Genomic DNA, 72,089 nt, shown 5'->3' on the forward strand with positions numbered 1-72,089 from the left:
CATATTCAAACACACTGTTCCAACATCCGAAACCTTCGACAGCTGACGGCGTCCGGCTTCTCAGAAGGCACAGAGCTTGACCCCCTCCTCCCCCGCCCCACCCCCCCATCCCCGGACAACCGTCACGAATACTCGGAAAACCCCACCAACAATCGAGCCGTCTCTCGGGGGAGTCAGAAACAAGGGGCCAAAGTGTGCCCGTCGAAGTGGGCTGCAGAGCAAACAGTGGCAGGGGGGGGGGCAAGAGGGCACGCCGAAAATCATGAGGTCTGATCACTCGGTCACCTGCCTGCTGTCGAAACACCGAAATGACCTCCTCTTGCTGCGGCAGGAAGTAGGACACGAGGATCAGAGGCATCAAACCAAATTAAGCCTCATTAAGAGTTGGCAGGTCTTCAAAACGCTAAAAATTCTGCACCCGTTAAGAGGCGGCGAGTGAAAAAAATAAGACTCAATCTGCAGCTCAGACATTTTAAAAGTGGATTTGATGACATCAGGTTAAAAAGATATTGATTTAAAAAAAAAAAAAAAAAAAAAAAAACTTGTGTGGCTCCAAAGGGCTCGGGTTGCAAAAGAGAAAAGATAACGATGGTTTTAAGCTAAACTTTGGAACCAGAGAGGGGGTGGGGGAGGGGGTGGGGAAATCTAGCTGCACCTCGAACCTGATAACTAAATTTAACTTTTTATGAAAAGATTATACCAGTCAAACCACAACAGAAGCAACACAAAGGCAACAAACCAACAACGATTTAATAAGAACATGAGTTTATTGACATTTTATCAATAATTCTTAGCTGTATCTAACAGATTCCTACTGTAATAAATGAATTAAAGTGTCCTGAACAATGCTGGCAATGCTTAAAAGTATATTGTTATAATTTCCATCATCCAAATTCTCCAAACAGGAATTAGAGAGTGAACGCTGCCATCTGCTGGACAGGAGGGGAACTGCTTGCACCAAGAAGAAGCTCACACACATTTATCAAACTTTTTATTTGTATTGAAGGTTACAGAGCATCAAGGTCTTTCATTATTATTTTTTTTTTCTCTTATCAAAATAAGCAAATCAAACTTTAAATATGGATTCGGCAGCATTTAGGAGTCTGTCCTGGTGAATAATCAGATCGGAGGTGGAGGAAAATGAACCAATTCGTGGGATCTTGTGACCATGTGCCTTTGACGTGTTACTGATTGGGTGGATCCGTTTAAAATGATTTTTTTTACAGATGTTTGGTCCCAGTAACACATGCATGTCCATTCACACGATTCAAACAAATCAGCAGCTACTTTCTTCTTCTACAGTCACACAGCTACGTACAAAATCATGAAAAAAAAAAAAAAAATAGTCTAATAATTCTTCGTTCTTTCTTTGGTGTAACGTTACCAGGTTTATTTCTTGCGGACAGAGCTTTTAGTTTTAAGACGAGGGAACGCAGGTGTTGATGGTTGGAGATGAGGTGTGTGAGATAAAGAGAGAGACAGAGAGAGAGAGACAGAGAGGGAGGAAGGGGCTCACGAGTCTACGATCGCTTTCTTCGGCTCTCAAAGTTCCTGAAGACGATCGGCCTAATCTTCATCTCTGCGAATTCAATCGAGTGCTCGTGGCCCTTCCAGTGGAACCAATTGATCCCCTGTGGAAAGAAAAGAAAACGATACGAACCAGGATCAGAAAGGTGTGTTTTATACGTACAAGGAATCTGCCTTGGTGTTGTTGCACACAGTATGCCTAAATAAAATAAAAAACATCCATCTTCTGTAACTGCTTGTCCTGGAGCCTATCCCAGCTGTCATCAGGGCGAGAGGTGGGGTACACCCTGGACAGGTCTCCAGTCTATCGCAGGGCTAACACAGAGAGACACACAACCATTCACACTCACACCTACGGCCAATTTAGAATCACCAATGAACCTAACCAGCATGTCTTTGGACAGTGGGAGGAAGCTGGAGTACCTGGAGAGAACCCACGCAGACACAGGGAGAACATGCAAACTCTACACAGAAAGGACCATATTTTCAGCCTGCTACTAAAGTGGTTTTGGTCTCTATAGCTAATTTCTCCATTCATCCATCTCTCGTGCGTTCTCTGATGAGTCACAACTGGAGAGCAGCGATTAGAATTGTGATTAGCATCTGCTCTCGAGTCGAATGGTCCAAATATTCAGCGGCTCAGCTACAGCTGGAAGTAGTTTAAAGTTTAGTGAGTGTGCCACCACTTCATCGTCTTCTTTTGAGCTACCAGCTGCCCTCTGCAGGACAGAAGTATTAACAAGGTCAAATCAGCATATTTATGTAGTCAGCTGATCTCATCCTAAAGGTGCTCTACTGGATTCAGATGCGGTCACTTGACGTCCATTAAACCCACCTCCATTAAACCAGACGTTTTTGTCTTTGTGCACTGGACGTAGCCATTAGAAGAAGGGAATCTGTGTCCTCAAAATTGATTCACTCAGTCACCAAAACCGTGACGTTCAAACCCTGATCGAATGGAATCAATGTGCCCTGGAAGCAACGGCCCGGAGCGTTGAAACGAGGCCGGACCGTTGCTCCACGGATTCACGCCGTTTGATGCCAAACGGGGCAGAAATGGACGTTCACCAGAGCAGGCTACGATTTTCCAGTCTCGGTGACCGTGTCCACTGCTGCCTCAGATTTTCTGTTCTTGGTCGGCAGGAGTGGACCTGATGCTGCTGTCAAGGTTGGACATGTTGTGAGTCTGCAAGTCTGCTCGACACTGTTGTAAGATCTAATTTTATCTAAAAGACTTCTTTCTGCAGGTTTTTATCCACTGATTTCTAATAAATGTGGTCACTGCAACTTTAATTGGTTCTTAACAAAAAAAAAAAGTAAAGATCCAGATATTCAGATGACGTTCTTTCTATTAAAAGCAAGTGAAATAAGCAAGAAGCTTTTTCCACTGCAGACGTTTTGAATTGTAAAAGCACAGGTGAAAGAAATGCCGTCCGTGATCCAGACAGCTGGAGCTGTTCAAAGAGAACTGCAGCCATCATTAATACAACACATGTCCAAATGTCTGCCTTTAAAACAGTCCGCATTCGTTCAAAACATCAAACTAAAGGAATGACCGATGCGTCTTGAAAGTAGAGACAAACTTCTGAACTGAGCTGTAAATGATATAACGGGAGGAAGTGAATGTATGACAGCTGCCGATGTTTCCCCTGGGATGATTTGGGGATTTTATTATGTGTGTACGTACCTTACTGTGACTGGTGTCTCCGTATTTCCCCATCAGGTTGACACGATGACAGTTTTTATACCAAAAGGCTCCTTTGTAGGAGAAGGCGCAGTTGGTCACGGCGATGTCGTTATCGTTGTCGAAGGTGGAGAAGGGTCGGCCCTGGTGGTAGCTCATGGAGTCACCTGGGGAACACAGTGAAGCTCAGACGCTGATCATCGGCTCGGCTGAAACTTATTTAGTTGATGAAGATGTATCAGATGTATAAAGGCAGGAATAGTTCGGCATTTTGAGAATTGTGCTTTTGTTGATTATCTTGCAGAGAATCAGAGCAGAAGATTCATGTCTGCACCATTAAATCTATTCACCAATTTAATCAATTTATCCAACAGGCATCCAACACAACTTTAGGAACACAATAGTCCAGAAAATTGATGTTTGTCTTTCACAGTCGCCCACTGTAAAACAAAAACTAAAGCCAAGGCAACTGGACTCTTATTGTTCTTGGTTCTGAAACAGCGGTAGAGATCCATTAAGAGATGACAGCTGTTAGAATATTCTACTTCGCCCCAGAAGATGTTGGAGTTTATTTACATACAGGGCGCTCACTGTATCTAAAATAAAACTAAAACCAAGGCAACTGGACTAATCTGAGTCCTCTCAAAGACGTTCCATCTAAGTCTTTTGGACAATAATAACTTATTGTTCTTGGTTCTTGGTTCTGAAACAGCGGTAGAGATCCATTAAGAGACGGCAGCTGTTAGAATATTCTACTGCGCCCCAGAAGATGTCGGGGTTTATTTGCGTACAGGGCACTCTGTATCTAAAATTGTATCTAAAATAAAACTAAAACCAAGGCAACTGGACTAATCTGAGTTTTCTCAAAGACGTTTCATCCAAGTCTTTTGGTCAAAATGTCTGGTGGAGAGTTTAGGTTTTTAATAAGACAAAAAAAGGAACATCTGCGGTTGGTGTCCACCTGAAACTCACATGACTGCGCTTTGTTAATGACCAGATACTCTTCCAATTTGCCATATAAGGCTTTGTTTACTCCTCCGTCAAGCCACATGTCTTCTCTGGCTAAAATGTGTTTGTAATTGTGGCGTGAACGTAGTAATTGGGCGTTTTCCCTTTCATTTTTTGTTTTATCGCTTAGTTTTTTTGCATGTAAAAGTTCTGTAAAGCTACAGAGTGCGAAGGGAAGCAAAGAGAGTGGGCCAGCGGACCAATCAGAGCAGGCTAAGCTTCTCGGGAGGGAGGAGCCTTAAAGAGATGGGAGCTAAAATGGAGCGTTTCAGTCAGAAGGTGAACAGAGGTGCTCCAGAAACGTTCAGTATGAGAATAATTTGGTGTTTTTTAAACATTCAACCTACGCTAATCTATTCTAGTAGACCAGCACTACTAAATCAGGCACATATAAATGAGCATGATGTGGGCTCTTTAATTACCCCCTAAAATGTCAAACAGTTTCTTTAAAGTGATACCCACCTGCTGTCCCACTGTACGCTCCTATGTGGACTTTATAGCGCGTTCTCGGCTCTGCGACCATGAACCTGTCGTACTGAGCGTAGGCCGATTCCCCCCTGTCCCTCAAGTCCACTCGCAGCTCATATTCTCCCGAGGACGTGATTTTATGGAGGTTGGAGAGACCTGTAATCCAGGGTTAGCAGGAGTGAGTCTGGGAGGGGGAGCAAAGTAAATAAAGGTGGCGTAAAAGACGAGCAGGAGATCTTACCCAGCCAGAACTCATCGTTCATGTTACCGAACCCAGCTGTGTAGTTCTTCCAGTTCCTGTAGAATTCCAGCTTTCCGTTCTGGCGTCGGAGGAAAACCTGTGGAGCACCGACTTTCATGAGCTTCCCAATAATCCTATTCGGTGTGAATTACTGCGGTTGACGGATTCCGGCAGGTGGAATTTCCTTACCATCCATCCTCCGCCATCTGTGGTCATGTCGCAGTAAACCTGGATGGACTGGTTCTCCTGCCCTCCTATGTAGACGGTGTGCAGCCCAGAGGTCGTCTCTCCGTTCAGTAAAACCTGAGCGCAGTCCTTGGGGCGTCCGTACAGCTGTCCGACTGTGAAGCACACATTAAAAAGACATCATCTCGCAGAACACAGCTGCTCAGTCCTCATCCCTGATGCGCAAAAAATGCATGAGACAGTATCGAGTGAGGAGAGAGGGATTGGGAAAGGAAAAATAAAAGGTTTTTCCACTTGGGGAGAATGAAAAATAAAGCACAGGTGATCTGGAGCTGGAGTATCGGATTAAATGAAAGGAATTTGAAGTAATAGCTTTCTAACGTGCATCTGGACAAAGTCTGTCTAAGACACATGATGGAGAGGAGGTTTGTGTTTTTCAGGCTTACTGGTGGTGAAGGCCGTGGAGACGTAGCGACTCCTCTGGTTTCCAGCGATGGCCTGCAGCCTCACTCTGTACTGCTTGGAGCCCGTCAGCCGAGTCATGCTGTAGGAGGACGCCGTCGGGCTCAGCACCACCTCCTGCATCCGTGCACGAACACATTTAAAAAGAGCACGCCATAAAAAAACATTGCCCATTTCTTGATCATATTCTGGTTCAAAGCTGAGGAGAGGATGTACGCACCCGGATGGTGCCATCGTCGTCAGAGGAGAAGGTGAGTTTGTAGCCGGTGATGGCAGCCTGAGGCGGCCTCCACGTCAGGGTTGCAGCGTCGGTTTGGACATCAGTAGCCGTCAGCTCTCGGGGAGGGTCCACATCTGCATGTACAGCATCGCAATTTAGATTTACCTTGAAGACATGCCGCTTCGGGTCATTCTGAGGGCCCCGTTCACACCTTATATTAACATTTGTCCTGGGGAATCCGATCAACAAGTGACAAGCGTAAAATACAGGTGTGAACGGGGTCATTCTAAGGGCCCCGTTCACACCTTATATTGACATTTGTCCTGGGGAATCCAATCAACAAGTGACGAGCGTAAAATACAGGTGTGAATACACAATGAGTCCTGGGTCACATTAAAGACCTCCTACTCAACAGTGGTGATCTGTGGAAGAGGAGTTTTGCCTCATTCAACACGACACGACATTCAACGTTGTAAATTATTGAAGGAAAAGACATCTGAAGTGATTCACTTAATCATTAGCAATGAGAGCCTTTCATGATGTTTTGTTCCTGTAGCTGTTAACTAACTAAAACATAAATAACTGCCTTAAAATGCTTATTGAAGCTTCCAGTGTTGGAATTGTAATCTGAGTTTTGTGCAGGTATAACTAATGTTGAAGATCAATAAGTAACTTATTGTTCTTGGTTCTTGGTTCTGAAACAGCGGTAGAGATCCATTAAGAGACTGCAGCTGTTAGAATATTCTACTGCGCCCCAGATTTATTTTATTTGCATACGGGGTGGGAAACTGAGATCGGATCTGGATGCCAGGTGTGAACACGCGTACCTAAAGTGGGGCCACTTGTGATCCCATGGATGGATGTTAGTGGAAGGTGTGAACGGGGCTTCAGATCTCCTTTACTGTACCCACCTGTGTCAAATTCAATAACAGCAGAGTTGCTCCTCTGGCCGTCCTTCACAGCATGAATTCCGACTGTGTAGCGGGTCGCTGGAACCAGGGAGTTCATCTCAAACTCCGCTATGTTCCCAGAAACATGTACCTCCGCTGGGGACACTGAGAGGCGAGGATCAGATCATTCAGTCAAGGGAAAATAAAGCAAATGTGTTCCCAACCCAACTCTTTGCAATGTAATTAGATATTTTTATAGATACTGTTTTATAAGCATTTCACTACAGCACAGAAAATAAAAAAGAATCCATCCCCAAGGTGCATTTTCAGCTTTGTGAATGAAACAATGAACAGCTAAAAGTGTGTTTCTGCTTCTAGGAGACGATCAGCTTCACGATACTAACCAGGGAAAAAAGTAAAGCAACACACCTGAGTCTGCGCTGTAGGTAATGACGTAGCCGTCAACGGTGGCTACGGATGGTTGCCACAGCAACAGGGCTGAAGAGTCGGTGATGTTGACTGCGCTCAGGCCCTGCGGTCTGTCCAAAGCTAAGGGACGCAAACAAGGTTGTAAAAATCAGTCACCGCCATCAACCAGAGTGTTTTTTTGTTGTTGTTATTTTTAGAGCAGTGAAACCAGAGGCCAACCTGTGGTCACGGTGTCTGTGCTGGGGTCACTCTCCTCCAGGCCCTTGATGGCGCTGACGGTCACCTGGTACGTCTTTCCAGGAATCATGTTGGGCAGCAAAACCTCGAACACGTCACCGTCCACGGTGACTGCCATCGGGCTTCCTGGAGAAAGGGACGAGAGGGAGAACATAAAGGTTTTATGTGCTGTGAGAGGTGAGAAACTCTGCTCTGAACTAAGTGCTAACATGCTAATATCTAGCAGGTATGTTTACAACTAGTTTAGTGCACGTTTAAAATGTGTGCAACAGAAATTGTCCAGTTAGATTATTTTACAATCCATCTTGAGTTGGGCATGAATGTTTATATTCAATGTGAGGGTAATTAAAGAGCCCACATCATGCTCATTTATATGTGCCTCATTTAGTTCTGGTGGTCTACTAGAGTAGGTTAGCACAGGTTTAATGTTTAAAAAACATTAAATTACTCTCATATTGAATGTTTTTGGATCAACTTTTTTTACCTTCTGACTGAACTGCTTCGTTTTAGCTCCTGTCTCTTTAAGGACCCCTCCCCCTCCTGAAAAGCCCACTCTGCTCTGATTGGTCAGCTGGCCCACTCTGTTTTTTTAACACTGTGACTCCCTTTGCACTTTGTAACTATACAGAATGTTTACATGCAAAAAAAAAAAAGAAATTTGAGCTAAAATCGAAAGTATGAACCTCATGGTAGAAAAGTCAAATATCTGCACTACATTTTATTGAAATTATCCAGTTGTCCGAGATATCTTATTTTCGATAAAAGTAGTGAAACATTACCACATCCGCAAAGCTAAAATCCGTCAAACTAAACCATAATTTAAATATTTATTGGATAAAAACAAGGAATTCAAACCAGCAGCAATCTGCAGCGATGCAACAACCCTAATTCGACGTCTTACCTCCTTCAAATGGTACGTATGTGATGCGGTAGTTATCCACCGGGGAGCGAGGCACGGACCAGTGAACTATGGCCGAGGAGTCAGTCACGTCAGAGAAGTGAAGTCCTCTTGGATTGCTCAGGCCTGACAGAGTGCAAATGGATATCCACAGACAGAAAAAAAAAAAAAAAGCAGAGGGGAAAAAAGTGAATTAAGATGAAGAAAATCTTAAAACGTTCAGCTGAGGGGAATCCAAATCAAACAGATTTTCCATCACACCAAGTTTCCATTAGAGACAGACATGGAGTTTTGCCTAAACCCGAGGAATAAAGATGATTAGTGGGATTCAGTTCTCTGAAAGCTCCACACCCAAAAGAAAAAACTGGTTATTAATCAGTTTGAGGCTTGCAGTGTTTTTCATATACCTGTCTGAGCAACCCCAGTTATCGGCTGAGAGCGTTGGTCCAGACTGACACCGTAAAGCTCAATTTCATACTCTGTGCCACTCATGAGTCCGGTTACGACCATGGTTCGCTCATCGCCGCGGGCGCTGTACTCCTTAGGATGAGCTAATCTTTTGCTGTCTCTTATTTTGATGACAAATCTGTCGAACAGATCGTCGTCGGCCGCCCACGAGAGACGGAAACCCTGAGACGTGATGTCCGAGACAAAGAGGTGGTCCACTTCCGGCTCGGCCTCTGGTTAGACAGGGAGACATTAACGTTGCAGTAGGACATTTGAGAGACGACCAACAGGCATCAGTTTGGAAGGAGTCAGCAATCAGGCAAGGAGGTTTCCGGTGTGGCAGACAGGATTATATTCCAGCCTGAAAGCCATTTCGTCCACCACCTCTGAGCCGGCCATGCTCAGGCATCCGTTAGTGGAAATACAGAGACATACGCTTGGGAGAATTAAAAGATAAGATGCTTTTTGTAGACGTATATTTGTGTCAGTTAACGGATCTGGTTGAGACGAGGTTCCCATGCGTCCTGCCTCGATACATTCAGTGCATTCAAAGGAGAGTAAACCAATGAGATTAGAAGTTAAATCAACAGACACTTCATGCTCTGCTGATTTATCAGTGTTTTCCAACAACAGCGTTAGTTTCATTCAGTGGTTGGTATCCATCGATTTTATCTCCAATTAAGAGAGTGTGAAGGAAAACACATTTTAAAATATGAAAACAAACAAATGTGCTTGCTCATATTTTTTGGAGGTGAAAAGGAAACAGACGGGAGCTGTTGCGTCTCCTGCCGCCGCTGGTGCAGCTGCGTACCGAGGAAACGCTTAAAACAAAGGAAAAGTGAGATCATTCTGGAAAGAAAAAGTAAAGTTGGGTTATAAATCTCAGTTAGAGTTAGGGAAGAGTGCTGAGCTGAAGCCTCACCGTCAAAACGTGGCACTTAACAAAAACGTATTGAGCTAATATAGATGAATGACGCCTGGAGCTGTTGAAAAATTGTATAAATAAAAGATAAATGGTGGCATTTACAGACCTGCCAGGTTGTGAGAGTGAAACTTCAGACTTGGATCATTATGTATAGTGCCACTTAAAGGTTTTTGCACCCTTCAGAATTTCCTACATTTCGATTCAAAACATCAGCAGATCTTCACACAAGTCCGGAAAGTAGAGAAAGAGAATCCATTCAAACTAAATAAACTAAAATATTATACTTGTGCATTTGTTTATTCCAAAAAATTAATCATTTGTTCATATGAAGAGCTACAAAGGTATTGAGCTGTTGTTTTCAGTATCTGCTGATCCGTCGTGTACAGCGGCTTGGAGGAAGCCCATTTCTTCGGTGTCATCTGTCCACCAATAGTCTTCTGGCTTGTCCACATGATGTTGATCAAACTGCAGACTGGCAGAAATGTTCATTTTGGAAAGCAATATCTTTGTCCTTGCTACTCTGCCATGCACACCATGGTTGCTCAGTGTTCTCCTGATGGTGGATTCATGAACATTAGCTGCTTAGAAGTTACCCTGGGTTCCTTTGCGACCTCTCTGACTATTATGTGTCTTGATTACGGAGTGATCTTTACTGGTGGACCGTTCCTGTTGAGGGTAACGGGGTAACAGTCGTCTTAAATCTCCTCCATTTATTCGGAATCCCGAGTCCCTGAAACCCGAGTCTTTTTAACATTGAATGGAAACACTTCTGAGTAGATGGACTCCAATTTAGCCTTGAAATTAACTTGTAATCATAGAGTTGCACTTACTTTTGCAGCTCACAGATATGTAACATGGCTCATTTTATTGGATGAACAAATACAAAGTATAATATTTCTCTTTCATTTGTTTAAATGGATTCTATTTGTCTAACTTGACAACTTCTGTGCACATCCATTATATATTTTAAATAATTTTTATGCAGAAATGTAGATAAAAGAGCGCAAAAAAATTTATGCGGCAAAGTTTGTACACAGCAACCCACAAAATAAGAACTTTTTAGTACGACGAGGGGCCTTGCAGTGCACTGTGAGTTGTACCTGTCACAGCCACTGTAGTCAGAGGCCGAGAGAGAAGCCCTGACTCTGACACCCCGGTCAGCCTGACCTCATAGCCTATGCCGGTGATCAGGCCCCAGATGTCCAGGTGGCTTTGGTTTCCAGGCACCGTGAATTCCTGAGGCTCCAGCAGCCAGCCGGAGTCTGTCACCACTATGTGAAAATGGCTGAAGCCACCACTAGAGGGGGCTAAGTCCTCCTCCTGATGCTGATGCTGATGCTGATGCTGATGCTGATGCTGCTGCTGCTTCACCTCCCACGACACACGGAAGCCGTAGGGGGTTATGTTGGAAATGGTCAAATTTTCCACTTTTGGCAACGGAGCTGGGAGAAGTGTGGGTTTGGTTGGAGGGGGAACGAGATACCATTAGGAGGATAATGTGTGCAATGGTTGCAAAAGCAAAGGTTTTTAAAGGCTAAAACACATTAAGAGCAAATCTGATATGCATCTTAGTGCTTCATAAGGTTTCTAAAGTGTCATTTTGAGTCTTTGAGTCCTCTCTGAGATACAAAAACAAAACGAACATCCAAAAGCTTCTTGTAGAGAAATTATGTAGAACAAATCCATCTAGTGGCCATAAGTCATACTGCAACTCAACACAAATCTGTCCAATCTTTCGCTTTCGGCCCTAAATATTACCTGAGGTATTTTACTGACTAGTCTACTTCAGAAACAAAAACCTGTCAGCTCTGTTTGGGGAGCAAAGAATAATCAGTGCCCGCTATTCTGTCATAAACACAATGCTAACCATCATTTTCACAGTGTTAAATACCATCATGATGGGGGCATATACCATCATTACAGTTGTATATCGGTTATTAGAGTGGTATATACCATTATTACAGGGGTACATACTGTTATTACAGGGCCATATACCATCATTACAGGGGTATATCGGTTATTAGAGTGGTATATACCATTATTACAGGGGTACATACTGTTATTACAGGGCCATATACCATCATTACAGGGGTATATACTGACAGGGGTATATACTCTTCATGACAGGAGCATATACCATCATTACGGAAGCATATACCATCAATACATGGGTATATACCATCATGCTAGGGACATATACCGTTATTACAGGGGTATACACTGTTATTACAGGAGTATACACTGTAATTAAAAGGGTACATACCATCATGATGGGGCATATACCATCATTACAGGGGTATACACCATTATTAAAGGGGTGTATATCATTCTCACAGGGTATATACCATTTTACAGTATATACAGTTATAAGGGGGGTATATACCATTATTACAGGGGTACATACCGGCATTACAGGAGCATACACTATTATTACAGCAACATATACTATCATTACAGGGGTGTATACTGAGTGGGGTATATACTGTCATGATGGGTATATACTGACAGGGGTATATACCATCCTACAGAAGTAAAAAGGGGTATATACCATCATGCTAGGGACATATACCATTATTACAGGGGTATACACTGTTATTACAGGAGTATACACTGTAATTAAAGGGATACCGTCATGATTGGGGCATATACCATCATGACAGGGGTATATACCACGATTACAGGGTATATAACGTTCTTACACAGCCATAAATCATTCTCAGAGAGGTATGTTGCTGGAGAAAGACACTGTATTGTATTTTTTGGACATATACCAGTTTGACGACGAGACTTATGCCCCTGTCGGACTGTCACCACTCAAATACGTTATAAGAGGGGTATACATATACCCCTGTGAGTATAGTATATACCAGTGGTACTACTTCTCTTTTGCATTAATGACTGTCACCACTATGATTTGTTGTAACAAACACTACTTATTATGCATGTCAAATTTTCTCCTAATGTGTTTCAGGCTTTAAACCTATAAATATTGTTTTAAGTTATTCAGCTATATTCTGCTGACAATTGGGGACAAATGCCTCCCAAATGTACTTTAGTCCATTTAAAGCTACGGAAACCATGTTTATTTTTTTATTTTTTTAATCAAATCCTAATTATTTTGCTGATGCTTTAAAAAGACGACCCTGTAAAGAAGTACAGGACAGGGCATGCTAATAAGATAATGTTAAGCAGGTAATTTTGATATTTACCGCAAACCCACAAACGTCAACCTCATGGTGGCGCCACAAGAGAGGGCAGAGAATTAGCAAAAATAGTAGGATTTTAAACGAAACCTCAAAAAAAATAAAGAAATAAACATGATTTCCTACACATTGAAGTTTAAAGTTAAAAGATGTGAGTAAAGTACGCAGTACCTGTGACAGCATGGGCTAACACAGAGGTAGTGTGGCGCCCATGAGAAATACCATACAGTTCAATATCATAGCCTGTGGCATCCATCAGGTTAGAGATGGTAAAGTCACGGACTTCACCGGGCAGTTTGAACTCCAGCGTATCGGATTGCTGCTCAGAATCACTGACCCGGATAACAAAGCCATCAAAATGACCTGACACAGTGCTCCAGGACAAGCTGAGGTTATGTGGGCTCACAGATGAAGCAGATATGGGCCCCAACGTTGGGACGTCCTCTGGATAAAAGAAGAATATTGCTTTTGAGTTATGTCGTGTGTAAAGATGTGGTTGCTACATGCAGATGTCAAGAAATGCATGTAATGCGATACCTGTTGTGGCTACAGCAAATAGGGGCTGAGTATTCTGTCCACCACCACTGCTGGCGTAAAGCTTTATGTCGTAGCTTGTGCTCGCTTTGAGCCCGGCCATTACTGTGGAGCGCATGACTCCAGACAGAGCGCGCCCCATTGCCTGCGAGGGCAAAGCAGACTCTCTGACTTCTACTATAAACTTATCAAATGCCTTCTCTCCTGTCCGCCACGACAGAGAGAATCTGTCTGAGGTAATGTTAGAAACAACTAGCTTGGACAAATCAGGCTCTTCAGCTACAGGGGGAGAGAAAAATATAGTATATGTTCATTCATTCAAAAGAAATAACACAATCCAGCGTATGTGCACAGGCCTAAATCATATTTAAGAATATTTTCAAATAATTTAAGGCTCATATACCTGTTGAAGCAACAATACTGACAGCACTTGTTCGAGATCTCTTGTATGTCCCATAGAGGTAGGCTACGTAATCAGTGCTGGGCCTTAGCCCGGTGACGTCGTGGGAGTTTACATTGTGGGACAAGTTATATTCCTTTGGCTCCATCAGCCAATCTGAGTCAATTATCTCCAGGATAAAACCATCAAACTGTCCGTCAGTGCCGTTCCAGAGGATTGAAAAGCTCTCGGACGTTAAGTTTGAGATATATAGTTTGCCAACCACTGGCTGATTCGCTAAAGAGAGAAACCAGGATTAGATTTGTCATCAAAAGAAGAGAGTGTCTGCACTGCACACATACGTCTAATTGGTCGGTTTCATTAATCGCAGCAATAAATATTCAGTTACAGGACACTCACCACCACCGACAGCAATTCTTGATAGTCTGAGTAGTTCAATAAAAAATTAAACACATGCACATAGCTTCTGGAGAAAATCCTCTGACACCATCTTAACTGCTGAAGTTTGAAACCAATAACACCTATTCTCTTAAAAACAGAGAACACATAATGCCAAAGAGAGAAACTTAACTTGTTCAGACTAGGAATTAACTTGTGTCCCGAGTGATATGATCACAAGTGGCCAGCGTAAAGCACAGGCGTGAACGCACTCAAGACGCATTTAGGACGCATTTGTCATCTTTGTTACACTCGTGACCACATTCCTTTAGTAGTTTGAACACACAATGTGTCCTATGCCACACTGACAGACCACCTACTCATCTGACCAACTCTTGCACAAGCTTTTGTCACATTCTTTCAGATAAAAGACACACAAGTGCTATCCGTTGTCTTTGCAACTGTTAACAAACTAGAATAACAACAATAACAAGAATGAATTAATAAATGAAATCACTGAATGGGAGTGGGCTATATGCATTTCTGTCATAAAATAACATTTTACCTGAGATTTTTCTTTCACTGACACAAAAACCACAGCAGTGACATTACTCTGTGTTTGGACGCTTTGAAGGTTTGAGTGATAATCTCTAAAATAACATCAGAGCAAAAAGAAAGCAGCTATTTGCACAATATTCTACAAGTTATTTGTAAATAGACAGAAGAACTGTGATTGGGTCACACAACAAAAGGCAGCTGTTTGTGGTTCTGAAACAGCGGTAGATAGCAATTAATTATTTAGTGACAACAGCTATTTGCACAATATTCTACAAGTTATTTGTAAATAAAGCGCAGAACAGCGACTGGATCACGCAACAAAATGGCACTGTTCGTGGTTCTGAAACAGCAGTAGATAGTGATTAATTATTTAGTGACAGCAGCTATTTGCCCATAGAGCGCAGAACTGTGACTGGATCACGCAACAAAACGGCACTGTTTGTGGTTCTGAAACAGCAGTAGATAGCGATTAATTCTTTAGTGACAGCAGCTATTTGCACAATATTCTACAAGTTATTTGTAAATAAAGCACAGAACTGTGACTGGATCACGCAACAAAACGGTGCTGTTCGTGGTTGTGAAACAGCAGTAGATAGCGATTAATTCTTCAGTGACAGCAGCTATTTGCCCATAGAGCGCAGAACTGTGACTGGATCACGCAACAAAACGGTGCTGTTCGTAGTTGTGAAACAGCAGTAGATAGTGATTAATTATTTAGTGACAGCAGCTATTTGTCCATAGAGCGCAGAACTGTGACTGGATCACGCAACAAAACGGCACTGTTTGTGGTTCTGAAACAGCAGTAGATAGCAATTAATTATTTAGTGACAACAGCTATTTGCACAATATTCTACAAGTTATTTGTAAATAAAGCGCAGAACAGCGACTGGATCACGCACCAAAATGTCACTGTTCGTGGTTCTGAAACAGCAGTAGATAGTGATTAATTATTTAGTGACAGCAGCTATTTGCCCATAGAGCGCAGAACTGTGACTGGATCACGCAACAGAACGGCACTGTTCATGGTTCTGAAACAGCAGTAGATAGTGATTAATTTATTTAGTGACAGCAGCTATTTGCACAATATTCTACTAGTTATTCGTAAATAGAGCGCAGAACTGTGACTGGATCACGCAACAAAATGGCGCTGTTCGTGGTTGTGAAACAGCAGTAGATAGCGATTAATTCTTTAGTGACAGCAGCTATTTGCCCATAGAGCGCAGAACTGTGATCGGATCACAAGTGGTCGCATGTGGAGACACGTTTTAATGCCAGGTGTGAACACGTTCTTGAAAATGGCCACTTGTGATTGGATCACCCAGGACGCATGTTAATACCTAAAGCCCTGCAAGTTTGAATGAATGAATTGTTGATTAAAAATGTGATTAAGGAGGGAGATTTCATGCACATGGAGCACGATCTGATCATGCAGCTGACCTGTCGATTCTTTAGGACAGGATTCATTCTGCGTGATGTTGGGCCCAATGCAATTCAAAGCAGAGAGTTTTAGTGAAAGATAAACTGATTAACATGCTGTGAGGAGTATTGTCAGTTGCATGCAAACATGCAGCAGACAAGTGATGTAAGACAAGTTGACGTTACTGTTAACCTCAGAAAATGTTAGCGTTTTATCTTAAGATTGGCAAGAAGATTTAATCATTTGCCACGTAGAAGTTCGAAAGGAAATGAGGGTATTTACTTTGACGTACTGTGAAAATAAACTTCACCAAAAGAAATAAAACAACTATCTCACACAAGCTAACGGTAATGACTGTGAGCACTTACACACAAACGGGCGAACGATCGCTCAAGGTTAATCAATTACACACTGAGAGGAGATGGTCACGCTGTCGCTGTGTAACGGGTGGGGGGAGAGTGAAAGTTTTTGCTTTTGCAATCATTGCAGCACGTCATTGATCACGATGCAAGGACGGGAGAGAGGGAGGGGCTTCATGCACTTTTGATAACTGGGATGGAGGGAGCAGTCGAGAGTGAGGAAGAACATCCGAGGGGCGTTTGCTTGCCTCAGTGATGCAGCACACCTGTCCATCACCCTGCCCTCTCTCAGCTAGACAGAAACAGTGGCTGGAGGGTGAAGACTGGTAAATGCCATGTTAAGATGAAGCAGCACAGTACACTGCGGCCAGGACGTCGGACAATAATGCTAAACAGAAATCAGGTTAGGAGGTTTGTATGGTTCTCGTTTCATGCAGGGAGGCGTGGACACTCCACAGACTGAAATGGAAACTTATTAATAGAAAGAAAGAAAGTTCACACAGAAAATGCTGCAACGCTGCGGGTCGCAGGTACCTGTGGTTGCTTCAAGGTACACGGGCTCAAGGAAGGAGCCCTGATACATCCCATACAGGCCCACCATGTAGCTGGTGTTAGGGTTCAGCCCGGAGATGTCCAGGCTCAAAGCGCCTCCGGACAGAGTGAGGTTCTGGCTCTCTGCGAAATTCTCCAAGTTTGTTACCTCAATGACAAAGCTGTCAAAGTCCCCAACCGTGGGGCTCCAGGACGCAGTGAAGCCGTCCCATGTAATGTCAGAGATGGTGAGGTTCAACGCAATCGGCCCCAGCGCCTCTGGTAGATACACAGATCAGAGTGGGGTCAACTGGATGGTTCACTTTATTTTAAGGCACTTTGATCATTATAAGAAGTACAGTATTAGGACCAAGGGAGGAAAAAAACCCCTCAGATCTTAAGATAAAAATTTACCCAAAAAAAATTATGATAAAATTTTAAGGACTTTTGGAAAATTACTTTAGGATACCAAAGTCCTGAAGTAAGAAAATATAAACGATTAAATCTCAATTTAAAAAAAAATAAAAATTATTTTACTTTCAAAATATGATGAATGATGAATTTTGAAATATTTTTTAAAATTATAACTATAACCATATCAATTTATGTATACACTGTATAATACTACTACTACTAATAATAATCATTATTATTATTATTATTATTATTATTATTCTCCTATTATATGAAGAATTAAATCTCAAAATCTCAGATCTTAAAATAAAAATAAAACTATTAAAAAAAATAATGAATTAAAAAAAATACATGAAAATATTTTATGATAAAATTTCAAGGAGAATTTTTAGGAGAATAACATCTTTACTTTAAATAGACAATAATATTATTACTCATTAAATAATACAATCATTTAATAAATTGAAAAAAAAGACTTTTTTTTACAAAATATTCTGACTTTATGTCATTTTCTTAATAAAACAGGACTTAAATCTTCAGAAAATATTTTGACTAAACTCAATTGTTGATAATTGTGACTTTATTGAGTAAAATTAATAGTTAATATGAATTAATCTCAAAATCTCAGATTTTTTTTTTTTTGTTGGCCCTATTACTTGGTTGTAAAGAGTCAGAGCTTAAACAAAAGAGAACGAAGAAGGATTATCTTTTGCAGTGGTGTAAAGAAAAACGTTGTGTGCGGTCGTCCGGAATTATTTACAGCATAGACAATGAACTGATATGATGAAGATGATGATGATGATGATGATGATGATGAAAACAATAAAAAAACACATTTGTTCCATGTACCTGTAGTAGCAATAACTCTGAGAGGCAAAGATGGGTTCCCTTCCACCAGCCCTTGTAATGTAATATTATATTGTGTGGAGGGGGACAGGCCGTCTATTTCAGCCCTCCTCACATTTCCTGGTAGTGTGGTCACATGAGGCTGTGCTTCTGCCGACGGAGCAGTGAGCTCCACCACGAAGCTATCGAACGCCTCGTCGGGCGCCGACCAAGCCAGGCTTACGCCGGTGGCGGTAACATTGACCGTGAGGTCTCCCAGTTGTTCCGCGCCCGAGCTCTCAGTGCTCACATCAGCACTGTCAGGAGAGGAATCTGCTTCGGGGTTTAGATGATGGAGTGGATCTTTAATTCTCAGCGTGAGCACGTCTGGAGAGGTAGGCTTGTCAGCTACAGTGAATAAAAGCAGGTTAAAGAGTGGATTTCTTACTGGCTGGACCCTGTGGAGAAAAAACTGGGTTAAAATAAAAAAACATTCTGCACAGAATCACTTGATTTGACTTTTTATCGTTTCCTCTGTGGCTTCATCGCCGCCGCTAGATCATCAAGCAACAGCAGCTTAAGGCGTTAATGTCACCAGACTCGGTGGCATTAACGCTCTGAAGGATCTGGGTAGTCCACCGGAGTGGAAGTACACAGCTGCCTTCAAACGGACGAGGAAGCCATGCACAGCCACTTTGTTCCTGCAGCTCTGGAGGAGGAGTCACTTTCATGACATGCGAGTGACGGTCGGTGTAATTTCCTCCGACTGCTAGAGAATCGTTTAATGCTGTAGATGGGATTGAAGGCGATGGACGATGCGGATTAGAGGGGCGAGAGGAAAGAGCTCAGGAGGAAATCGGGGAGGCCGGTTCAGAGAAACCCGGTGTACCTTTCTCTGAAGCCTTGGCAGATGAGTCTTTAGTCAACCGTCAAACTGTTTCATGCAAATGGTAAATCTTCCTTTCTGGGAAATCTCATACCTGCATGCAGTTACTGCTCTGCTCTACGATTATCTGACCTCAGCTGACAAAAGTGTCTCTGTTAATTCTTAAATAAAAGCTTATACCTGTGACTGCAACAGCTTCAAGCAGCTCAGACCGCTGGCTACTCGTTATCCCATAAAGTTTTATCTGATATTCTGTCGAAGCCTTCAGGCTACCGATTCTAGAGCCACGGGCATCTCCAGGAAGTCGGACCTCTCTCGCATCCCACAACTGCTGAGCGTCTGCATATTCTACTGCAAAGTGATCATAGACGCCGGGAGCCCTTAGCTCCCAAGAGAGGTCAAATCCGTCGTGGGTGACGCCCGAGACGGTCAACACTCCGAGCTCGTCCCCGGGCTCCGTCCCAGAGAGCTGGGAGTCGGAGGCGTCTAAACTCACAAAGCTAATGATATTGTCCTCGGAGCCTGCGGGGGTCATTAGCTCGCGGTCGTCCGAGTCGTTTAAATAAAACGTGAAAGAGGCTACGGGGACAAAAACAAAAGAGGCACAAATCAAGAATGCATCATTAGTTAGAGACGTAATGGCTTTTTTTTTTTTTTTTTTGGAAGGGGGAGTTTATTCCCGTCCGTCAGATCGATGTCTATCTGAAAACACAAAGGCTTATTGGGACAATAATGGGGTCAGATCACTCTATCAAAAAGCTTTAAAACCCAGAAGAGATTCTGAAGACACACCATTTACCATCCTGTTTCATAATCACCCACCTGTGGATGTGGACAGAGTGACGGGCGTGCTCTCTTTGACTCCCCTCTCGGCGGTCAGGGTCATGGTGTAGCTCATCCCGGGGGTCAGGTCGGGTATGACGTGGCTGGTGGCGTCGGCTGGGATCTCCGTCTCCTGGACGGGGCCGTCTCTGGAGACGTACTGCAGCCTGTACCCGCCGACTTTGGCCTTGGGTTTCTGCCACCTCAGGGTGAGGGTGTTGTCTCTAGAGTCGACCACCTTAAAGTCTGTGGGAGGGTCGAGGTCTGGCGAAAGAGAAGGTGATGCGATAAATCCTTCTGTATTAGTTCATCAGTTTTTGTTTTTTTTGGCAGAGTCTCTCTCACCTGTCGCTGCGTTGGTCGTGGCAGGAAGACTCTCCCTCTCGTTCTTCACGGCAGTCACTCCGATGCCATACTCCGTCCCCGGCTTTAGGCCTAAGATTCACACAGACAGAACAAACACATCCACGCGGTGTGACAACTATTAGTCTGGTCTTAATTAACGTTTGCCTCTTTGACCCTTACCTGTGATAGTGGCTCGCGTGGTGTCTCCCGGTCCTCGAGGGACCACTTCCTCGCCGTGAGTCGCTCCAGAGATGGGCCTGTATTTCAATCGATATCTGTCGACGTCCGACTCAGTGTTGGTCCACTCCAGAGTGATGCTGGTGTCGGTCTGGTCTGCAGTCTGCAGGTCAATGGGGGCGTCCAGAGCTAAAATAAACACACACACATGATCAGGCATAACATTATGACCACCTTCCTAATATTGTGTAGGTCTCCCTTGTGCCTCCAAAACAGTTGGACATGGGCCTTCTGAGGGTGTCCTGTGGTGTCTGGAAACAGAATGTTATTAGTGGGAGGAGGGGCCTCTGTGGATCATCCCACAGATACTTGATCAGTTTGGGATCTAGTGAATTTGGAGGCCAGGTCAACACCTTGTGCTGTTCTTCATGTTTTTTTAGTTGTTCCTAAAGTGTTTTTGTGTGTGTGTCTGTGTCAGGCTGCATCCTGCTGGGGAAGGCTGCTGCCATCAAGGAGTGTCATTGCTATGGGGTGGGGGTGCCTGGTCTGGTCTAGGTGGGTGCTACATGTCTAAGTAACATCCACAGCAATGAATCCAGGTCCAAAAGTTTCCCAGCAGAACATTGTATTGTCACAAGCTGGTCACTTCTCCTGTCAGTGGTCTTAATGTTGTGGCTGATTGGTAAATTTTGGGCATATAATGTTTGGCGTATAGTTTAAGAGGTGAAATGTCTATATTTTCTCTATATAGTTCTGAATTATTAAGTTATAAACACTTGATCAGGAGGAAATTATGCATTCAGATTAAATAAGCAACATGTAAACTGACTGTATTAGAAGTTATTGCTCTATGAATCAATCTATGGCTCGTTTTGGATTCAGTGATAATAAGTAACACATGTAATTAAGACTTATTCTCTCTCTAAAGTGATATTTCATAGTTATAAAACGCCCACCAGTGGTGAAAGTGGTCGTGACAGGATCACTGGTGGCGCCTCCGGTCCTGGAGATGAGCGACACCGTGTACTCGGTGTCGGGCTTCAGGCCGTCGACGCTGTACTGCTTGTCTGGGGGGAAAACGTCCACGGTGTTTTCCTGCGAGGGGTCGGTGGTGGGCATGTAAATCAGGGTGACTCTGTCGGCGGGAGCCACCGGCAGAGACCAGCTGACCAGGGCCGAGGAGGCCGTCACGTCCTTCGCCTCCACCTGCTGCGGGGCGTCGACCTCTGGAGGAAAGTGACCCGGGAAATATGGTCCATTAAAAAGCAAAAGCTAATCTTTATTTATTTCCGCATTTCACATTCAATTCACCAGATTGTCTGATTTTAGTGCAAATTGGCCCTGTCCATAATTACTAAAGTAAAAATCACACCACAAATTAAAGCATGACTTCCTGGCAGCATATTTTGATGTGTTCGAATTTATTAAGTGGTGTATTAATGTGTTCATCACATCGGTAAAGGTGGAGCAGACTTAAATAACGTCAGGTAGTTTGTAAATTGTCCCCCAGGATTTAAAAAAAGATATAAAAGGTAGAATATTAAGGAAAATAGCAGAGACGTCATAACCAGAGATAATAGAGTTTATTTATCTCACGCATAGGGGTGTAATTTCTAAATCATGTGATGTCCCGATGTACTGATCCCATGCGAATAAGGATTAAGAGTAAAAAATTCTCAAATGAATCCAGTAAAAGTTGAGAAAAAATCGAAAAGTGGCTCAGATGAGTTTGTTTTAGAGGTTAAATGCATTAAAGAGTCTCCATAAGATGAAGGAAAAACTCAAATCGATACAGGAAAGGCCATCATGAAACTTTACTACCTGACAAATCTCCTGAGGAAACATGTTTTCTGCATGTTTTCGATCTAAAACGACCTCTGGGTACGAAAGGTTTACACCTCGCTTCTGTGATTCATTCTGCGGGACCTGTGTTGAGTTTAACTACACACTAATGAAACGATACCCAGGGAGAGTCCGTCGATGTAAATGACTTTTCCGTGCATGACAAAAAAGCTGTTTGACCTGGCGTGCTGTGTGGCGATTACGTGCAGAGCTGGAAGCGTTTCAGAACATAATGTATGGAGGGAGCACAGCAGTAACATGTTTTTAGAGAGCAGAGCGAAGATTTAGTGAAAGTAAAAATGGCTGAGATTCAGTTTGAGTTATTACTCCTTATGTAAAGAGTGGGGGATTTCCTGTTGTAACTCTTCCTTTAATTTTGTGGAATTTCCATCTGTGACGTTAAGGTTTTTTTTCTCTTTTTTTTTCTGTCTATGTCCTGAGTGGTTTAAACTCACTGGTGGTGACTCTTTGGGATATTTGGGGTCCTCTTGTGTTGTTCTTGATGATGTTGATGGATACTTCGTACTCCTGTCCCGGGCCGAGCCCCGACTGGACGAACCTGTTCTGAGAGGGCGGGAGGGTGCTCACGACTTTTCCGTTTTCCTCTTTCTGCAAAGACACAACAAAATAGATAAAGTGATGTTGAAATATGCTTTTCATGGGAAAAGTCAGATTGAAGCAGATAAATCAGAATTACTCTAAACAGTCATGTTTATACGCAGCTCGAAGCCTATTTTAGTAAATGGGCTTATTTGCTGTCATGCCAAGTCGTAGAAGAGAAGATTGATACCAGACTCTTCTGATCCCTTCTCTTTAACTCTTCTATTCAACTCTTCTCATTCCTTATCTCCGACTCTTCTCTTTGACCCTTCTCATGTACTCTTCTCATCACCTCTCATCGACTCTTCTCTTCGACCCTTCTCATCACTTCTCATCGATTCTTCTCATCCTTCTCTTTAACTCTTCTCATTGACTCTTCTAGTCAACTCTTCTCATTCCTTATCTCCAACTCTTTTCTTCAACCCTACTCAACTTTTCTCTTCGACTCTTCTCATCCTTCTCTTAGACTCTTCTCTTCAACTCTTCTTATTCCTTCTCTTCAACTCTTTACTTCAACTAGTTGACCCTTCTCTTCCCTTCTCTATGACTCTTGTATTAAACTCTTCTCATTCCTTATCTCCAACTCTTCTCTTCGACCCTTCTCATGTACTCATCTCATCGCTTCTTTTCAACTCTTCTCATCATCTCTTATCGACTCTTCTCTTCCCTTCTCTTCAACTCTTCTCATCCCTTCTCTTCAACTCTTCTCATCTCTTCTCTTTGACTCTTCTCATCCTTCTCTTCAACTCTTCCGATCCCTTCTCTTCAACTCTTCTATTCAACTCTTCTCATTCCTTATCCCCAGTCTCTTCTCTTTGACTCTTCTCATCCTTCTCTTAGACTCTTCTCTTCAACTCTTCTCATCCCTTCTATTCAACTCTTCTCATTCCTTATTCTCGAGTCTTCTCTTTGACCCTTCTCAACTCTTCTCTTCGACCCTTCTCATCCTTCTCTTCGACTCTTCTCATGCCTTCTCTTCAGCTCTTTGCTTCAACTATTTGACCCTTCTCATCCCTTCACTTTAACTCTTCTCATCCCTTCTCTTTAACTCTTCTCATCCCTTCTCTTTAACTCTTCTCATCCCTTCTCTTTAACTCTTCTCATGCCTTCTCTTCAGCTCTTTGCTTCAACTATTTGACCCTTCTCATCCCTTCACTTTAACTCTTCTCATCCCTTCTCTTCGACTCTTCTGTTCAACTCTTCTCATTCCTCATTTCCACCTCTTCTCTTCAACCCTTCTCATATACTCTTCGAATCTGCTCATCCCTTCTCATGTACTCTTTTCATCACCTCTCATTGACTCTTCCCTTCAACTCTTCTCATACCTTCTATTTGACCCTTCTCATCCCTTCCCTTCAACCCCTCTCATCCCTCTCATCCCATCTTCGACAATCTTCAACTACCATGTAAGCAAATAAATGTATTTCTCAAAATGTCAAACTCATTTCTGGTGTGTGAGGTAAATAAATTGATTGTGATGTGACAGTGTCGCTCTATGCCACGAGAAAATACAGTCGAAGGAAGATCAGCTGTAGTTTGGATGAGGTTATTTGTTAGTTTTCGTGGAAAACTGTACCAATCACACTTTTACACACGGATGGAACAACACCATAGGCAATAGACTGATCACACACCTGTGTATGTATGCATGAAACAGAAAGGTAGCAGAAGAAACTTTAAGGTCAGGAAAGGACAATGAAATAATAGCTGTTTTTAAAAAAAAAAAAAACTCTGCTGAGGCTACAAAATATAAAACTTATTCGCTCTCACAGTCACTTTTTTTCTTGGATTCTCAGCGGCAGATTTAGCCACAGCTCTATGACATCCAGACTTGCCTTCGCTGAGTTTTTTTTTCCCCCATGTGTCAAAGCAAATTTAATGGCTGACGCTGAAATAAATCCATGTTTCGCTGAGACTTCCACTAAGCTGGCATAGCTTTTATCACTCCTCACTCCTTCCCTGATGGTTCATAAAATCCAGGGCATGCCTTCAAAGGAGATGGGCACACTGACCGTGTTGCGGAAATAGATCTCCCAGCCATCAAAGGGGATGTCCAGCTGGTCCCACATTACCTCTACTGAGGTTTCTCTGACTGATTTGAATATCAAACCCTCTGGCTGTGGGAGATCTGGAAGGATGGAGGCAAAAAATTATCAGTTTATTAATTTATTAAGATATTCTCAATATGCTACAACCAAAACATGTTGTGTTGTACCTGTTGCCACCCTCGCACTGACAGGGATGCTCTTGTTGTTGCTTAGAACAGCGTAGACTTTTATCACGTACTCGATGCCGGGTTCAAGCTCCTTCACGGTGGCCATGGTTTTGTCTCCCTTCACTGTGAAGTCCCGAAGAAGACCCCCAGGAAAGTTGGGCACGTACGTGACCAGGTACTCGGTGACCAGCATCTCGTTTTTCCAGGACAGGTCCACGGTGTCAGTGGTGACCTTGTCTACAACGAGGTCCTTTGCAGGAGACACTGGAAAAATTAAAAAGAAACAAAAATTGCTGAGGGTGTTTTCTCAGACAGTTTCTCATGCCCCGAGTCGCTGAGCATCCACCCCGGAGAGCTAATGCGAACTCCAGAGCCACATCTGTCTGTGGTGTGAAGAACTGCCAAAAAAGTACAAATCAAGTGCAGACAACGGCCGCACACAAACCAGAAACTTCTTTTATATTCACCAAAATAGGTTCTCTCAGGATGAGTGGTGAATTCTGAGAATGGAAGGAAATTACATCACTCTGGATTTGCTTTTATAGTACATCCAGTTAACACATGGAAACTCTCAGAAGTTGTGAACAGACACATTTTTTTTTTTGTCTGTGTGTGTAATTCTGCTTCTTACCCTCCGAGCAGTCCTCCCCGATGTATCCCTCATCACAGACGCATTGACCGTTCACACAGAGGCCTCTGTCATTGCAGTTGTTGATGCAGCTCAGCTCTGCACAGCTCTCCCCTTCGAATCCACTCTCGCATACGCATCTTCCGTTGATGCAGCGCCCCCTGTTGTTGCAGTTATCCGGGCAGGTGACCACGGAGCAGTCATCTCCTGAGTAGCCTTCCGGACACACGCACCTGCCGTCGAGGCAGTAACCCCGATCCAGGCAGTCGTTGGGACAAGCTTTCTGACTGCAGTCTTCTCCGGTGAACCCTTCGTCACAAACACACTGCCCGTCGATGCACCGCCCGCGGCCCTGGCAGTCATTAGGGCAGCTCAGGTAACTGCAGTCCTCACCTGTGAAGCCTGCGTGGCACACACAGCGTCCGTCGATGCACTCCCCTCGGCCGTAGCAGTTTGACGGACAGGTACGTATGCTGCAGTCCTCGCCGGCGAAGCCTTCCTCGCACACACACTGGCCGTTAACGCAGCGCCCCCTGTGCAGGCAGTCGTTGGGACAGGATAGCTCGGAGCAATCATATCCCTGGAAGCCGACATCACATGCACACTGTCCATTTATGCACTGGCCTCTGTTGTTGCAGTTGTTCGGGCATGCCAACTGGCTGCAGTCTTCACCTTGGTAGCCCGGGTCGCAGGTACACATCCCGTTGAAGCATGTTCCCCTGCCGTTGCAGTCGTTGAGGCAGGTGAGCTGAGAGCAGTCTTCTCCGCTGTAGCCAGCGGTGCAGACACACCGGCCATCGATGCAGAAACCATTGCCGTGGCAGTTGTTGGGACAGGTACGCTCTCCACAGTCCTTCCCCGTGAATCCCTCATCGCAGTAGCAGGTACCGTTGATGCAACGCCCACGGTCGTAGCAGTCTTTGGGGCAGATGAGTTCAGAGCAGTCGTATCCGGTCCAAGGCTCGTCACACACGCACTCACCCTCTTCACACCGGCCACGCCCTTGGCAGTTGTTGGGACATTTGCTTTTTGAGCAGTCCTCACCGAAGAAGCCGTCCGCGCAGATGCAAACGCCGCCCACGCACCGGCCGTGCTCTCCACAGTCCACAGGACACACCCGGAGGGTGCAGTCTTCTCCGGTGAATCCCTTGAAGCACTCACATTTTCCGTCCACGCAGCGGCCCTGGCCCTGGCAGTCACCGGGACACTCGGGCTCAGTGCAGTTGGGGCCCTTCCAGCCAGGCTCGCATACGCACCCACAGGTTTCAGTACTGTACTTTCCATGACCATTGCAGAATGGTTTTGTCCCCACTTCACCTTTAAAAACATTGAAAAAAAAAAAAAAAAAAGTTTTCAACAATGTTTATCTTTCTTGTCCAGGCTGGTGCAAAGATTTTGCAACGTGCCAATGTCCGGAGCTTTAAATGTCAAGATACAGCTCTTTTATTTGTATGAAGTTACAGCCTGCAGATGCACAAGTGTATTCTTCAAGAAAGAACAAATAGTCTAAAGCTTGTTTTAGCAGCTTCTTGACTTCTTACTTTGTCAGTCCAAATTAAGCCCCACTCAAAGTTAATTGACGAGCTGCTGGCCTCTTCTTTTCAGAGCAAATGACACCCCCACATTAAATTCAACAGAACAGATGAATGGAACAGATGTGATTTATAAAAGACACTTACAGGGTTTTTGTTAAAAGTCCCAATGAATGTCTTTTTTTAATGCCGAGTCAGACAAATAAAGGATTATTTTACCGTGTTTGCACTAACATGCACTCACCTGCGGCCTGAGCAGCGCAGCAGGTCCCGTCACTGTTGCACTGATCCCTCAAAGTCGAAACCTCCCCCTCGAGCATCTCCAGCCGGCTCATGAGGTCCTTCAGGGCGGGCAGGTCATCGGCACAAGCGCAGGCCTTGCGGGGAATATTGATGCGGTGGGTGAAGACGATTTGGTTCTCCCCGTTGACCGTGTGTTCGGTGATGCCGGAACCCGAGGAGGCGGGCGCGTCTTTGGGAAGGAGCTGGGTGCTGTCTGGAGCGTCCAGGTCCACCGAGCACAGGGAACTGGCGGGAACGTTGATGTTGTAGACGTGGTTGAAAACCACAGGCTGGTCCGCGCTGCCGATGGTGATGTTATGTTCTTTAGGGGACACCGGAATCTGTCGTCGGTGGCGCAGGATTTTCTTCACAAGCCCAGCATTGGATAAGCTGAGCAAAGTGATTAGGAGGAGGCAGCCCAGAAGGCCTTGTGTACCCATGGTAGATCTAAGACGTGGAATTGGTGAAATAAATATCTGTTTGAACCTCTGACAAACGGTGAAAGTCCTGGAAAGACAAAGACAAACCAAAAATAAGATTCAAAGCACTGACCGAGGTAAATGTTCAAAATCGTCTATAATATCTGTCATGCATGAAACAAGTCTTTTAGAATATTGGTTTCTAATATGGGTTACAAAAATGAGGGAAAGCATAATAATCAGCAGGATGGGAGACATTTATGGAGCACAAAATTATATTATTTTTTCAGACTTCATTTCCTCCAGTCTGGCAAGTAATTTAGAGCCATTTAAATGCATTTCTTCCCTGCAAACTGAATGTTTTTGTGCCTTTGTGTGCTGTTTGTCTTATTTTTTTTAGTATTTTATAGACGAACAATTGGTTGAATAATTAAGAAAACACAGTTGTTGTTTTTTTTTGTAATTTATGTGTGTACTCAAACGGAAAACCGGTTCTTTGTTTTCCCGGCTGAAGATTCTCAACATATATATATATAAATATAAAAACATACATTTTACTTATAACTCGTGCTGCAACTTTTGCAAAAGGTTCTTGGTTCAGATTTAGAGGTTTCTGTCTGAGGATTTCCTCGTCAGGAAGTGCATGTTTGGTTCATTGTTGGGTGTCCGACTCCTGTTCAGCTTGAATCCCGCCTCTTCTCCAATGCCGGCTGTGATAGTTGGTTACTGGTAATGAATGTTAACACTTTTGAGCTCCTCAAACTGGACCCGACCATATTTATTACAGCACATATCTGGGACAGGCTGCTAACCCTAGCCCTAACCCTAACCCTAGCCCTTTTATTTATTATTTCTTTAGAGAAAAAGAAGCCAATTTAACAACCCGGGTCTAACTTGTAGAAGATACAACCTGTGCCTGTGCATAAGTAACCTTCTCTTTAGGAGTAAGGTTACTTCCTTGTCCCCAAACCTAACCCCTAACCCTAACCCTAACCCATATTCATTATAAAACTGTAACCTGAATATGTTTAGGTAGTCTAATAACAGTATTTAAGTCTATAAAGGATGAAATACCCACAGCCTGCAGAGATTCTCAATAAAATATGAAATTTTACATTTTATTTATGATTATGGTTTGTCCAATTTCATTAAAACCCCTGAAAACAAAGGGGCCATGTTTAAAAATGGTTGTAATTCCTACACCTTTTTGAGCCTCAAGTGTATATTCATTATATATATGTAGCTTCAGTATGTTTTGGTAATTGGGTGAAATAAGAGAAAATGTAAATATTCTACATTTCTGCATAAAAAGAATAGAGAGAAACCAATCAAACTAACTAAACTGAAATATTGTTCTTGTGTATTTATGTACTGAGTTGCAAAAGTGAACCATTTGCTTCTGGTGTGAGTATCCTTGTGCAGCAATGAAACATTTCCGGTAACTGCTGATCTGTCATCTGCAGTATCCGGTTTCCAGGTAACTGCTGATCTGTCGCCTACAGCAGCTTGGAGGAATTTCAGCCCATTTCTTAGAACAGAACCACTTCAGTTCTGAGATGTTGGTGGGTTTCCTCACATGAACTGTTTGCTTCAGGTCCTTCCACAACATTTCTATTGGACTTTGACTTGGCCGTCCCAAAACATTAACTTTGTTCTTCTTTAACCATTATTTCGTAGAACGACTTGTGTTGTTGGGGACTTGGGGTTGTTATCTTGCACTTTGAGCTAGAAACACCTGGGAATGTCGACCATCCTGTACCCTTACTATATCTAAACACTAAAGATGCTTCATTATAAAATTTCCTTCACTTTTCTGTGCATGTACTGTTGCATAAGAAAAGCCTCAATACCAGAGAATCCACAGTTGTGCTGGCACATCAGCTCGTTTCACGCTATATGAGAAATCTCAGCTGTTTCGTTTTGTGTTATAACACAGATTCCTCCATTATCCATACATTAATGTGCAGAAATAGTGCGACTCCTTCCCCAGAACGGCTTCTCGCCCACAAATCTCTTGATGACTTTGTCAGATGGACACTGAGAACTCTGTAATTTGTGGGAGGCAAATGACGAACTCCTTCCTCGGCGTGGGAAAAGCCTCCTCGGGTTACTCAGCCATGAGTTTCCAAAGGCTCTCCTCTTCCTCACAACTGGAATCATCCTCCCTTATATATATAAACTGCGGTATTTTCGCGCAGAACTTCACTTCACTCTGTTTGTCTGCGTGTTGTTGTGTAACATGTTTTGTCCTCAGACAGCCGACAAATGTTCACGTGCCTGTCTGGATGTTACATCTGGAAGGCAGCAGACGTTACATCCACAAATGGTGACTCATCTTTGCAAGTGTAATCCAGACATTTTGATTGCACACACGTGCAAACCAGTGAAAAATGACTTCCTGCTGCAGCTGCATTGTGCATGCAGCTAGAGATATGAAACCTCATGTGGTGGTGCGCCCGGACTGATGCTCTCATGAGAGCTTCTGGAAACTATTCACCGAGACAAGGCTCGTCTATACTCGTCTATATATATCAGAGAAACAAAAAGTAGATGTTCGATGAAAGGTTCAGTCGGGTGTCTGTTGCATCTGCATGCCAGTATATTTACGAGAATGCACTTTTTGCTCCAGGAATAAAAAATAAAAATTCCTGCACATAAATCGAACGTTCTAGCCTCTACCTCAGGTCTCAACGAGCAACACAAAAACCGTGATAAATATCAGATTTAAAGGGCAAAATCCAACAGGATTAAGTAATTCTGCATCCCACAGCAATATCTACTTCATAATTCAGAATCTAATCCAGATTTATGACCTTTCCAGATGGTTTGTTACACGGCGCCATCTGGAAACTCTTTTAAGGAAAAATACCTGGCAGGTTGATTGGAGCAGCCGTCTACATATCATCGCCTATCACTTGGCTAGGCGCAACATAACAACACAACAACATATCATAACAAGGAGCTCTGAAAGCTAACAAGTGCCACTAGCTATTTATTTAGCATGGAGGACTTAAAGGAGTGACGTTAAACCTGAAACAGCGGCCAGAAACTTCTGGTTTGGCTCTGAGAAGTGAAAAACTCTGTAGATTGGCCACAAAGGCAAAGATTGAAGCTTGGAAAGATGGATGTTAATGGGATCCTCTGATTTTTCTTTTGCTTGCAAGAAGGTAATCAAGTTTAGACACGTTTTAAAATACTTACAACTGTTTTTTTCTTCCAAATATGAAAAAGAAAAGACCCACTTCCACATATTATCTATCTATTTTGTAGAGGTTTAGGTGGAGACTAAGCCAGCTAGCATTGGACGAGAAGCTTGGCACACCATGGACATGTCACCATCGTCGTCCATCACAGATCGACCCAAAGCCTCGAAAACAACCATTCAACACTTAATTTTAATCCTGCATGCGTGTCTGTGGACTGCAGTCACAAGGAAGAGCATGCAAACTCCACATATAAAGGCCAATCTGGGTCAATTTTAAGCCCAGATAATGTTTCACGCTGAGAGGCATGAACAAAAAATCCAGCATTCTCCAAAAACAAGCCATCACTTGACCTCATTTCTACCTTTGACCCCAAACCACTCTGGATGTCTTCCAGGCTGCTTCTCATGAAGACTCTAACAAGAAGATTTATGGTCACATATTGGTGGATATTGGGGATGAATCACAGAGCGGTTTAAAAAATAAATCAGATTAGATCTGTTTCAAAATACGAAGATGCTCTTGAAGGTTGTGCTGAAACATTTATATTTGGGAGAAAACTGATAAAACAGAAGAAGGAATCCCAGTTGAGGGCTTTAAACACAACGTGATGACTGGATGGTTTTCATGGTTATGTTTAGATGACAGACAGCGTGGTGTCCTCCATAAATCAAACTGATGAGCATTTTTCTTTGAACTGGAGTCGCTCTGGTAGAAGTATGCAGGTAGACCCCTCCCATCGGTCGTCTCTCCTCTCCTTTATTGTCCCGAAACCTCTGACCTGACCCCTCTTTTAAATCATTTCTCTTTTCCCGCTACCCCTTCGTCTTATCTGTTGAGACACCAGATATAAAACCGAGCTTAGGTTTCACGAGTTCTCGCACATCTGGCGAGTGGGAGGATGAAGGTAGGCGGAGCTGTAAAGCTGAAAACTAGGTCCTGAAAACATGTTTCTGACCTCCTACAGGGAAACTTTACAACGCTGATAATTTGCGGCCTTGGAGGTAAAGAAGGAATCACTTAAACTCCTCAGCAGGGCTGAAGGAAATGCTCGTGAGAACGATCGATATACCTGACCTATATAAATAAAATAGACTTTTTAATACAAAGAATTCAATTTAATCCCTTTTTTTCAGTCATATTAGTTGAAGACTGATGGAAAATTATTAAGTACATGAAAAAAACTTTAATATGACATGAATAAAACAACCAATGTGGCAGAAAACTGCTTCTTCTAAATGATTTGATTCATATTTTATCTATACTTAGATGTTTTATAGTAACTGGATGGGCAGATAATTTAAAAACCAATCAAAAAACTATTTAAGTTCATTTTTTTGTTTGTCAGAACTGGCTATTGTGCATAAGATCTCATTTGCAGCTTTCCATTAAAGGGTTTTTATATACACCGATCAGCCACAACATTATGACCACTGACAGGAGAAGTAAATAACATTTAAACCATCTTGTGACAATACAATGTTCTGCCAGGAAACTTTTGGACCTGGCATTCATTCATGTGGATGTTACTTAGACATGTAGCACCCACCTAGACCAGACCAGGCACCCCCAACCCCATAGCAATGACACTCCTTGATGGCAGCAGCCATCCCCACCAGGATGCAGCCACAAAAACGCTTTAGGAACAACAAAAAAAAAGAAGAACAACACAAGGTGTTGACTTGGCCTCCAAATTCACTAGATCCCAAACTGATCAAGTATCTGCGGGATGATCCACAGAGGCCCCGCCCTTCAAAGGCCCCCCACTAACAATATTGTGTTGCCAGACACCACAGGACACCCTCAGAAGGTTTCTTTAGTTATTTATCACCTGTGGCAAAAGTCTTCTTGACTTTCTCTACCTTTACAGTCAAGTCCAGCATCCGTGTGTTGATCTTGTGGATCTGTGTGTTTGCTGCGGTCCAATTAAAACCGGACCACAGGCCACAGTTTGGACACTCCCGGACTAAACAGTTCATCTATAGGTGTGTTACATCTCCAGAGAGTCTGGATGGCTCTGGCAGAGATGCAGCTCCTTTATGGAGGCTATAATGTGCAGCTTCCCAGATGTAGCATCAGACTAAAAAGCCTCCAGAGAGTCTCTATTAAAACGTGAAGCAAAGTTTATAAATGTATTTTTAATGATCCTATACCGCAGACGAGAGAACATATTTAAGTTGTAAAATCTTAAGACTTCTGAGGCCAATGTGTCTGCCTGGGGTCAACCGAGGACATCTCATCCGACTGTGGGATAATTTGGAGAGAAACCTGAAATAAATATAACCTGTTCACTAAGCTATAATCCAGTCGCTGTAGCTCGAGCCCTCTTCCCTTCATCCTGGCAGCGAGAAAGGAACTTTCCCGCGTGGAAAAGAGAAACTGGGAATGTTGGCCCAGGGCTGACGACATCTGTTTTGCTTAGTCAAAGGAAGAAAGAAAGAAAAAGTGTCTACGTGCGTCGACATAAACGGCTCAAGGTTTAGCAAAACTGAAAGTGCTGCTGCTGCTGCTACTGCATGCAAGCTTATTGTCCTAAATCTGTGAAATCAGCCAGCTGACGAAACCCAGGCACGGGCCCATCCACGGGCATCCGCCTGTTTGTTCATCTGGGATATTTTTACGCTTCTATTCTATTTCATGTTAATTGCAAAATCCTTCCCCCCCTATTCTCACAGCATCTGGAACAGCTGGAAATCATCTCAGGAAAAAAAGCTAATTGGAGCAGTTAACTCGCAGCCGATACAATCACAGAACCTGCAGCAGGCACTTCATTAACGGATTACAAACGTTCCCCGCTGCCGGGCGGCCGGTATCCCCCAGTGGGTCTTTAAGATACAAATAAGTGAGCGTGAACAGGATGCAGACAGACGTTTCGATAGCAACCGGCGAGGCCCGATTAAAGGCATCGCATCAAGAAGAGACGTTTGTATACGTCTACCGTGAGAGAAAATGTGGAGTATTTGCTTTTCCGTGTGATTAAATGAGAGAATTTGTTAGTTATCGATCTCTTAATCCGCCAAAAAAGATAATCGACTAAAGCTAGCTTTGCAAAAATGGTTTGTGTGCATCTCCTGCAAGAAGATGAAGGCAGACAAAATCATATTTGAGTAAATTACACCTCTGTCTCCACTTGTTTCCGCGCTCTGTCGCATAAATTCAAATCAGAGAACCCTTGATTAGACAAATCTGTGCCACATTTCCTGACTGAACCCAATAAACAGATAAAAGTGACACGACAAGAAACTCTGAAGTCAGTCTGAGGACACAAGGAAATGCTTCTTCGCTCATGCACATTTTAAACAATCAATCTTTTTTTTATCTGCAAAAGAAAAACCAGGATGTGATGAATCCACAGAAGCTAGCTTTGCAAAAACCCATGCATGTCTTTTCCCCTGCAAGACTGAGGCAGACAAAATAAAACATAATCTTTTTTTAAACTGTCATAGCTGAGGAAATGACCTCTCTGTCATTCGCCTCCTTGCTCTGTCTCAGCAATCCAAGCCAAAGAACTCTTGATTAGACAAACATGCGCCACATTTCCTGATTGAAATCCAATGAAGAGATAAAAGTGACACGATACAAGAGTCTGAAGTCGCTCAGCCGCATTTTAATCTGCAAAGAAAATAAATCGACTGAAGCGCGAACGATAGGAGAAAACATCCCTCTGCTGTGGGAAGCTGCCATCTGTGCTCAGTCCTCCTCTTGCACACCTGATTTGTGACAGATTTACACCGAGCTGACACACAACCTGCACGTATACAATACCGTGCATGCACCTATTTCTTCCAAAATGCTTTAAGGAGACATCTTCTCTGCTCAAATTCGTAAAAACAAACAAAAAAAACTTATATTATGAGGCGTGTGATGCTGAGTTATGATCAACCCCTGGCTCTTGGCGTGGAGGTCACGCAGGGGGGAAAAACGCCGTGGGGCGAGCCCCCCGGGGGGTGAAGCTCCAGCTACTAAAAGCAGCTGTCCGTCTGACAGAGGTCTGCTGGTGGAGACACCTTTCCCTCAGTCCCCTTGACGCCTTCGCACATAGCAGAGACGCTGTAAAATGAAACATCCCGGCCTGAACTGAAGATAATAATATAATCGTCTCAGGCTGACATGTTCATTTCTGCAGACTCAACTGCAAAAGGGATAAAACAGAAGTTGAAACCGCTGCAGATTTCAATTGAGCAGAACTAATGGACTGAATGGATGTCTTTTCTCTTTTTTGCACCACGCTGCCACTTTCCCCTCCATTTAAACTCTTGGGGGAAAAATGATGCATGCCCAAGGTAGCGCGCGATGAATCACCGGTCTGCAAAACCAGGCACACCACATGCACTCATACAAACAGACGGACAGCTTTTATCTTTATGTGCTCCAGTGTGGATCTACGGGCTGACAAAACGTCCTCCTCTACGGATGCGATCAAAGCCCGAGAATAACTCTCGCACATGTTGAGCTGACGTTCATCACCTCTGATTCCTAGGGGAAGAAGAAGTTGCAGGATACACCAAGAACGCACCTCCAGTAAACTCCAAACAGTGCCTACTGGTGTTGGCAGCGACCTGGAATAATGCAAACCCACCACTCGTGCAGGGAAACTCAAAAAGAAAAGTAAAAGAAGTGAAATGCATAAATATATCTCCTTACCTCTTCTAGTTTTTCGTCACGAGCCCCTTGCAGGTAGAATGAGCCGCTCCCTCCGAGTCCTCACAAATTCAAGGATGCCAAAAGGTAAAAAATATAAAATACAAAAAAAAGAAATAAAAAACGAGAGATGCTTCTCTGCTCCGTCTTGCAGCTTCTCCAGCAAGGTGGCAGCTCTGTCAGTCCTCCCTCTGCCAGCTTCTTATCTCCCCTCACCGCTCACAGCTCAGGCTGTGGTTCAGCTGCTTTACTGACAGAAAGAAAGAGAAAGGGAGAGAGGGAGGGAGGGAGAGAGAGAGAGAGGGTGAGAGAGCAAGAGAGAGAGAGAGAGAGTGGGAGTAAATGTCTTTTAAAGTGTGAGGAGTGCTTAGGTCAGACCCCCATTGCTTTAAACTCCAGCCCTTAAATAGCCCTCCACTCTCCCTCCCTCCACAGCCTTGTCTTCCCTCCCTTCCTCCTCTCTTTCCTCCCTCCCTCCCTGAATCTTACTGTAACTAATGGATGCAGAGCTCGGCTGCTGCCTTTAAATGAGATGCCACTGTTGACTGGGAGTCATGACAGAGCGAGCGGCGCTTGTGGTTGTGAAGGGAAATTAGAGGGGAAGGGCCGGAGCAATGAGAGGAAAAGTGACTGTAGACGTTTTTTATTCGCCTTCAATCAGACTGGCTTTGCAAAAAAAACATGATTTACGTCTTTTCTGATGCAAGATTAAGACCGGCAAAGGAAAACACAACCTTTGTTAAGCTGTCATGTTTGAGGAAATTACCCTTTCCATCTTTCGTCAAAGAAATTCAAGCCCAAGAACTTTTGATTAGACCCAAACCCGTGCCACATTTCCTGATTGAATCCCATAAAAGTGACGCATTATAAAACTGTGAAGTCAATCTAAAGAGATCGTTTCTTTCCTCGGACACATTTAAACAGATGGGACGAACGGGGAAACGTTATTCATGTCTGTTCCGCCATCTTGGACGGAGATGAAAGCAAACCTGCCGCAGGAGAATCTGTGATATCAGTTGTGGTCGATGGTTTGAAACTCAGGCTCGGGGTAAGAAGCAGCACGCCACCATACGGACGCAGGCTCCGCGGTTTAATCTCAATGAGATTAGATGAGGATAAGGCAACTAGACGCTCAAATCTTTTAAGTGAGTCTGTGAGGCTGAGTTTTTTTCGTTGCAGATGCCACAATAACAGGTTTCTGTACACTATGACTGCTAAACCACCTCAGGTTTTTATCTGCAATGCTAAGCTAAAGTTTGGAGATCGCCTGACTTGTCATCTTTGTTTCTAAATTTAAACTTGTTGAATAGACCAGGGCTGCAGCAATGCAATATAAAACAGAAATAATTGAATCCTTGAGGAGTTTTCCATCCGTAATTTTCGTTTTCTTTAATTATTCCAACCAAAAGCGACTTTTCTAATCAAAGTTTTGGAGACAGGTTTGGTGCGGAGACTGTGCATGCAAGTCTTGTCATCCAAAAATGCTAAATGCTATCTTTGCCATCTTCTACGCTTATCAGATCTAAAGTTAAACTTGTTTAATAGACCAGGGCTGCAACAAGTTAGACATAAAAATATTCAATCAACACAATATAAAACAGAAATAATTGAATCCTTGAGGAGTTTTTCCTCCATAATCTTTGTTTTCTTTAATTATTCCAACCAAAAGCGACTTTTCTAATCCAAGTTTTGGAGACAGGTTTGGTTCGGAGACCGTGCATGCTACTTTTGTCCTCCAAAATTGCATCTAATCTAAAGTCTAAAATATGGGGATACTTAATCGTAATTGTTGTTTTCTTTAAATATTCCAACCAACAACGACCATTCTCAGCATGATTTTGGAGACTGGTTTGGTTTGGAGGCCGTACACATGCTAATTTTGTCCAATTTAAATGTCTTCTAATTGGTTAAGAGGCTAAAATATAAGGATATTGAATCAAAACAATATTAAACAGAGGTCCCCAGAAGCTAAATGCTAAGCTAAGGTTTGGTGATCTCTTCAATCAATCAATCAATCAATCAATCAATCAATCAATCTTCATTTATAAAGCACTTAAAAAGCAACACAGTTGGCCAAAGTGCTGTATACAGACATAGGAATAGATTAAACAAACAGTACAAACAATACAAAACCAACATCTCAAGTTAAAAGCCAAAGAGAAAAAGGGTGTTTTAAAATCTTTTGACTTTTCGTCCACCACCCTCATCAGATGTCACATTCCATCAACACAATATAAAACAGAAGTCATTGAATCCTCGAGTAGTTTTCCTCTGTAATTTTCGTTTTCTTCAATTGTTCCGACCAACAATAACTTTTTCCATCAAAGTTTTGGAGACTGGTTTGGTTTCATGCTACTTTTATCCTCCAAAATTACTTCTAATTGGTCAAACATCTAAAACATAAGGATATTGAATCAACAGAGGTCCCCAGAACCTAGATGCTAAGCTAAAGTTTGGTGATTACATGACTTTTCGTTCACCACCCTCATCAGATCTAAACTTTACCTTGTCTAATTGCACGGCAGCAGAAAACGGCTGCTACAAATTTTAATTTTGGATTAATTAGTCAGAGCAAAGCATGAAAATATTCAACCAACACAAACTAAAACAGAAATAACTGAATCCTTTGGGAGTTTTTCCTCCGTAATTTTCATTTTCTTCAATTATTCCAACCAACACTGACTTTTCTTATCAAGGTTTTGGAGGCAGGTTTGGTTTTGCCACCACATACATGCTAATTTTGTCATCCAAAATGTCTTCTAGTTGGTCTAAAGTCAAAAACATAAAGATAATAACTAAACACAATATTAAACAGAGGTCTCCAGAAGTTAAACTGATAAATAAACAGCGGTGTTATAGGAGAAACAGAAGCTGGTGATTGAACAGTGGCTAATTGTTCCAGACACAAGCCGATGAATTGATTTTATTTGTCACCATATTGGAAATTACCAATCCAACCAACAGTTCAGTTCATAATGTTGGTTGTTTGATCAATTAATTATCTACGGAGTGTAAAATGTTCAAAAAGTTTAGAAAACACCAATAAACAGTCCAAAATCCCCAAAATATTCAGATTAAAACCAAATAACACTAAAAAAGCAAGGCAGCAAAAAAGCAGCAAATCCTTACTATGATTTGGACTTAAGCTAAACCTAACTAATTAAATCATACATAATTAATGATTCGTGTTTTTTACTAATACGCAGATTAAATGGTATTATATACGTAGTCAGTCTGCTGAGTTTGCTTTGGTTTTGTTGTAAACTGAACATAAAGAGGATCCTCAAAGGGTCAAATGAATGGTTTACAGAATAAATCCTGATTAATCTAATGTCATAAAAGAGCTAAGAGGATTTGTCACTTTTCATCGCAGGAGTCCTGTAAACAAACAAAGCTACCGAACACGAAGACAAACAAGAATCTGGGCTCGATGAGCTCATGATGCAAACAGGAACAGCTCAAGTATGTCCTGAAGAGGGTCCACTCACGGGCTAAAGGATAAACTCATAAAATCTGTCACTGTTCATCAACTCAAATCGGCTCCCGAGCTTTAGAGGCCCCCAGGGATCTGGTCCGTAGGAGGGCCAGAAAAATGAGAAAATGTGCATGGAACGGAGTAAGTGGGTCAAACCGTCTGCGGCCCCTTTTTAATTTAAGACTCCACATGTGGTTCACATGTACGACACACCAGTATAACGGCCCATGTGGGTCCAGACACACACCGGTTCATGTTTGCGAGCTGCTGCTACCGAGAGTGTGAACAAATGGAAGTTATTATCCCAACAAGACAGTCTGAAGAATGTCGGACGATTTAAACGACAAGGTCTTCAATCCAGACAACTGAAGGATTTGTAGAGTCCAGGTGTCCTTGTTTTAGCTTGTTTTGACTTTTTGATATACTATGACCTGGATGACTGAGAAACTTCACCAGACAACAATGTTTTCTACTTATTAAGAGTTTGCAGCCACGCCAACGTAACACCTCAGTGAGGCTACACTAAAAACCACCTGTGTTTTGACTTAACGCTAACGTTAGCGTGTGAATATGGACCCAAGTAATAATCAGAATAATTAACCTATAATAATCTGATCTCCTGATAACCATGTAAACTCTTGATCTGCTGGTTTTTCTCTGGTTGGAGAGAATTCATAAAGATCTGAGAAAACTTCTCTTCCCCATTATCTCCTCCTCCTCCTCCTCCTTCTCATGCTCCTTCTCCAACTACTTATTCTCCATAGTCCTTTGTTTATTTCTTGTCCTCCTCCTCCTCCTCCTCCTTTCTCTTCTTCTTATCTTGACCATTGATCTTCTCTTATTGTCTTATTCTTCTTCTTGTTCTGCTCCTTCTCCAACTGCTTATTCTTCATCACATTTCTTTGTTCTGCATCTCATCTTCCCCCCTCCTCCTCATTCTTCTTCTCCTCCTCCTTTTGCAACTGCTTATTCTCCTCTTCCTCATTGTTCTGCTGCTCTCTCTTCTTCGTATCCTTCTCCATCTTTCTCCCTTCCTCATTCTTCTCCTTCTCATCCTTCTTTTTCTCCTACACCCTTTTCTCCTCCTTCTTTCCGCCTTTGTTATAACTCATTATTCTTCACCTCTTACTTCTCCTCATCTTCATCAGTTTTCTTCTCCTACTTCTTCTCCTCCTCCTTCTTCTCCTCCTCCTCCTGTTTCTCGCTTTTCTTCTTCTCCTCCTCCTCTTCCTCCGTTCTCTTCTTCTCCTCCTCCTCCTCTTCCTCAGTTTCCTTCTCCTTCTTCTCCTCGTCCTCCTCTTCCTCAGTTTCCTTCTCCTCCTTCTCCTCGTCAGTCTTCTACTACTTCTTCTTCTCTCTGCTTCTCCCCGCCTTCTCATTTTGCTCCCATTCCTCCTCATTTCGCATCTTCTTCTTCTTCTTTTCTTCTTCTTCCTCTCCCCTTCTTCTCCCACTTCTTCTCCCCCTTCTTCATCTTCCTCTTCTTCCCCCCCTTCTTCTCCCCCCTCTTCTTCTTCTTCTTCTCCTCCCCCTTCTTCTTCTCCTTCTCCCCCTTCTTCTCATATTCTCCTCAACATTCTTTTCCTTCTTCTCCTCCTTCAGCTGCTTATTCTTCATCTCCTTTTTTCTTCCCCTCTGCCCCATTCTTCTCCTCCTCCTCCTCATTCTTCTTCTGCTCTCTTCTTCTCCCTTTTTCCCCTTCCTCCCATTCTTCTTCTCCTACACCCTTTTTTCCTTCTTCTTCTTCTTCCCAGTCATTTTCCATCTCCTTCTTCTTCTCCTTCTCCCTCGCTTTCTCCATCTCCTTCTTCGCCTCCTCCTCATCCCCCTCTTTCTCCCCACTCATCTTCGTCTCCTCCTTGTGGTAAGCATGCTGAATTGTTAGCCTTAGCGGCTTCTGGACACAGACCGTTGCAGCGGTGGTCTAACAACTTATATCTTAAACAAGAAGCATTTTTCTGTGTACACAACCTCCCGTGTTGTAACCATGTTCCATTTGAAGGCAGCTTATGTCCAAACATTTACATCATCGCCAACACAATGTTTGATTATGCAGCTGCACAATTAGTGAGTGCGGCTCCAGAAGTACAGTACATATGCTTTTTAATCTTTTCTATTTAGAAAGGGCAGACATACTACAAAGGAATTTTTTTAACCCTATAAAAATCACCTAAAAACATGAAATACTCATTAAATAGTGTGCATTAAATGTACATTAAAGGGAATGTCCTTTGGGAACACACGTGACCTTTATGTAACTTATAATGTAAGTTAACTTACATGTGGCTTAAAGCGAATATTGAATATTATGGAAGTTTATCATTTATTTTTGCTCCATTAAATTCGGGGATTTTGTTGAAATCTATCCATTTCTAAATGGATTCAAATGTTATGAATGCAGAATTAGAACAGTAGCTAATAGTAACTCTTCCTAGCTTCCTAGCCTCCAAGCTAGTAGAAGCTCTTCCTAGCCTTTCAGCTAATAGAAGCTATTCCTAGCCTCCCAGCTAATAGTAGCTCGTCCTAGCCTCTCAGCTAATAGAAGCTCTTCTTAGAAGCTCTTCCTAGCCTCCCAGCTAATAGTAGCTAGACTATCAGTCAATAGTAGCTCTTCCTAGCTTCTTAGCCTCCATGCTAATAGTAGCTCCTTCTAGCCTCCCAGCCAATAGTAGCTCTTCCTAGCATCTTAGCTAATAGTAGATCTTCCTAGCATCTTAGCTAATAGTAGCTCTTCCTAGCTTCCTAGCCTCCCAGCTAATTGTAGCTCTTTCTAGCCTCCTGTCTAATAGTAGATCTTCCTAGCCTCCCAGCTATCTAATATCAGATGGAAACAACCAGTCATGTACATATGCACCGATCCACCACAACGTTAAAACCACTGACAGGAGAAGTAAATACATCTTGTGACAATTCATTGTTCTGCTGGGAAACTTTTAGACCTGGCATTCGTTCATTCATGTGGATGTTACTTAGACATGTAGCAGACACCCCCACCCCATAGCAATGACACTCCTTGATGGCAGCAGCCATCCCCAGCAGGATGCAGCTTGTGCAAATGCTGAGAATCTGGGAGGTGAAAGATTTCATGAATCATCACGAGGTCCTGAAGATCTTCAACAGAGGTTTTTATTATATTTCAGTTGACAGGTCGGACACTGGTGCCATGCCGACGGAATAATTCATAACCGTTTCAGTTGCTCCAAACATCCTGTGGTGGTGTGGGCTTTTTCTGGGATTATTTTCTTTTGTCTGCGGCCTCCTCTTTCAGGCCTGGACTCCTGAAATCCTGGCATCCGTTCTTCTGGTTCCTTTGACATCAGTGTAAATAAATCTACTTTGATCCACCAATTTTTTTAAAACGCATCCACTAAGATTCTCGTGAATCATATGTTTACGTGGACTTTAGGGGTCACTAGATTTATTATCAGCAAACCGTCAGTAACTCGTAAACACAGCGACAAGGAGAAGATTACTCTTAGATGACCTCATTAGTTTTAATGACCCACTATAGCTCTTGCAAACATGTGACACTTACGAGAAAGTGCAGTTTGTTTGACGGCAAATATCAGAAATATCATTCCAGCAGGCTATAGGATTACGTAAGACGGAATAATAACAAGCAAGATTTAACCCGAGGATAAATTAAATCCTCTCAAATGACAAAATATTGGCAGAGAGATGTCTGCAACCTCAAAATAATGTCTTGAAAAATGTTAACACTGTTTTGCTGAGTGACAATCAAACAGCCGTAGAGACAATGGAAGATGGAGAACCCTGCAGCCTCATATGTGCCGTTACGTCCTCGCAGTCCGACTCCAGACACTGAGCAGAGCAGAGCAGAGATGTCACAGCTCACACAAACATTAACTAATATGGCTCTGAAGGCATCACAAACCACTCTCAGGTCACGCCAGAGGCTTGCCAGCGAATCTGCAGAGAGCGCTTCAACCGACTGCAGATGCAGCCGAGAACGTATTCGACTAAAACAACCACTACAGACTGTTTTCCTTTGTTGCTCTAATGAGCTCTGCAGATTAAAGGATGCAGGCATTAGTTTGAGGATTACAATGACACTGGTGAGTGATTTGTACTGAGTGTGATCCTCTGTTAAACAGCTGTATTTAATCGAGCACAGCTTCCAGTATCCTCAAACAGATCAGCAACCAGTCACTCATTACATGTGGTTGTTGCAATGTATTGATCTAAGAGACTAAAATAAAACATGGAACAAGAAAAGACAAATTTAATCTGCATTTCATTGCACTGCAATTATTCTTCTAATTCTAATGAAGTGACAGTTGACAATGACAGTTTCCTCTCAGATTACAATCGGTAAGATCTCCATCACAGTACCCTATAGATCCATAAACGTGCCTTTCCAGGAGAGAGCCATTCGAAAATATCTGAACTTCTGAACACTTAAATATTTTCACAACTACATGATCATCTAGAATTAATAAATTAACTGTAGACCAACTGATCAGCATGATTAATGAGATGCTATCTCTGTAAAACAGTTTGTGGCTCTTCCTAGCCTCTCAGCTAATAGTAGCTCTTCCTAGCGTCTCAGCTAATAGTGGCTCTTCCTAGCCTCTCAGCTACTAGTAGCTCTTCCTAGCCTCTCAGCTACTAGTAGCTCTTCCTGGCCTCCCGGCTAATAGTAGCTCTTCCTAGTCTCTCAGCTAGTAGTAGCTCTTCCTAGCCTCTCAGCTAGTAGTAGCTCTTCCTAGCCTCTCAGCTAATAGTGGCCCTTCTTAGCCTCCAAGTCCCAGTTAATAGTAGCTCTTCTTAGCCTCCCAGCTAATAGTAGCTCTTCCTGGCCTCCCGGCTAATAGTAGCTCTTCCTAACCTCTCAGCTAGTAGTAGCTCTTCCTAGCCTCTCAGCTAGTAGTAGCTCTTCCTAGCCTAACAGCTAATAGTAGCTCTTCCTAGCCTCTCAGCTAATAGTAGCTCTTCCTAGCCTCTCAGCTAATAGTGGCTCTTCCTAGCCTCCCAGCTAATAGTAGCTCTTCCTAGCCTCCCAGCTAATAGTAGCAACTATTCCTAGCCTCCCAGCTAATAGTAGCAACTATTCCTAGCTTCCCGGCTAATAGTAGCTCTTTCTAGCCTCCCAGCTATCTAATTTTAAATGGAAACAACCAATCATGTACATGCACATGCACATACAGTATACATACACCGATCAGCAACAACATTAAAACCACCTAGACCTTGACCAGACCAGGCACCCTCCCATCCCCCACCCCATAGCAATGACACTCCTTGATGGCAGCAGCCATCGCCAGCAGGATGCAGCCTGATACAGACACACACACAAAAACAGTTTAGGAACAACTCAAAAAAACATGAAGAACAGCACAAGGTGTGTATATAGATACATATCAGTCAGGGTACGTCTAAAAGTGTGGGTTGGATTTATTATCAGGTGTTTTCGGGTCTATCGTTGAACCAGACTGATGAGTATAAATGGGAACATAAAAGATACACTGGTGATTTCATCTTCCTCAGAATTTCAGTCATAAACGCTGAACCTTTGGCTACAGTTGCCATTATTACATAAGGATAAATGACCTTTAATGTGCTTTGTACAGCAAACAATGACAAAGTACAGACTCTCATATCTCCCCGTTCCTGACAGTCATATAACTGGATTATTCCAAATATTGTCACAATAACTCTGAAAGCTTTCCAGCCCTGGAGGACAGTGGCCACAAATCTTCTTAGAAATTTCAGAACAAGCAATAAACATAGTCACTGGAATACGTCAGTACTGCCTCAGATGACAAAGAATCTGCCAGAAACAAGCTGTGAACGTGTCAGCTCGGACACTTGGCACTTATGCCAACGTCCCTGTTAGTGTTTATGTCGCTGCTTTATGCTGTAAAACCTCCCCCGGGTGCTGATGACATTCATGCCAACTGAAATCCTGATAAGTGTGCAAGTGTCCTGTGTGGAATATTTCTGTGCAACAATGGCGCTTATGACATTGTTTGGACAATTTCTGAATGTAATAGATTTAGCTTGTAACTTTCTAAAGGTGACTCACAAGCCCCTTTTAAGTTTTTAAATCACAGGAAACTAATCCTGAGATCATCCAACAAACTGTGTTCTTCAACCTTTGAGTCCTGATTGCGCATTCTTTTGGGAAGTTTCACTCCTGTACACCAATGACTACTTATACACCAAGTATTTTCATATTTCTGACTCAAAGTATACATGGACACTAAAAAAATGATCTGATAAGACGTATTCCAATTCCCTGAAACACGAATTTTGGCAAAGTGGCGCCTCAAATCTGTATAATTGTGGTATAGTTGTAAAATACAACAGAAGAAGACCCCCCAATATGGACAAAGATGTTTCCTGACCCTAACCCTAACCTACCCATGGGTATTGCAGCAGTGACAACACAATAACAAAACATACCCCAAAAAAAATGTTTTCTTTAGCTTTACTTGATCTTTAATTTCTTCTTTTAGCTCTGGGTTGTCCTCCACCACCCTCTAAAAAGGAAAATATCAGGCATTTTAGCTTCTTAATCCTTAATTAGCTAGTAAGCTAGCTGCAAACTGTGGCGAGAATATTTCATCAACTATTCTGATTAATACGGACGCTAAATAAAATCAGCATGCCTCCAAAGAAGAAACATATTTTCTGGCAACTTTACTGAATTCCTTCAGTCGAAGAAGATGACCAAGATGGAGCCATGTTTTCATTGCCGACACTAATTAACATACCCATGGGTTTTGCAGTAGTGACAACACAATAACAAAACATACCCAAAAAAATAGTTTTCTGCATAATGCATAGCTTTTCTTTTAGCTCTGGTTTGGCCTCCACCACCATCTAAAAAGGAAAATATCAGGCATTTTAGCTTCTTAATCCTCTAATATGTTAGCTAGCAGTCTGCTAACCGTGGCTACCTTAACATCGACAATATTTCATCGACTATTCTGAAATTATTCTGATTAAGGATAGAAATTTAACTGTTCATACAGACACTAAATAAAATCATCATGCCTCCAAAGAAGAAATATATTTTCTGGCAACTTTACTTCCTCCAGTAGAAGAAGATGACCAAGATGGAGCCATGTTTTCAATCTACACCTACACGGATCCCAGCTTCGTTCATCTTTACCTTGTTTTGCTAAATTCATGTCTCTGTCCCTCCTGGAAACTCGTCACCTGCTGTAGATCAAGTGTTCACATGATTATTACAAGCTAACACTTCCCTATTAAACATATTATCTAAGGTTTACACCTTCCTATAAATCTGATTATGTCAGTTTATTCTGATTGAGGTGGTTAAATCTGTCAGTTTTAATTCTGATTATTATTAGAGGACTAATATTTATATAAACGCAGCCAATGGTTTAATTCAAATGATGACAAAATATATCTTCTAAGAACCTGTTTCCTATAAATGACCACCATGCATGTAAGCTGCTAGTTTTCCCATTAGTAAACACACAACTTGTTTAGGAACAACATATTTCAAGACTTGCAGTGCAAAAATACCCTTTTATAGTTATGTTTAGGCACTACGATCAACGTCTTGGTGAAAAATATTACAACCTTTTTCAAGCCCTTTCCGTTGCATCTACAGAAAATCTTATTCCACAGTGTTCTCTATTACTTTATTGTGCCCAAGTTGTCTTTCATAAGCAGTTGAAAACTAGCCTGGGATAAGTCTGGTTCTGTCTGCTGAGCTGTGCTTTCAGCAGGGCCTCCCCGGTTTGCCTCATTCCATCCAGCTGACATCTACCCACTGTGGGAGATGGCCGGTCTTCACAGAGGCGACTCAGCCTGGCCTTGGTTAGCAGCTACTCAGCAGCTACTTTTAATGCGCACAGCTGCAGGAACTCTGCGGTCTCCTCTTGGACGGGGACATATGGAAAATGTGTGGGAGCATGAAGCCGATTGTTCTTGGTGCTGTGACGTCTTCCACCAGTCTGTAGTTTTTCATTTTTATGGAAATAGCCTAATAAAAATGCCTCTGGTGAGCCTACCAGTAATGTTAAATGATATGATGTGAAATGTAAAACCGTTTCTTTATTTGAGCGGGATTCATATCATGCTATAATTTAAAACTAAACTTAAAAAAGACTTTGAAATGTAGTTTTCAAAGCTTGAAATCTATTTTAAAACATTTCTCAAGACTGAAACTAAGTTTTACAACAGCACAAAACCATCCATCCTGTTTGCCAAACTATTGCATAACTGTCATTGGTCAGTCTCACCTAGCCTGGGCTCCAGCCTCATGTTCATAAAGAATATTTTAAACTAGCGGTTGGGACATTGTTCTCTGCAGCAGACAGGAAGGACAGCGATGTCTGCAACTCGTCACTATCGCTTCAAGATCCTTTTATGTTTGACAAATTAACACCGGAACTTGTGTACGACGTGGTGAACATCACACAGAGCGGACGTGTTGCTGTATCTGCAGGAAAGACGTCAACTTAATAGTTGATCATCCTGCACCACACACATAAAAACTGTCACTACTGTATAAATATGCATAATATAGTCACTAAGCTATTTAACTTTGGTATTTTATGTGACACTACAGCGTATTTTATGTGACACTACAGCTACAGTCTAGTATTTGAAGGTCTGAACGGTTCCAGCTGTGCACAGCTACGCCAGGTGGGAAAGTGAACCAGGTGTTCGCTGGCTAAACTAACCACTTAGCAGAGTTTTGACACGTTTTATAATCTGCTTGTTTGACTATGAAAAACACTTTTGGTGGAAAATATGCAAAGGGGTTGCCTAGGAAACCAGAGCCTGGATCGTCCACCAGCGACCGGCTGTCAGCTACAAATAGATGGACGCTGAGGGAGGTGCTTTACATGCGGGCGGGGCTTACAAAAGCAAAACAAGGAGCTGAAAGATGCTGCAACTTATTCTTGAATCTGCACTGCAAATATGTTACCACAATATGAACACATCCCTTTACGTGTAGCTATTAGATATTGATCAGAGGATCTTTAAAATAACTTGGTGATTGGCTAATTTCTTTGAAAGCATTGTTGGAGTGTAAAATTGAAAATCATTAGAAGAAGAACAGAATTGGCAGATACGCCTTTAACAGTAAGAAACCCCACAGAGGTCATCAAATAAAGCAAATCCTCTATTGCAATTTTTGCATACACCGATCAGCCATAACATTATGACCCATGACTGGGGCATCAATGATGGATGTGAAGGAGTGTTGTAATGTTCCGCTGGGAGACCTTGGCTCCCGCCATTCATGTGGATGTAACTTTGATGTGGACCACTAACGTAAGCATTGCTGGAGACCGTGTACCATTTTTAACGTTTAATTTTCTCGTCTTCTGGAGGGTTGCAGGGGGTGGGCTGGAGCCTATCCCAAAGAGACATCGATGGCTCACATCTACGGCCAATTAGCCAAAGTAACAGTGGTTTAGGAATGGTTTGAGGGCTTGGCCTCCAAATTCAATCAAATGGAGCATCTGTGGGACCTCCATGTATTGGACAGGTCTATGGAGGTCACCCCTCAAGGGGATCACTAGCAGGAGTTAAAGGATTTCCCAAACGATGCTAACATCCTGGTGCCAGATGCCACAGGACACCTCCGGAGGTCTAGAGGAGTCCACGCTTCAAAGGGTCTGGGATGTTTTGGTGACAAAAGGAAATGCCAAGGCTGGTTACAGTTTTATCAACTAAACTGGTACCGAAGCTGTAACCAAAGAACCTATTTTTATACTTTCCTTAATAAGGTTCCTGCACTGAATCTGTGAAACGAGTCACTCCGAACGGAAACCTCCGCACGGATGATGCATGTAAAGCCGAGGACATTTCTCGTTCATGATTCCATTTGTTTAAAATGTGGTAGGAAACATTAACAAAGCTACAACCAAATATTTACCACATGCGGCCATGTACAGCAGTACAAGGGGAGAAAGACGCATGCCAGCCCTGTACTTGTACTAAACCATCACCTCATCGCCGGTAGAAAAGCTGCTGAGGCGACAGAAAGCCAGCTCACGATCCATAAACAACATCCTTCAAAGTAATGGCACAAGTCAAAGGACAACACTTCACTGGTTCTGTTTCAAGCAGCTTAAAAGTGTCAGTTTGTTGATATTTTCCTCTTTGCAAGAAAGATTTCTCCCGTGAAGAACTATTTCACAAACTCAAAGCCAAATACCAAAGTGTCACGTCCAGCTGACCGTCATCACCATTTAAAAGAAACACGAGTTAAGACGAAGAACTGTCTTACGTTTCATAGTGATGTGGAGGCGTCAAATAGAATGGGTCTAAAAAAATAACTTCTCGAAAAGCAGCTGCTTTAAAACACGCTTGTTCGGGAAGAGTGCAGCTGATGTCATGCTCATTGGGCTACTGGAAAAGTTGGTGCAACACAAACTACTGGATAAACATGTCGATGTTAAGGTAAACACCGCGGTGCTGAGTGTTCGTTCGCTGAAAGATTCATTACTGGAAAGATGGTTTAATAAGAACAGCTCATCGAACTCAGCTGTCATTCAGATAAGAAAAACACTTTTTTTTTTTTTTTTTTTTTTAAATCGCCTACATCAATATTTAATAGTTATCGTGTTCAACTGAAGCAATAGGGATTAAAATAAAAAATACAAAAGTTCATATGACCATTTATATAAACAGGGCCTCTCCTACTACTGTATGGACTGATATTCGTGGTCCCAGGAGGATGGATTCAACGATCTCCAATGCCCCATAGGCTGAGGTTGACAATATTTGATGGATAGTCATTAAATTTGTTCAGGGCATAAATTTTAATGGTTTTAATGATCATAGACCTTTTTAACTTAGTGTCACCAGTAGGTCAAATGTTCACATATCGAATAAAATGTGTCAACGTCTTGCAGACTGAGTGGCACAACCCTTTCATACGGACATTCATGGTCACCCAACAACTAATTAGAAGAGATTAGAATATTACTCATATTCAACAAGTAGTAATGATGAGAGGTGTAAATACCTTTGGTGATAACGAATGGGAGCGACTGATGAAGTTAGGGTTAGGGTTACTGACGTATGATCATAGACAGTATAAATATGGATGGTGGAAAAGCTCCTTAAAAGTGAACCCAAAGCAAGTAGAGCTCCCCCTGGTGGCCGAATGCAGTATAGGTCATAAGCTCCACCCCCTCCATGTTAGTGGGTGGGACTTGAACCCATCTAAAACACCAAATTACACGTTAAGGATGGTTTCAGGCATTTTAGGGAGTTAATATAATACTGATGCATACTGAAGAGACCATTTTTCTGATAAGTTTCGTTTTAGTTGGATGTGACGTCTTGGTGACTACCAGTTGCCATGCCAACCGCTCTGTGAAGCGGTTTCACACGCGATTTCTGGAGGAAGTGTGGGCGGCTCCACTCTCGGACTGTACTGTGCAGACTCTAGCTCCAAAATCACAAAAGCCACCGCCCACATCTCCGGGAAAATAGCATCTGTTTGGCAAGGAAGTGGAGACGCATTGTCCATATTTATATACAGTCTATGCATGTGATACAAAGGTTAGCCACAATACCGAAACACCGTCCACGACTTTGGTTCCTACCAGCAAACTCACTGTTCTGAGTGCTGAGTTTGGTGGCAGCGGTTGTATTTTGAACATTTTCTGCAATACTCTTTTATTCTGAAACAACCCTGTATCTGTAAACTTAAATTTGTGCCCTTTTCTTTTTGCCTATGTGATTGGGAGTGTATCCAACTTTACCCAACTTTGGACTTGACAAGTTTGATTCTGGACTCTGGAGGCATATTGATCTTGAATTGATCAACAGAAAAATAATTTGCTAATCCAATGACTGTAGTTTAATTGACCAAACAACTAATTGAGAAAATAACTAGCAAACAAATTGATTTGGAGGTTTATTCTAAGTTCTTTTCTACAACTAAACCATACTTCGTCCAGTCTTAAGAGACGTGCAGAATCAAACATATTTCAAATTCTTGTCCCCTGAGGACACTTACTTCCTGACCCTCAGACACCCTCTCTGGGACAGTTACTTAGTGTATTTCTGTTTGCCTCGAACTGCCATCCATCTCACAGAGAATGTGACTCCCGTCTCTAAAACCATGGTGAGGAGAACACAAACATCTCAAACAGTGGGAAAGCTCAGTGAACGGTGGACGCTGTCGCTCCGAACCAGATGTGCTGACGAATCGGCCAGCTGCTATTTAGAGCGACTCCTAAACAATGGATTAAGTTGAGTTATAGCTGTGGGCTTCTTTCGCCTTGTGACTCTAATAACTAAAATATTGCCCCTATTTTCCATAGCACTACTAAAAAACACAAAAATATAATAATATTATGACCACAGACATGTGAAATGGATAACGCTGATTATCTGGTTATCATGACTCTTGTCCGGGGGTGGGATTTATTGGGCAGCAGGTGAATATTTTGTCCTCGAAGCTGATGATTGAAGCAGGAAAAACGGGAAAGTGGAAGGATTTGAGAACCTCCAGGATGCATTGTGGGAAGAAGTCAAGCCGACGGAAGCAGTGTAATTCTTTGGCCGATCTTCTGCTGGGAGACCTTGACTCCCGCCAATCATACGCTGGTAACTTTGACGTGTCCCACCCACGTAAGCATTGTTGCAGACCGTGTACACCCTTTAAAGGTAATGGTATTCCCTGATGGCTTTAGGATAATGCTTTCCACCTATAAAGAAACAATGGATCAGGATTGAAGGATTTGAGTTCAAGATGTCGATTTGGCCTCCAAATTCTCGAGATCTCAATCAAATGGAGCATCTGTGGGATGTGCCGGACAAACGTGGAGGCCCCAGATCACACTTTGCAGGTTTTAAAAGGATTTTCTGCTAATGCTTGGGGGGCTGAGATACCAAAGCGCACCTTCAGACATCTAGTGGAGTAACATGCCTCCATGGGTTAGGGCTGTGTTAGTGGCAAAAGTAAGACCTACACATTAGTCATAAGGTTATGGCTGATTGGTGTATATTTATGTGCAAAAAATGCAGAAAACCAATGTGCACGTACAGTATATGAGCTGAAAATGTCAAGATATTTATAATCCACTTAAAGGATGCCCTATAAAATTCTACAATTTGATTTTCCAGCATCACTGGGTATCAGTTTTCCACTCGATCAATATCACAGCATGACTGGAAAAGTCCAACCGCTGCAAGGCTAATGTTCATAAATCATTCATTTAGCCAAAACAAAGTAAAACAAGTTACATATTTAAGCCTCATTACTTACATCTTTTGACTTTCAGCCTCGTTTGCTCAGATCCAACTGCAGCGAACAAAATTAAGTCCTAAAGCAGAAGCGTCCGTCAGTAACGGGTCCGCAAAAAAAAAAAGCCAGAAAAACATAGAGTCCAAGTCTGTACATGATCTCGCATCACAACGGGAGACATTTAATCCAGCTCCGTCTTCAAGGGAGAACCCATCCTGTCATCTTCTACATGAGTAAACTGTGAAATTAACTTTGAGAGCAGGACCAACAATGGGGCAACGGTAGCTAATATGTGCACGGGTCAGTCATCTGCCTCCCTGCAGGAAGTCTGTATAATAAAGAAGCCAAAATCAATACTGCTAATAAGCCATCAACTGAACAAAAGAGGTCACCGCTTCCAGACAGAGAGAGATTAGAGCTGGCATGCTTGTCTGGGTGCAGCGCTCTAGACACTACGATCCTTCACCAAACATCTCCACTTATAGGATGTTATCGCTACCAAGATTCATACTTGTTTAAACACACATTTGAACGTACTTATTTATTCCCCATCAGGTTAAAACTATACTGATCAATCGATGGACAGAGAATAAAATTACCTGAAAAGATATACACTGATCAGGCTTAACATTATGACCACCTTCCTAATATTGTGTAGGTCTCCCTTGTGGTGACTCATCAGAAAATGGACATGGGTCTTCTGAGGGTGTCCTGTGGTGTCTGGCAACAGGATGTTGTTAGTGGGGGGGCTTTGAGGGGAGGAGCCTCTGTGGATCATCCCACAGATACTTGATCAGTTTGGGATCTAGTGAATTTGGAGGCCAGGTCAACACCTTGTGCTGTTCTTCATGTTCCTAAAGCGTTTTTGTGGCTGCATCCTGCTTGGGATGGCTGCTGCCATCAAGGAGTGTCATTGCTATAAGGTGGGGGTGCCTGGTCTGGTCTAGGTGGGTGCTACATGTCTGAGTAACATCCACACCAATGAATGCCAGGTCCAAAAGTCACTGGACTGATTCAGTAGAAGAAGATGATCGAGATGTTTCCAGGTTTTCCAACGTTGCTGTCCAATACTGGTTTGAACAACTAGTTGTTTTTCTACCTCCCTGTTTCTGTCCCCCAATGTTTAGCCCACATGGAGCAAACATGCTCAGAAAGAATGGATTTATTTCAACCAAAACAATCAGATCAAGTGTTTACATGGTTATTAGGAGTTGATTTCCTATTGAACAGATTATCCCTCTCATTGAAAACTCCTTCTGATCGGGTCAGTCTGTTCAGACTGAGTTGCGTACATGTGACATTTTTTATTCTGATTATTAAAAGGAAAACAAGTGTCCACGTAAATGCAAAAGACGTCATATTTCTAAAGATTACCAGCATGCCCTTCCTGTGGCAGAAATGAGAAAGAAGAGCCACGTTAAAAAGGGAATGTTTTAGTTTAATGAGAAATGACTAAACAGTAGGGCTAAAACAGCCCATGAATGGTGAGGAAATAGGAACATTTTTTAGTGAGTCATCTAGAAAGGAAAAAGGTAATCTATCATCCAGTTAGTCTGGGTAGTGTGAAAGCTAACTTTCCTTAATGCAGCTTTAATCCCAAATTGAAACGGTCCAAAAAGGCCATCCCCTGAGAAAAGAAATACTTTTACCGGTTGACCTTTTGAGCTTAAACTTAGACCCGGCACGACACTCCTAAAGAGAAGCCAGTGAAATACATGCGTCCGAGGTCTTGTGTTAAATCTGTCGTAAATATCTTCTGTGCGCATTGTTAACAGGTCAGAGGTAAAGCTGACACGGATACTCTCCTGGCGCCGTTTGATGTCTTTCCTCAGGAGGCTCCCCTGAAGAAAACTCATCAATTCATTTCTTTTTCTTCTTTTTAGCACTGGGGAAGTCCTCTGTGCTCAGCATGCCAGTTAAAAGACTTACGTAATTTCCCAGGAACAGAATAAGAATTCCCTTTTACACTATAAAAGCTAGTTATCTGGAGACAAAGACATGATGAGTAAATCAGGGGTTTCCTCTTCTCCTGGAATCAAGAGACGCTAAATGTGACCTCAGAGTACAATCTGTTGACTTGTACCTCCTAAAAAGAACACTTGGCCCATTGTCAGTCTTACTTCCATGCATTAGTCATAGGAGCTCGCCATGTTTCCCAGTGATCTCTTCATCATTACAACAAATACCAGAGAAGCCAAGAACGCAGCAATGGCTCAGACCTTTGTGTTTTATTGCTCTGTATTCTTTAAAAGAAAAAGCGTTGGGTTTCTTTTTAATCCGTTTTACGGAAGCGGTGACTACTTTTATATGGAAAGCATTTCTTCAACTCAACTTCAATTCAACTAATACAATGGCCACCTTCTCTTGTGCCTCCAAACAGTTGTGACTCGTCAGAGAATGGACATGGGCCTTCTGAGGGTGTCCTGTGGTGTCTGGAAACAGGATGTTGTTAGTGTGTGTGTGTGTGTGTGTGGGGGGGGGGGCTTTGGATCATTCCACAGATACTAGTTCAGTTTATAGTGAATTTGGAGGTCAGGTCAACACCATGTGCTTTTCTTCATGTTTTTTTTTTTTTAGTAGTTCCTAAACTGTTTTTGCTTTTGTGGCTGCTGAACATCAAGGAGTGTCATTGTTATGGGGTGGGGGGTGCCTGGTCTGGTCTAGGTGGGTGCTACATGTCTAAGTAACATCCACCACCAATGAATGCCAAGTCCAAAAGTTAGTTGAACTGATTCAGTAGAAGAAGATGATCAAGATGTTTCCAGGTTTTCCAACGTTGCTGTCCACATAGATTCCAGCTTCGCTCATCTTTTCCAATACTGGTTTGAACAACTAGTTACATCAACAGATTATCAAAGGTTTACCCCCATGGCTGCTGCCATCAAGGAGTGTCATGGTTCTTGCAGCAGTCTATGGGAAAGAAGCTGTGTTTAAGTCTGTTTGTGCAGGCTCGCATGACTCTGAGTCTGCCAGAGGTAAGGCTGGTGAAAACAGAGAGTCCTGGTTGGGCAGCGTCGTCCTGGATCTTTGTGGTCCATCGGAGGAGACGGCTGGAGTAGATCTCCTCTAGGCCTGGGAGTGGAGAGCCAATGATCCACTGAGCAGTCTTGATGACCCGCTGCAGTTGTTTCTTCTCAGATGCAGTGCAGCTGGCGTACCACACTGTACATCCATAGGTCAGGACACTCTCTATTGTGCAGTGATAAAAGTTTTTCAGCAGCGGTGGAGGGAGTTTGTTCCTCCTCAGTTGAACTGATTGAGTGGAAGGAGATGAATCAAGATGGAGGCATGTTTTCATCGTTGCAGTCCACACGGATTCCAACAACTGTTTGTTTTTTCTACCTCCATGTTTCTGTCCCTCCCGGAAATACATCATCTGAAGTTTATCTGATGTGATGCAAACATGCTCAGAAAGAATGGATTTATTCCAGACACAGAGGTCAAGTGTTTACACGGTCAGCAGGAGATCATATTTATTTTATTTTGAACAAATTATCAAAGGTTTACATCACCCCTCTAAATCTGATTAGCCCAGTCTGTTACGATTGAGGTGGTTCAGGTTTTATCCTGATTATCGGTGGTGTACGAGTGTTCATTTAAACAAAGCTAATTCGGTTAAATGACTGAGACGCAGACACGTTTTAACGTTGGTGCCAAGGTTTGATTCCAGCCTGGTTCCTTTTGGTTCTTATGTCACCTCTACGTCTCCGTCCCTCCTGGAAACTTGAAGGCCATGAGTGGAACAAAAACATCAGCACCGTTGTAATGTTGCTGTGAAATGCTTCAAGATTTCCCAAGGAAAAGCTTAAACTGTCCTTTCAGTGACGCCGCCATAACTTCCTGGAATACAACTGTAAACTGCGAATCCACCGTTTCATATTTTAAATCAGTTTTTTTCAAATAAAACAGCTGGTTGATGCCCCTTTGTGGACTTAATCCACCAGAAGATCCCCAGAGGCCAGCGTCTCCATTCCCTGCACTGCTTTAAATATTTGGTTTCCATGGAGACCTCAGACAGAGCATCAGTCCGAAAGTGTGTTTTTTATTTTTAAACCGTCCGACAAGAGTCCACTTACTTACTCCGCACTTCTAACAATAACTCTTCTAACAATAACAGTTTTGGGTGAGATTAACAATATTGCATTGCTCGGTACTCTTCAGATAAATTATCCCTGACGCAGTGGCAGCAGTGGCAGCAGTGGCAGAGTGTAATCGCACATGCAGCATTCGTTGCACATGTGTACTTTGACATCGCATTGATCAAGAGGGTGCAACACCGGATTTTTTTTATTTTGAGGCACAACAAACCGGGACAGACCAAGCAAAATATTTAAGCGTGTTTGTTGAGAGGAAACAGCAACGGCCGCAGGATGAAAACAGTTTGATGAATCGGGCGGTTGAGATCATCACAGCAGGAAGCTGAAGCACAACAGTTTGGGTCGACCGTGACGAATGACTAACAAGAAACGGAATAATCAGTACATCATGGTGTTTCCACTTCCACAGCACTCATTCTATTTATTTTGAGACTTTGTGCAAAAGGATAACTCTGTGAGAAGGTGCTCTTTGAAAAATACTGCATTACCGGGTTTTATATATTGTTTATCAGTGCTTTATAGACCAATTATAAACGCATCCATTTCATATTACAATAAATCTGTGTCAGTTAAAAGGAAGCTGATCAAAAACTGATCAAATGTACTCTTCTTCACTGTTTCTGAACTCTACAGGTTTGTCCACCTCAGTCTGCTCGTGTCACAGAACTAAAAAAACAAAATACGGAAAATGCATCTTGCTGGGGATGGCTGCTACCATCAAGGAGATCATGAGGTGGGGGTGTCCGGTATGGTCTAGGTGGGTGCTACATGTCTAAGTAACATCCACACCAATGAATGCCAGGTCCAAAAGTTTCCCAGCAGAACACTGAATTGTCACAAGATGGTCAGTGGTTTTAATGTTGTGGCTGATAGGTGTAATTACCAAGTGAGAAAGAGATAATGAACATATTCAGAAATATAGTGCAGCAAAAACAATGTGAAGTCTAATGAAGATGATCCACCAGCCTTTTGTACAGGGTTATATTTGTATGATTTCTCTGGAAAGCCGAAAAAAATAAATCTTACAGCTTCACTGATTCACACCGTTTGTTACTAAAAGACCTGGAGAGAATGTGGACGTCCACCAATATCTTTTTTTCCTCTCTCTGCGTGGATGTCCTGTGGCAACCTCTGTAATTGTGTAATGGGAATAAAAGCTCCAACTATAAACCTCCCCCATTTTCTTCCAGGAGTCTTTCCAAAAGCAACAAGGCCCTGGAAGACCTTAGATTCTGTCAGGAAGTTGTTGATCAAGTCTACTTGATCCAACGACACCAATAAAACACAGTCTGGTCGTCAAAGATGCAATGTTTATTTTTGTTACAGACTACCATTTTGGAAATAAAAATATACAGCTTATTAAAGATATACGAATTCCCCCGATAGCTACACAACTGCTAAATAGTTAGCACATTAGTCGACAGAAGACTGACGCCAATGTGGAAAGATAAAACGCTGATTTATATTGACACGCTTTAAAAAAAAAAAAACAGTCTCCTATTTATTCAACGTTAATGTTTTAAACTCATTGAGCCTATATACTGGAGGAGGAAAATATACTGTTGTTAACCGAGTACTATGGAAAAGCAATTCCTGACACGCCACAGTGGTTCATTGTGCAGAGAGTATAGTTTTAATTATGTATTGACAAGTCCCCGGGAAGTGACCTAATTTCAGTCCTATCAAGCATTTAGTCATGCGATGGAGGACATCGTGACAGACTAGAACCGGATACGATGCTAAAGAATACATAGACCTTATGTGGCAGCAGATCGGTTTCAGAGTTGGGTGATTTACGTTGCGCCAACTGATCATTTGAGAGGGCGCGGTAAACTCCGTAAACTGTCCAGGGTTATTGGGTTTGCAGCGAAACAAGCACTCTTGTTGTTCCTCTGCAGCAGTGGCTCAAAATGTTGGCCAAAACTCAGAGATGGCCTGTAAACATTCCTGAGAATAAAAATGATCTAATGTGCAATATCTTGTGCAAGCGCCCTGAAACATGAAGGATTATGAAAATACCTCTTGAGTATTATGAATAGCATGCCAATAAATAGTTTAGTATAGATTTATGAACTGCTCTGTCAGAAACGGCTGTGGGAGCTCGATGTGGTACCAAGCACCTTTGGGACCTGTACAACTCTGATTGACTTATTGACCTGTAAAATTATACTCATGACTTTTGGCATATCCATGAAGAACATGCAATATACTGTATGTGAAGTGTAGAAGCCTTAAGACACTTTTTATTATTTCATTCCCAAGGGGATGCCTTCAGATAGTTTAGTCCAAACTCAAACATTTGCAGTATAACGATATAAAACAAGGCAAACCAGCTTAAATGAGGATTTATCTATCAGTCTGACCATTTTCATTCCCTCATCCAAAGTCTGGTTGCCGTTGCAACAGGCTAACTATAGTATCTCTGATGTAACTCTGCCTAGCAATGGATCAATGGCTTCTAGGTTCTCCAAGCTAGTTGATATATATCAGGTATTTATAGGTATTTCCACAGTCCCGCAGCAAATTCTGGGTCTACTCTCTGAAAAAATATGATTAACCTCCAATGTGAAGCGCCCAGAAGGAATCATCACAAGATGCCCAAATGACCTCAGCTCGACCTCAATTGACGTCAAGAAGCAACGATTCTGATCCAAGCTCCCTCCAAATGTCATCCCATTGCTAAGGCCGAGCCCAGTCATGCTACATTTCCGCCCGTCATGTCGGCATGGCCTTTCATTTGGTCATGATCACAGGAGAGAGGGTTGGAACATAAATCAACTGGTAAATCAAAAGTTTTTCCTTAGCCTTTTCACCACAGCGGACAGTTAGACCCAAACCGCCTGTACATCCCATACTCCCTTTTCCCAGATACTTCAGATACTTCAGATACTTGAACTCCTTCACTTGGTGCAGGAACACACAACAACTTGGAGTCAAAAGAAATGTATTTCTATTATGATTTACACAATTAAAGCATGTTTTGTAATCAAGTATCCAAAAAATGCTGAGTCAGATCAACTTCCTGGAGGAACAATAAACCAAACCAGCCATAGTAGCTGCTACAGTACTACCATGTACACGTCTCTTTCAGACTGGAGCTGTTTTATTGTCTTAATCGTGCTACCAAAGTCGAGCCACGGCTCATTTGGCTGGATTTCAAGCAGTAAAACAGCATCCAGAACACTGAAATGGAAACTGTGGCTCCAGTAAAATCCACGCTGGTGATCGCACTTCCTCACTCAGCCTACTGACAAATTCTCATTTTATTTCATTCCACTTACTGTAATCGCTAGATTTCTCCAAACACATTAAATTCCAGTGGACTATATAATATTCTGACAGTAAGCCATTTCCTAGTAGTTTCAGTGCTTTCTGGCAACCATAAGGTGCCCTGTGCTTTAAAGCCAGAGTCATGGAATATGTCTTTCAAAAGTATGGATGCTAAATAAACAGAGGAACTGCAGGTGTTCCTTCTAATCCCCTCTGACTTACTGCCAACGAGCACTAGAGGCCAGGCATGCCTCGACGAATGCCATTATGAAAATACTCATCTCAGCGAGACGGGGGCAACGTACGTCAGCCATGACAGTAAAGAGTAAATATTTAGTTTATGAAGGACACATAATACTGTCAACAGCAATGAACTCAAAAGTTTGTCAAAAGTTCATACAGTAAATCCAGTGGCATGTCTAATGTCACGCTAATACAGCCACAGCGGTGCTTTGAGCTACCAGCGAACTTGCTCTTAATGGGTCAGTAACTTCAGGCTGTTCTTGGAAATAGATGAAAATACATTTAATGGACCATTCAACTTGGCGCATTTCCCAAAAATTGGGCTGTTGTGACTCTATAGGTCAAGCTAACGTTGCACTCTTTACATCTATTGCACATATGTGATATGTCTGGGGGAAAAAAAGAGTAACCATTCTCCACTTTTTACATAATTAATCAACATTTGTTTAAAGGTACGGACCAAATGTTGAATTGCTTCACATTTTCTGTGCCTGGGCTAAAAACTTGCACTTGATCACACTGTTAAGACTAAAGCCAACGACCATTTGGTGCAGATGTTCTGTACCTGCTTGAAAGGAAATTACTCTTCATACCAGCAGGTGGCAGTAGACAATGCAAAAGGGGAAACAGGAAGAGCTACTATTAGATGGGAGGCTAGGTCGAGGGTTAGGGTTAGGGTTCCATCCTGAATTGACTGAAAAGCTGTCAACAGAAGTGCAACTAGTGTCAACAGTGCAGGACACACCGCGAAAACCAGGACAAACATTCACCAACAGTGGCCAGAGACCACTTGGTGTGTCACGTGGTGTGTCAAAAGTTCACGACGCAATCAGGCAGATGGAACAACAGCCAGCGCTGGATTCGCAACAGCTAATTGCTGCAATGTCACAGTTGGACTAAGTCTCCAGTCGTTCTTTGATGTAACCCAAAAAGCCTAAAACCATGTATGCCTGGACAAATTGTGGCGCCAATCCATAAAGTTGATATTTCACTGCTGGTGGTCAGCAAGTCAGCCAAGTCAATAGAGTTTGTTTTTCCTACAATTGCACAGGCCTGGTGGGCTGCCAGGCAACAACAACAAACCCTGCCCACAATACCAAATGTAAGTCCTCTTATTCATAAATTCAGTAATTGTTTACGGTTGAGAGACTTCTAGCAGCGCTGTAAGCAAACCTTTATGATTTTGCCCTCAAAGCTCTGGTTGATGTAATGCCAGTACCACTGCTATCAAAGTCCTTTTTAATCACTGTGGAGCAATACTTGCACAATCAGATAGACATCCTTAACTGATATATCTGCACTGCTGCATATGCTGTTGTTTTAAGTCCATGTTTCAAGCCAAACTATAATTTGAACACAAATATAAATTACAGACTGCCTGCTGCGCCATCCGACCAAAGCCAACCCTGCCAATATGCCCGTGACTCATCTGTTCGGGGGTTGTTAGCGGAAACACTGGGATTCATCATCCAGCAACCATGAACGTTCATTTACAAACAAATGAATCCCAAGGCTGCGGAGCTGTTCGAGTCTGGACTACATGTCTAGCATGGTGGAAACTACCTCTGGTATTTTGGACGCCCAACACATCGCCCACATTCTTCACACTTAAAGACCAGACGCCGCTCCTTCCAATGGACCACTTCAGTTTAACTTTAACAGCATCCTCCGGCCGTTCTTTGAAATGGTGACATGTCAGGAAAACGAGCTGAGTAGACTTGATTAAGATAGCGCAGAGTCTAAAAAATGAGCTGTTTCTACTATACACGCACAACTATGAGTAGGTTATCTTTCCTCAACATGTACAGTAATGCTGACAGGGAAGACAAAGAGGGTGAGGTAATGTACAGGAAAGGACATGGAAACATAAACCTTGCCAGCGCTCCGTCATCGAGGGAAACCTTAGCATCCATTTGAGTGTAAAACCAATGAGCCATGAGGGGTTTTGTTACCACACTTTGTGAAATGGATTTTTCTGGTCCAGGTGCTGCGAAACTTCCTGTAGTTTCCACAATTAACGCATAAACTCATGTGCATGAAGTTTGCAAACTTTAGTCTACACATATTAGTTAATCATTTAGGCTCTAAGTTAATTATACTAGGGGTTGTTAATGAACCAAACTCTGAATGTACTGTTGCTTTTCTTTGTCTCACATGATAACAACTTTGGTGATGTTTCATAGATTAAGCAATTAACTGATTAATTTATATACCATCTATGGACACGGACTTATCATGTGTAAATACCTACACACAATGTTTAATAAATCCTCTGTGCAGACTGTGAGTCAGACTCAAAGGGCCTGTAACCCCGCATGGGGTCGGTACATTCCATGAAGCCAAATAACACATTCATTACTCTAGTTGTTTAGTCTGCGGGACGGCGCTGGCATCAGCCCTTAATGTCAGACTTAAAGGGACCAATCCTTAAAGGGACCAATCCTAAAGTGGTGAGGTGTTCGGGCGTTTGACTATGATGTTCGTGTTCTCGCTGTCTGGCAAGTGTACGGTGTTACTGCTTCGTCATTCCCGTTTGTTTAGTTCGAGTCCACAACAGAGATTAACTGCTCTGCGTCTCTGAGTTTCAAGTTTGGAAAATATATTTATCTCACTCAAAGCCCCAAAGATAAAAATGTATTGTAAAAACATCTCTTAAAACACATATTTTCTCTTTGGCTTTTAACTCAGTTTGAGATGTTGGCTCTTATTGTTTATATTGTTTGATTGGTCTTATGATTTTAATCTTGTTTCTAATTCTTCTACGTGTTTTACATATTCTCGTCTGTGTACAGCACTTTGGTCAACTGTGTTGTTATCAAAGTGCTCTATAAATAAAGAAGTCTTGCCTGACAATGACAAATACGTAAATATTTAAGATATTTTAGAGTTCATAATGTCCTGGAAAACTATTTAAATGTGTTGATGAGTCAATCTGCACTAGGGGGCGTATACTACTTTTGCATCCAATGAAATTATTTAATTTTCATGCCCCTCCCCAGCACCGCCTGCACTTGATTGTTTAGGGTTTAGGGTTTCTGGTTTTAAGTTAGTGCTGTCTTGCTTTATTGAAGCTCTGAAGATACAATAAAAAAGTATATTACAGTTGTCCCTCGCTATAACGCGGGTCACCTTTCGCGGCCTCGCAGTTTCGCTGATTTTTTTAGTGCAATTTTGCATGCTATTTTTTATTTTTATTTTTTTTACATCGCATTGTTTTCTGCGTCCTGATTGGCTAAAGGAGAGCCCGCGTGTCGTCTTCTGCGTCCTGATTGGCTAAGGGACTGTAGACCATTGTCAATCAATCTCCTCCGTACGGTGTCTCTTGTACAGTAGCTACAGATTGCGTTCAGCTTGCCAAATTTACATATACAGTATCTTTGATCGCTGGCAGTGTGACTGAAGTGTGGTATGTTTGCAAGTTATTGAGAAAAGTGTATAAAGTGTGTAGTGAGGGGTTGTGCAACCTTAAAACATTTATAATCATTGTAAAAAATAAAGCTGACTACTTCGCGGATTTCGCCTATCGCGGGTTATTTTTAGAACGTAGCTAACTCCCGCGATAAACGAGGGACTACTATATTACAAAAATACACAGCCTTCAATCAAATAATATGCATATACTGTGGTGAAGAAGTGGCATGACACGGTTTAGTGCATCAACACAAGTCCAAAAAGCAAATGAGTGATAACATAACTCAGTCGTGACTGGATTAAAGCCAAGCAGTTTAATAAGGTCAAATACTGCATCAAAGCATCCCTTGCCTGCCTCATTGATCCTTATCAAAGATATGAAGAAATATTATGATTAGCAACTAAATTGTGACATTTTCCACCATCAAACATCTAAAGCCTCAAACTTGTTAAGCATTATATAAAACGTGTTTATGAAGCTGTTTACATTGCCAGCAATTATGATTTATGCATGAATCCTCAAGTTTATTAACTTGCAGATTTAGACACCATACTACAGCTACTAATTTTACCACAGTTACTCCACCTCTGAGTCAAAAAACAGCAAACCAGCTGGGTTTTATTTACCTGAAAAACACCTGTTTAAGTTTTCTAAATTACAGGTCACTGCTGCACCACTGCATTTACACCCTAACTTATGTTATTATACCAGCTTTCACTGACACCCCCTCATGAATCTCCACATGAATCCAGTTGTTGACACCCGTAGCCAGACTGGGGACTCAAACACTTGTCTTTTATATTGTAATTCTGTCTTATTTAAAACTGTCTCCAATCAAAGCCTGACCCAACTCCGTTACTCCCAAAAGTTTTCAAACTCATGTCCAAAGTCTTCCTGAGGACACACAGTGCTACCTCCTTCATTTCACCTGAGAGCAGCGAGCAGAAGGACAAGTGCATTTTTCATTGTCCAAAGTTCATTAACTTTTCCATCTGTTTTCCTGTCAGGCGGTCACCCCCCGAGAAGACCACAAGGACAACTTCTAGTACATTTCCATTCTGTGTTCGTGTTCGCAGTCCCATCTCACCGGGGGCTAGAACCCAATCGCTCCACCATGTTTTCCATCATCTGTGCATCAAAGCAGGTGTCAAATTGTGCTACTAAGCTGGGAAACAAGCTACAGTATGGCATCAAGCCAGGCTAGCTTGCTAGCAGCTACATGTCAAAACAGAAACAAGCAGCCAGCTGAAACACACAAATAACATGCAGCCATATGTTAACACTCACAGCCTGTTATGCTAGCATGAAAACACAACCAAGAGTACACATGCACTATACATTAGCATAAACATCAGATATGTTACTTAACTTGATGAGGTGAAGCTGTCGTCGCCATCAACACCTGCAGAGGCTTTCCAAGCCACCAGGAAGGAGGGAAATATCTGGTATCCACATTAAAGTAAACTAACATAGCTAATGTTTGCTAACTGTGCTAATAGCTTTCTGTTAACTATCCTTATGGGCACTGATTCTAATATCTAATGTTAATGGCCCTTCTGGCAACTATGCTAATGGAAACAGTTTTTTCTTACTGTGCTTATACTAATGGCCTTCTGCTAAATATGCTAATGGAGGCTGTTTTTGCTAACTGCCAACATCCTATCCTCATAGTAGTCTTCTTACAATGTCAATGGCCATTGCTTCTGCTGTTTATGCTAATATCCTGTGCTAATGACATCTGCTCTTGTTTACTAATCTTATAATCTATGCTAATGGGCACCGCTTCTGCCGTCTATGCTAACATCCTATCCTAATAGGCCTCTGCAAACTATGTTAGTAGCCACTGCTTCTGCTAACTATGTTTATATCCAATGCTAATGGCCCTCCGCTAACAAAACTAATGGCCACCACTTCTGCTAGCTATGCTAATATCCTGTGCTTGAGGCCTTCCACCAACTATGCTAATGGAAGCAGCAGTTGCATACTCTTCAGGCCTTTATATACACCGAGTCATTGAGTAGGGTGCGTTTGATTTACGTACCAGCTTGTGGACTCATGTCACGTGTGAGTGAATATAGTCTTAAATTGAAGCCATTTAAGTGACTTATTTTGAACCATGGAGCACAGTTTTAGTAAAAGTATGACTAAATAGCACCGTGACTTAATTCAAAAAATATTTAATGATCATATTTACTTAAATATATTAATGTAGTTCTTTTTTTTATTAGACCCTCTTTGTGATTTCACCAGAATGTAAGGAGTACATCTATACACAGTGTGGACTGAGTTAAATCGCATTGGGTGTGGGTTTTAAGAACTGTGGTCTGCAGAAATACAACGCCTTTTCTTCCTTTCATTGTGAGATGGCAGGGTTCATAAGAAAGCTGAATGACCCAACCACATCCTGTGAAGGTAACCACTATGTCGTCAATCCATTTCCTCTTAAGTCCGTGACTCAGAGAGCACATCAGCCCTTCTTTAATATCACATTGAGGGTGACATGACATTTGCAAGTTGCATCAAATCCTGTCACTGTGTCTTTATGTATGCCTGAAGTCAAAAGCAGTGAAATTAAAGTTGTTCTTTGGTGGGTCAAACTGTCCTGTTCCCCTACAGAAATTAAATGCCTTCATTTTATTTGTCTGAATATCTAAATTACCCTTCCTCAGTTCATGTATTTTTATTTTTTTAGCACAGCCCACAGGCAAAGGACTTAATTAAATGGCACACAGCGCCCTCTAGTGGACGGTGGTGCAAACTGAAGTGCTGCATTTAAATAAAACTCCCAAAACTAGGCACAAAAATGTGAAAGCAAGAAACTTTATTACATACTGCATGTCCATTTTTAGCATAATACATCAATTATCAACATCAGAATATAGCTCTGACTTCAAGGTACATGAATCGCCCAACAAACATACCCTGTTTGGACAAGAAAAAAACAAGAAAGTGCACAAATAAAGTTGCTTCAGACGCAGTTCAACTGCATCATGTGACAGAACTGCTGTTGAGTTTTAGGGAAAGTAAGAAAGAAAGAAAGAAACAGCTGGATTAAAGATTACATTCAGAAACCTGTCCACTGAGGACAGACTCACGGGACAGAGGAATCAGCTCTCACCTTAAAAACGACCACATGCATCATTTTAAAAACACACACTCATATCCACACAAACTTAAATATTTGGCACCTTATTTTAGCATAGAACATAAAATACACCCTTGCAGTTACAACATTAGTTCATATATATACATGGAGGTAATATTTGATTTTGGCACATTACAAGAAAACATAAAAAGTTCATGTACTCATTACATGCTCATATTTAAAAAGTTTTTATTTTTAAAAATAAAAGCACACTTTGCAAGAGTTCCTCAAGATTAAAATGGCCTCTCTAAAAGCCTGCTCAGCCAGTTAGCTTCACGAGTAGCCGCTGACTGACGATACTGACGAGAAAAGCGCCTTGGTAATAATATGTCATGTAAACAAATGGCGACAAGTATGCTCTGTAAACCCTTAAGGCCGGGATGTAAAATGGATATTGCACTCTAGAAATAATCCTAAATCCTCACTGCACAACAAGGGGCTGTCCTGGCCTGTTCAAACCATCAAACGAAAAAATCTGGTATATAGATATAGAATTAATAAGGTATTCAGTAATACTATGTTTATTATAACATCTTGTGTATATTAACATTGATATATAGATTATTTCAACATTATGATATGAAAGATACATATTTATAAACTGCTATGAATATAGGCGACCGCTTCTGTTTGGAGCAGACGCGGCGCCAGATATAACATAATATCTATTCTATGATTTTTTTAATTTTTTTTTTTTTTAATTTTCTCTCCTTTTTTTTTGTTTTTTTCTTCACCCAAACAAATCAAAATGCTCTCGCACACGGCTCAACGGAGTAAACCGGTGCAGAGAACTCCCATAGTGAATATGAATTGAAGCCTCCCATGCACAGAGAGGTTCCAATACAGGTCGGGACTGGTTTCCAAACAGGCCAGCGTTGAACCTTAAAAACCTCAGCATGCATGCTAAGTAACAGCAACCACTGGTGGACGCACGGGAAAATAATCACTCTTCGGGGTTTTTGCGGCGCCCAGAAGATTCATCTGGACGTCAATCTGCGATAAATAATGTCAGACCTACAACTTTACAATCTCTCGCATCCAGCCTCTCTACCTCCACACACATGTATATTTGCACCAACATATATATATATATTTATATTAGTTTCACATCAGTATTCTATCTTAAGAGCAGCAGAAACACAGATAACTGTATCGGACAGAAAACAAGGACAATTCCCTCATTTCATGGATTTTAACCTCAGTCTGTGGTGGGGCACAGTACTATGTGTTGAGATGTGAGCTAGTGAGCATATCCTGGGGGGAAAAAACTCCAGCGATGTGTAAAGTTTTATGCCTCAGGCTTGACTGGCAAGCTGCCCTGACTCCTTGGTAACTCCACTGTATCTTCCACAGATGTACCAAACCACCAATCAGAACCAATCGACCCCAAACAGGAACAAACAACACTGACTTTACATGTAAGTAGCCTGGCTCCAAAGACAATGCAGGCAATGTCCACCATCACGGATGGCTAATTCACTAACTAAGTTTGACAGCGAGCCTTTTTCGTGACGATTAAAAAGAGCGGCATGCATTCTTGTGCCCGGAAAAAGGAAGAGGAGGAGAAAACTAAAAAAGAAGCCTGTAATCTTATTCATAACATAACTCCACGTTTGTCTATGCAAATTCACATTTGTACCGAGAAGCTCACGATATATCCACAATCTGCAAGAAGAAGAAGAAGAAGAAGAAGCAAAAAACTGCATCAAACCCACGCTCTAACTCTATTACAAGCTCTACCAGATACGACCACGTTAACTATCTTGTAATCTACAATCCCGCTCTAACGGCGTCCTCCGAACTAGGAGATTAAAAAAAAAGACACCGTTCAGTCTTTTTCACTCTCTGCTTCTGCTCAACGCTTCGCACGCCCACGTCGCACCCGCCGCCGCTCGTCCTTTTTATCCGTGAGTGTGCACAACTGAAGTGACTTTTATTTCTTTTTAAACACCATGGGGGTGAGATGTCTAAAGAAAGGACGTTTTGCACCCAAAAATGTACAGCGGTGACGGCGTTTCTCACACAGAGACCGCCGGGTATGACAATGCCAGCGCCGTTTTTGGACTGAGCAGCCGCATGCAGCGTACAAGCATGTCTGTCCCCCCCCAAACGCCTGCAAGGAGGACAGCAGGACGCCTCGAACAGAGCCCTAAATCAACCGACGGCTGAGCCAAAATGAAGCTTTAATGGTCAGAGAGCTGCCAAACTGTACCGCCCCACGTGGAGCCACCTAGAGGCCGGTGAGGTCCACGATGGCCTTGATGAAGATGGTGTCGTCGCGGATGTAAGAGTTCTTGGCGTCGAGCTTGGAGAGCGGGCAGAAGAGCGGGCAGCCGCTGGCAATGTTCATCTCGCTCACGGGCCTCTGGAAGGAGGAGGAGGTGACGTCGGGGCGGAAGGCGTCGATGATGTGCTCCCTGTTGCTCTGGTCCAGCAGCATGAGGGTCACCTGGAGGACGACAAACGAGAGGGTCTCAGGCTGTAAGAAAAGTGGACGCCATGACAGCTAATCAGCTCCCCCTGGTGGCTGGCTGCAGTATGGGTCATAAGCTCCGCCCCCTCCATGTTAGTGGATTGACAGATAAACTTTTAAAGATGTTTTCTGTTATTTTAGGTTGTTAATATAATGCTGGCCCTGCGATAGACTGGCGACCTGTCCAAGTTGTACCCCGCCTCTCGCCCAATGACAGCTGGGATACGCTCCAGCCCCCCAGCGACCCTCCAGAAGAACAAACGGCTATAGAAAAGAATGACCAATGTCCATTTTTCTGATAAATTCAGATTTAGTTACTGAAACAGGATGGTGATTGCAGCTGTGATTGACAGCTGTCGTTGACGGACGCTCCGTTAAGGCGGTGCCGTACCTTTTGGTTGAAGGGCCACTTCAGCAGAGCGTCACTCAGTCCCCTCATCACCACAAAGAACAGGGACAAATGGCTGCCGCGCCCCGTCCCATCTCCGTTCAGATAGATCCGCAGACACATCTTGTAGCCGTACTTGCTGGTGTAGAAGGCTGGAGGCAAAGAGGAGGAAGGCTCAGCTGCAGTTCCAAACCGAATTTTTGGACTAGTTTTGATTGACTGATGGATGGATTACCTGGTGAGAACATGGCGGGAGCTCGGCCCGCTATGGCGTCCTGTCTCTTTTTGGCAAAGTCTGATATCCTCCAGACAAAGACGCCGTCAAAGGTGGTTGCAGACATCTCCCTGAGCCGGCCCTCCATCTCCGCTACCGTCAGGTCCTTCAGCCCCACGGTCCTCTCCAGCTGGCGCACCTGGAACGTGAACAGAGCATTTAGTACATCTGATGTTAAACCAAAACTGTGCCCTTTGAGATTCAGATACTCAACCGATTGCAAAGACAGATGTAAGAAGATTGTAGTTTAATTCTTCATGGATCCAACCCAAGATTTGGGAAATAGAATTAGTTTAAAATATCTGTTTATATCTATAAGTTGTCATCCACCTACAGTTTCCACAATCATTAGTTTTGTAGCGTATTACCCTGATACTGATGAAAAGTTAAACATCTCACACCTTATTACTGAGAGCCTCGATCTTATCCTGGTCCAGTTTGTGCTGCCGGTTGCTGGCTTCCATGGTGGTGGCAAACCTCTCCACCTCTCGGTTCAGCACGCACACCACATTTTCAAATGTGCCGGCTTTCACCTCCAGCTCCGTGCACCTGCGGCCCAGCTCCACCACCTTGGTCTTCTCGCTGTGGAGCTGGAGCTCCAGGGCCGCGCCCACCGAGCTGGGCAGGGGCGTGAAGGAGGTGGACACGGAGAGCGTGGGGGCCAGCGTGGGAGGCGGAGGGAGAGGAGCCGGAGCCGGCGGACCTGGGGGACCCGAGCTGGATGATGAGGAGGAGGCGACGGCGGCGGAGGCGGTGGCTCCCTGCACGGGAGGCCCAGAGGAGGTGGTGCTGAGCTGGGAGACTCTGGCCTCGAGTTCCCTGAGGGATTGTTGGAGTTCCACCAGTTTGTGTCCGGCTAGTTCCAGTCCCTGGGGCTGCAGGCCCTCCATGCTCACCTTCATGCCCATGATGTAGTGCAGCAGCAGGTTGAGGTGCTCGTAGGCGTAAGCACGCTCATGGTCATGAATCTTTTCCTTCTCCACCTACAAGAAAGGAGCGTGAATATAACAGCAGACCAACTTATCAGCTGTGTGAGGGAAGGACTGTATGAAAACTACTTTATATCTTTTATAAGGTTTCCAAAGCATCAATGACTAGACAATAAATAGTTTTATTGGCTTAAGACAGGGGTGTCGAACTCAAATACACAGTGGGCCAAATTTAAAAACTGGAACAAAGTTGTGGGCCAGACTCGAGGTGTGGATTAAATTTGCCCGAGGTGACTGGAAGCATGAAGGCGCTTGCGGGTCTTGATTGATGCGCCAACAAAGTAGCAAAGCATTCTGGGATTTGCAGTATTAGTGGTGTCTGCGATGTATACCAGCGGCCCAGCTCTAAGAGACATTTGAAATGATCTCGCGGGCCAAATATAATTACAACACGGGCCTGAGTTTAACATATATGGTTTGAGAATTAATGTACGTTCCTCTAAATATCTAAAAATAACACCTTTAAAGCAATTAGAACTAAAGTGAATATGGGAAACAAACACCTTCTCTCCGTGTTTGGATTCCCAAGCATCCTAAAAGTATAAATATACTCTTATAAATAGAAGAGAGTTTAATCAGATGATTAAATTCTATAAGATCAGATGTCTGATCAATCAATGAGGCCTCATGGATGCGTTTCTATGGACAAAACTTTAAATATCAATATCTAAAGGTGAGAATTATACAATAAAACACAATCTCCTGCTATTCCAAAGTATTTAAAAAAACATTCAGGAGCTGTTAATAATCTCTACTTACAGACATGTCACAGCCCACGACATGAAATCGACAAGGTGTTCTGAATTTGCTGCAGAATTTAATGTGGTCCACGTACTAGGAAATAAAAAAGACACACAAACAAAATACAACAAAACACCTTTAAATTCATTGTTGTCAACAATCATAAATAACATTTTCTTGGACAAAATATTCAATGTGCGACAAACTCTGACTAACATTCGAGTCTTTCTCCTAGAAGAAAGTGTTTGCTTTTACGACATTATTTTTCTCTGAACACATGTCACCCTCTTTTATTTTACATTTGTTTAATGCAAAATGTATTGCAGTGAAACATCTGCAGCTTCCTTTTTTACAAAACTCACACTTTATCCAGTATTCTCTAAGATATCATGACGCTAATCAAAAATTATACGTTATAATTCATCAATAGCTCGCTCTCACATCTGTTTAACGATGTCTTATTCTTAATTTCGCTTCTTTATCTTGACTTTTACGTGTTTACTTTTTATTTTGGGCTGATTTGTTGACCT

At 42.5% G+C, this 72,089-nt stretch overlaps 2 protein-coding genes across 2 annotated transcripts in view; both read right to left on the reverse strand.

Annotated features, from left to right (window-relative positions):
- Window positions 1-799: 799 nt before the first annotated feature.
- On the reverse strand, window positions 800-28,222 carry LOC311507436 (tenascin-like). The gene is made up of 28 exons (XM_084571765.1): window positions 27,533-28,222; window positions 25,760-27,073; window positions 25,129-25,392; window positions 24,926-25,041; window positions 22,769-22,922; window positions 21,428-21,697; window positions 20,475-20,660; window positions 20,295-20,384; window positions 19,950-20,213; window positions 19,308-19,706; window positions 18,266-18,649; window positions 17,006-17,281; window positions 13,763-14,035; window positions 13,363-13,638; window positions 12,997-13,269; window positions 10,723-11,064; window positions 8,658-8,930; window positions 8,254-8,376; window positions 7,335-7,478; window positions 7,116-7,235; window positions 6,708-6,851; window positions 5,797-5,930; window positions 5,561-5,693; window positions 5,118-5,269; window positions 4,929-5,025; window positions 4,682-4,843; window positions 3,215-3,378; window positions 800-1,631 (listed from the first exon to the last, which is right to left on the reverse strand). The coding sequence occupies exons 1-28, from the start codon at window positions 28,008-28,010 to the stop codon at window positions 1,521-1,523; spliced, it is 7,116 nt and encodes a 2,371-aa protein (XP_084427891.1). The 5' UTR covers window positions 28,011-28,222; the 3' UTR covers window positions 800-1,520.
- Window positions 28,223-68,570: 40,348 nt separating this feature from the next.
- The window catches only part of LOC311507767 (TNF receptor-associated factor 2-like), a 7,778-nt gene continuing 4,259 nt past the window's right edge, over window positions 68,571-72,089 (reverse strand). Inside the window, exons 6-10 of the mRNA XM_084572253.1 lie at window positions 71,578-71,652; window positions 70,231-70,812; window positions 69,791-69,968; window positions 69,559-69,707; window positions 68,571-69,143 (exon numbers count right to left, since the gene is read on the reverse strand). Of these exons, the coding sequence (XP_084428379.1) occupies window positions 68,925-69,143; window positions 69,559-69,707; window positions 69,791-69,968; window positions 70,231-70,812; window positions 71,578-71,652 (1,203 nt within the window). The 3' untranslated portion in view covers window positions 68,571-68,924. The remainder of the gene's footprint in view (window positions 69,144-69,558; window positions 69,708-69,790; window positions 69,969-70,230; window positions 70,813-71,577; window positions 71,653-72,089) is intronic.

Source organism: Chelon labrosus (assembly GCF_963514085.1).
Source record: "Chelon labrosus genome assembly, chromosome: 22".
Lineage (NCBI taxonomy): Eukaryota > Metazoa > Chordata > Actinopteri > Mugiliformes > Mugilidae > Chelon > Chelon labrosus.

Coding starts and splice junctions, on each gene's coding strand:
- LOC311507436 (XM_084571765.1), bottom strand. CDS start 28,010: ATGGGTACACAAGGCCTTCTGGGCTGCCTCCTCCTAATCACTTTGCTC. Junction 25,393..25,759: donor CGGGGAGGACTGCTCGGAGG/GTAAGAAGCAGA, acceptor TAATTTTTCCAG/TGTCTCCTGCAAAGGACCTC. Junction 11,065..12,996: donor GTTAGCCCATGCTGTCACAG/GTACTGCGTACT, acceptor CACTTCTCCCAG/CTCCGTTGCCAAAAGTGGAA.